Below are 72,089 nucleotides of genomic sequence, written 5' to 3' on the forward strand. Positions count from 1 at the left end.
AACCTAAACAAAGGAATTTGTTAAAATTAAGGCACACCTCATTACAAAACGAAGACTCTTGATTAAAAGACCGTTTCCGTTAAACCTGCCAAATTTCAAGCAATTTCAACTCTAAGCCCGATGATGTCTACTAGTATCTCATTACTTTACGCCCTGGATTCAGACACTCTTGACCTTCTAGGAGGACCATTACTGTCTGTTCTATTACAATTACTATGCAGATTATTAGAACATACAAAAGCGGTGACTTTTCAATTCGCAGAAAAATATTCACTCAAGTGAATGATTCTCTTTCATTCCAAAGAGTTCTAATTTTTTTCTCTTTACAACACCGTAACTTGGCACTTTGTGCAGGACAAGGTATGTAGATTGAGATAGCCATTTATTTACTATATTTGGAGGTGGATTGAATGATTAATTCCTAAATGTTAGTATTATTGATTTTCCATTTGAAACCAGACTGAAAGGAAGCCAAAGATATAGAGCTAGCTATTGTCCAATGATGGCAACTATATATCTTGCTTTTTCTTCTTATCTCAGCAATTTTCACTGCTGAAGCCCAACAAGGAGAACTGAAAAGACAGGCTCTTATTTAACACCTACCACCAATTCTTCATGGTTGTCACGCTCTGGTCTATCATGTTATTGGAGTTTTTCTTCCTGGGATTCCTGAAAAGACAGCCAAGTTGAAAGAAAACCATAAAATGGAAAGAGTCTTGTATTGCATAAATGGCTAGCTTAATTTCATCATTAAGACTAACTCTGTTTATATAACCACAGAGAGAGGGAGAGAGCTTAGCGAGATAAGTGGAGTTGTTGTAACAGACTTAACAAACTAACCACCTGATACACATTGTGAGAATTAAAGCTAATAACTGAAAACATAAATGAAACGATGCGTTTTGGTGTGACTGTAAACAGAGTGATTTTAAGTGATACGACGGTGCGTTTGATCATTTCTAGGCTTGCCTGTGTTTCTGGGCTCCTCACTGGTACTGGGCTCATTACTGGGCTCGCTGCTGGGGCTGAGGTATAAAGACTATTCTTCATAACCAAAACAATCCTCTGGCTCTCACTGATGTGATGTTACATTGAATTTCACTAGTGATGGTAAACTCATGATGCAATCAGCACAAGGCAAAAAGATGTACATTGCCACTCCATCTGAACGTGCAACATCAGCATCAATGCTTAATCCAGGAAAGTTTGTTTTATAAAACTAATAAGGAGATTATATGGCAAAGTTTTGAGTCACAACCCAACCAATACAATCTTACAGGGTCAGTGTCTCTCAACTGGACAAGGTTGTGTTCGAGTGTTTTAGAATCTAACCAATTGACAGGAGTATTCAACTAGTAATGCAAAATACATATGAAAACCTCGTGCAGTACCCATTGGTAGTATCAGAATTAAAGCCTGAATATCATTGTTGGGCTATTATTATAGATGGACAAGACAATAATGTCAATGTGTTACTATGTCTTGATGATGATGGATATCAATTCCACTGGTGCAAACTAGAGTGGCATTGAAATCAACTAGTTATAGTCAAAGTAGATGTATATAGTTTCAGAATTGTGTTGTTGGAGCTTATATGTTATAGAAAGAATGTGGACTGGAAAATTCTTGAAGAAGAAGCTATTCTTGAAGAATGTGCATATCATTGCTTTGAGGCTCATGAGCCAGGCAAACTAGTGAGTGGTAAGGAGGTTGACAAAAGACAATTGGAGAGAATGGTTAAAGTGGGACTTTCGTATATTCTTGACGATCCATCACTTCATCCTACAATCAAGAAGGTATGCTAATGTTGGAAGGGACATTAGATATATAACCCAATCCCTCCAAGTTCAACTTCTTCTCTCAATATAGTGTAAAATGTGTTTGTATTTTTTTTTTTTTTCCGAAGTCCTTTGTACAATGTAAAATGTGTTATGCTACTTGTACCCTTTTTAAAATCCAAACTGGATCTGAATTGGACCCTTTGCTGTATCTCTTATTAGAATCAATGATCTAGTTATTTTTTAAAATTTGAGTCTTACTGGCCAAAATCATTTGGATGAAGTAGGTGCGTTCACTGTCGCCTCACCACTTAATCAACTTGCATTGCCTTATGATGCGGAACCATCTGAGCACTAATGGGACTTGCCATTATTCGAATCCACAAGTCCTGAACTTCATAGGTGTGATGGACTTGCCATTATTCAAACTATCTCAAAAAAAAAAAAAAAAAAAAAAAAAAAAAAAAAAAACAACAACAACAACAACAACAACAACTGAAGCATTGTTGCTATGCTCCTGTTGAGCCACATCAGCGGCCATATTATCGGCCCCACTAACTTTCTTTTTTTTCCTTTTATTTTCCTTCCTTTTGCAAATTAACATTTTCCCAATCATATATATGTGTGTGTGTATATATATATATATATATATATATATAAAAGAAAAAAAAAAGTCATCTCTTAATTAACATTTCCTAACTTTTCAACTTTCCATTTATTATTCCATCAAACCCAATTTGATAATGATTCAAACTTCCTTCAACTTTATGACTCTCTCTCTCCCCAATCAAGCAGTTATGAAAACTATTCAATTGCTACTTTATTAGAATTCCAAAAAAAAAAAAAAGACAGCTGATTTTTTGTCTACGTATATATCTACCTCACTCCTACAAATTTGGAAAGTCCCTCTAAAGTGAAGGTTTTTTCTCCCCCATATTATTCAAGTTTTCTGAATTAATGTTGTTAGTGATGTGCCATTGGAGATCTCAAGTGCCAACAACATTGGTTCCCATAAACCAACCAAAAAAATCTCAAAGCCATGGTGAAGAATACATTGAAAGAATCGCAATGGGGTCTTACTACCATAGTTTATGTGGTTGTTAATCATCTATATCTATCTAAAAGCTGAAGCGTAGCATTTATTGTTGCTACGCTCCTGTTGAACCACATTAGCAGCTTCGTCATCAACCCCATTAACTTTTGTTTTTTCTTTTTCTTTTCATTCCTTTGGCAAATTAACATTTTCCCAATCACATCAAAAAAAAAAAAAAAAAAAAAATCATCTCTTAATTAACGTTTCCTAACTTTTCAATTTTCCATTTATTATTCCACCAAATCCAATTTGGTAATGATTCAAACTTCCTTCAACTTTATGACTCTCCCTCTCCCAATCAAGCAGTTATGAAAACTGTTAATTGCTACTCTATTAGAATTCCAAAAAAAAAAAAAAAAAAAAAAAAACAAACTACTAATTTTTTGTCTATATATATTTGCAATTACTCTACCTCACTCTTGCAAATTTGGAAAGTCCTTTCAAGTGAAGGTGTTTTTTTTTTTTTTTTTTTTTTTTTTCTAAATTAATTTTGTTAGTGACGTGCCATCGGAGATCTCAGGTGCCAACAACATTGGTTCCCATAAACCAACCAAAAAAGTCTCAAAGCCATGGTGAGGAATAGATTAAAAGAATCACATTAGGGTCTCACTACTATAGTTTATGTGGTCGTTAATCATGGATGATTTTTTTTTTCCACTGATGTTATACCCTCTTATGTGAATTTGTGTGATGCACTCTCCATTATGGATAAATAATTCTCTTTGTATATGTGTAGCATAAATCAATTCTATTGTACGTACATATTAGTTGTGACATGAATGTAGATGCATAACTTAGTACAAGATATGTTACTTTTTTTTGTTGGTATTGTAACAAATTTAGATATTATTATGGGATGCCTTTGCTGTAAGACTTTTTGCGAAAATTGTAGAATTTTGATGTCAATGAAAAGAAAATTAAATCAAAGGTAGCAATAGACAACCAAAAAAAAAAGACTAGGGTGAAAGATTATCCAAGTTTGGACAAAGCCTCAAAATCCACAAAGACCAATTGGATGTGAGAAATTCCACAAAGATGTATGCTTGGCTATATGAAGAAATTGAATTTGGATATGATGAAGACTGTTAGGTTCTAAAGTTTAGGATTTTATGTATTTAGAACTCTAATTTGTATTGTTGGCAAACCATGATCAAAACAATGTGTTTAGAAGTGTTTAAAGCTAGCTCAAAGTTGTATGTCAATGTAAAGTTGGAATCAAGTTTAAAGCAAGAAGCACTGTGGCTTTCGGCCTGGCTCGATCGATCGAAGCTTAGGCTCGACCGATCGAAGCTCGGGCAAATTGCTTTTCTGCAGATTCGTCCAACTCAGCCCTATTTGTTTTAAAACGTTTTTAGGATTTCTTATTTGTCCTAAGTATAAAAGGAAAACCCTAGTCACGTTTTAGTGTTGCTCATATTGCGGTTTATGTAAATCTCTTGTGAGATTTAGAGGAGCTTTCCTTTACACAAACTTAGGGTTTTCAAGGAGGAGATATTTTTCTACACCTTGATGATCAATTCAGTTGCTGCCATTAAAGCTTAAAGAATACACAAGCGGGGGTGCTTGTAGCTGGTGGGAATCCAAGAAAGAAGAAGTCCGTGGATTCGGAGCTTGCACGTGGTCGTGTCAGTAAGTTCTACTGGTTGGTAGCATTAGGAAGTCAAGCGGGGGTGCTTGTAAGTCCTTTTGTATGAACTTCGATTCTTTCAAGATAGTGGATTCAAGTTTACCTTAAGGATAGCTAGGTCAAATCCTCCCCAGGTTTTTACCGGTTTGATTTCCTAAGTGATCATATCATTGTCTTATTTATTTTCCGCTGCTTTGTATGATTTGATCTTTATTATTGTGATAACCTAGACTTGTTTAATTGGACTAAGTAACAACTTGGCAAATTACCTAAGTTTAATCAATTGTTTAAGGGGTCTAAAAACTGACAAAGACCATTTGAATTGAATTGAGTTTTCTATCACAAGTGTCTCTCTCCTTCTTATTGTTTTGGTTAAATTTTTATTTGAGCTAATACTTAGTTAAAAAGTTTAGTTGTATTCTAGATATTCTAGAGGAGAAAATTCTAAAAAGAAAGTCAAGTTGTTGAAAATCAAGTTTTTGTTGGTATTGTAACAAATTTAGATATTATTATGGGATGTCTTGGCTGTAAGACTTTTTGCCAAAATTGTAGAATTTTGATGTCAATGGAAAGAAAATTAAATCAAAGGTAGCTATCGACAACCAAAAAAAAGACTAGGTTGAAAGATTATCCAAGTTTCGACAAAGCCTCCAAATTCACGAAGACCAATTCAATGTGAGAAATTCCACAAAGATGTATGCTTGGATATATGAAGAAATTGAATTTGGATATGAGGAAGGCCATTTGAATTGAATTGAGTTTTCTATCACAAGTCTCTCTCTCCTTCTTACTGTTTTGATTAATTTTTTTTTTTTTTTGGAGCTAATACTTAGCTAAAAAGTTTAGTTGTATTCTAGATATTCTAAAGGAGAAAATTCTAAAAAGAAAATCAAGTTGTTGAAAATCAAGTTTTTGTTGGTATTGTAACAAATTTAGATATTATTATGGGATGTCTTTGCTGTAAGACTTTTTGCCAAAATTGTAGAATTTTGATGTCAATGGAAAGAAAATTAAATCAAAGGTGGCTATAGACAACCAAAAAAAAGACTAGGTTGAAAGATTATCCAAGTTTAGACAAAGCCTCAAAATTCACGAAGACCAATTCGATGTGAGAAATTCCACAAAGATATATGCTTGGCTATATGAAGAAATTGAATTTGGATATGAAGAAGACCATTTGAATTGAATTGAGTTTTCTATCACAAGTCTCTCTCTCCTTCTTATTGTTTTGATTAAATTTTTGTTTGAGCTAATACTTAGTTAAAAAGTTTAGTTGTATTCTAGATATTCTAGAGGAGAAAATTCTAAAAAGAAAATCAAGTTGTTGAAAAAAATAGCATAATCCAAAATCTAAAACTAAAAACCCAAATTAGGAAAACATAACGCACTATAACATCATTTAAAGGAATATGAACCACCTAAAAAATGGATAAATATCAATCAAATACACCCAAAAATAATAGAATGATATATTTGTATTTGTAGAGAGATTGAGATGAAAAATAATATTAGAAAGGGATAATTACAGTAAACCCAACTGAGGTTTGGCCCGTTTGCGCCTTTCCCACCTGTACTTCAATCTGTTACCACCCCCCTCCCTCCCGTTACCCACCTCACCCTCAGATGTTAGAAAAACACATTTTTTTTCTAAATTAGAACATAACACGGATCAAACAACACGAACTCACTCTCTTTTCCTCGCGAGCCCTAGAAACATGAAAATCCCTTTTACTGAGTTGGGGTCAGTGGCGACGCCACGTTGAGGTCAGGGTGTTCCCAGGAACACCCTGACCTGAAATTTTATATATATATATATATATATATATAATAATTTATTTATTTTTTTATTTGTTTACCCTTAAAATATAAAATAGGAACACCCTCAAGCAAAAATCAAGAACACTCTCAAAAAATTTTATGCCAAACAAGGCATAAAAATTTTGAACTAAAATCTAAAAAAAAAAAAAAAAAATCTTATGCCGGCCAAATCCAAACGTATAGCTTTCAACCCCCCCCCCCCCCCAAAAAAAAAAATTATAACACCTTATGATTTTACAGAACAAATTTGTTTGGATTTTACACAACAAGCCCAAAAAAAAAAAAAAATGCCCAACATCAATCCTAAACAAATACCCAAAGCCTAACCCAAACATATTCTCAAAAAAAAAAAAAAAAATACCAAAACCAAAACCCAATGCTAATACCTCAATCTTCAAATGATAAAGCTAAAGCAAATCTAAAATCAGAAACCCTAAAGAAGAAAACCTCATCAAGGACAACGCCTCTGCCTGAAACCTCATCATCAAGCACATAGGCGCGACGCGGCGACGAAGCCTCCGCCTGAAACTCGAGCAACAGAGCTTGGATCGGCCATTGGAGATCAGTCCAATCAGATCAGAGCTTGCAACGCCGACTGAGAGAGAGAGCTCAGTGTATGCGGCGCCGATCAGATCAGAGCTTGCAACGCCTTAAGGTATTTTACACTGTACTTCTCTCTCTCTTTTCTCTCTTAGTCTTAGGGTTTTGGCGTTTTGTTGTGGACTGTGGTGCTCATCTGAGACTGAGAGAGAGAGAGAGAGCTCTCTTTCTTTTTGAACTGATTCTCTCTCTTTAAGTCTTTCTTATTGAATTTATTTGCCCCTGTTTGTTGGTCAGGTGTTGGTGAGCGTCTTTTTACCCTTATTCGATTTATTTGCACTTTTTTTTTTTTTTTTTGACTTTCTCTGTTGGTGTGTCACTATTATGTTGGTCAGGTGTTGGTTAGTGTCTTTTTATTTATTTATTTTTTTATTTTGTATTGACAGTATTGTGATTTGTGAATTTATGCTCCTCTCATGTGAATCTTGTCTATTGAGTGGGGGTAGATGGGGCCGGGTGGTGTGGGGTCAAGGTCGGATTATTTGAATTGGGGAAGTGTAGTGTGTGTTAATGCACCCAAAAATAAAATAAAATAAAATAATGAAGCAACTAAACACCAATAATTAATAATTTAATTAACTAATACATTATAAAAGACAAACAAATTAATGAAACAACTAAACAATAATAATTAATAATTTTATTAATATTTCAAATAAACTTATAATTTATTGTACATGTACCTTTGTTCATTTCTTTTCTTTTTATTTTTGTTTTCTTTTGAGGATTTTTGGTGCACAGAATGCAAATTTGTTTTGGTTTTAAGAAAATTTTTTTTTTTTTAAGCACAAACTTCATGTTGGCCAAATCTTGAATTTCGGCCGGTATTTACCAAAACACCCGAAATAGACCGAAATAACCCGAAATTTTTTCAAAGTGGAATAGGAACACCCTAGACAAAATTCCTAAAGTCGCCACTAGCTGGGGTTTTGATTTTTCTAATCGTGCTTTCGTGTGAGGGTGAGGTTTTGACTTTGGGTTGTCTTGAGGCATTGAATATTCAAAGATAGATCATCATCAGGTATGACATTTCTGCTTTATGGTTCTAAGTTGGGGTTTCAAGTTTTGATGGTAGCTTTGATTCACAGGAAGTTGATAATCAATGTCTTCTTCGAGTGGAAGTTACTCAGGTTCTAGTGGGCATATGTGTACATATGAGACTTATGTATTGAGAACAAGTCTGACAGTGGATAATTTTGGGAGAAGGTTTCTGAGTTGTAGCCGATAAGGTAAGTATACTTTTTACTTAATCTAGTTTATTCACGTGAGATTGGAATGTGATGTGTTCAATTCAATTTATGAACAGGTTGGTCCCAAGTGCCCTTTCTTTAAATGGATTGATAATCCCACTTGTATGCGTGGGAATGAAGCTGCCCATTTGGTGCAACAAAAGTTGGATTTACTGTGGAGTGAGCTGCAACTTGCACATGAAAGGGAAAGAGAAGCTACGTAGGCAGCAGCAGAAGCTACCCATATGGCAGAAATTGCTCAAGACAAGATAGCAAAAGCCACTAAAAGGGAGAGAAAGTTTTGAGCTTCCTCTGTTCAAGCCAAGGAGATAGCAATGAGAGCTTTAGAGCAAGAGAGAAAGTGCAGAATTGCACTAATTCTGTCGTGGTTTTTTTTTTTTTTTTTGTTATGTTGTTTTCATGTTTTGGCTCAAGTGAGAATGTTGGAATGATGAAATTGAGTCTACCTAATGGGTTGTAATATAAGGTGGTCTTCAATTGTATTGTAATAGAACTATGAAAGAATTTTTTGAGAATGAGAACTATGTAAGGTGGTAGATGATGTTGGCTTGAAGCCACTTAATAATATAAGCCTTTTTAAGACAAAGTGTTATTTATGTTAGATGTTGTTAGTATTTTTGTTTAAAGTGAATTGGTTACTCATGAGCTGTGAGTTGTGAGCTATTGGGTTGGTGTTTTGTTGGATGTTGTGAGTTGTGTTGATTTGTGCATAAAGTGCATTGTGTGAAGACAATTGTGTTGAAAGTGAATTTAAAGTGCATGACAATTTGTCAACTTGCAAGAAAAGACAACAAATGCACACATACACCTGCTATTCAACACATACACCCTGCACACATAAACAAACTCATATAATAATAACTCATATAACAAACTGCAATAATCAGAATAATAATTCTGAACACCTATCATTAAGTTGGGAAATTGTATACATATTTTAAGGTGGCATTGAATAGTCTTTCATCAACCACCAGTAAATATAAGGCATTTAGTACAACAACCAAAACAGTTGCAGCTGCCCAATGTTTACAAAACTTACAAAAATTAATACAAAAAGTGTTTGAACAACTATATAAAAAAGTGTCTTGCCATTGTCTATCCTGCCATTGTCTACAAACTACATAAAACCCTAACACTACATAATCCTAATACATAACAACAAAAGTGTATTGACTTAGTCTTCATTTACTGCCCATGCCCTTGCCCCTGCCTCTCCCACCACAGCTAGCCTTTACACCTCTTGTTCTACATTTCTGAGCCCTAGCTGCATCACCCCTTCCTCTCAAAGTAGCTTCTCTGGTAGCAGGTGGTTTTGTAAGCTACAAAGTACAAGAATTCACATGTTAGCTACCGATATCACAGTTTTATGAATAAAAAATCAAACCTAACACTACAGTACTTGTGATGATGGTGCTCTACTATCCCATGTTTCTACAGGGGTGTGTGGTGCTGGCTGGCTTGAAGAGAACCAATGAGCTCCTCTAACTGTGTATCTGAAGTCTGAAGAGTACCACTGACTTGGGTTCTATGACCATGGAGCTGGTGGCTGTGGAGTTGGAGCTTGTGGCTGTGACCCTGCTACCTGGTTGGATGAGGATGAGGCCATAGTGTAAGGCTGATGTGTTGGTGGGGGCTAAGCTGAGGATTGGGTCTGTGAAGAAGATGGGGCTTGTGATGAAGATGGGGCTTGGGATCCTTGTCTGTGTGTAGAAGACCTTCCACTTCCCTATAATCTCTACCTCCTCTCCCATGGTGTCTCACCAATGACATTGGCCTTGCATCCCCTTGCATTATGCCCTTCCTTTTGACCCTTCCACACCTTACTGGCCTGTTTAAGAGGGCGGAGCGAAGTTTGAGTGAGTGAGTGTTTGACTGAAAGTGTTTCAGTATTTGAACTTTGAGAGTGTTTGAGTGAGCCGTTTGAAAGTGCTGTGGTTTTGGTATATGGTGTGCAGATTTCGAGTCTTATAAACTCGATTTCTACATGGCTAAATTAACTCCACATGGAAAATTTTTCCACTTAAGGGTATCACTAAAACACTAAAATCGAGCTTCAGAAGCTCGAGTTCTAATCTAATCTTGAGTTTTAAAAACTTGAGATGTTAGTTTCCTACATTCTTTTTTGACCTGTCAATTAACGAAAATGTTAGATATTTATGCTAAATGGAAAAAAAAATCCTTAATTAACATTTCCTATCTTTTCAATTTTCCATTTATTATTCCATCAAACCCAATTTGAAAATGATTCAAACTTCCTTCAACTTTATGACTCTCCCTCTCCCAATCAAGCAATTATGAAAACTGTTCAATTGCTACTCTATTAGAATTTCAACCAAAAAAAAAAAAAAACCTACTGATTTTTTGTCTATATATATTATTATGGGATGCCTTTGCTGTAAGACTTTTTGCCAAAATTGTAGAATTTTGATGTCAATGGAAAGAAAATTAAATCAAAGGTAGTAATAGACAACCAAAAAAAAGACTAGCGTGAAAGATTATCCAAGTTTGGACAAAGCCTCAAAATCCACAAAGACCAATTGGATGTGAGAAATTCCACAAAGATGTATGCTTGGCTATATGAAGAAATTGAATTTGTATATGAAGAAGACCATTTGAATTGAATTGAGTTTTCTATCACAAGTCTCTCTCTCCTTCTTATTGTTTTGATTAAATTTTTGTTTGAGCTAATACTTAGTTAAAAAGTTTAGTTGTATTCTAGATATTCTAGAGGAGAAAATTCTAAAAAGAAAATCAAATTGTTGAAAAAAATAGCATAATCCAAAATCTAAAACTAAAAACCCAAATTAGGAAAACATAACGCACTATAACATAATTTAAAGGAATATGTACCACCTAAAAAATGGATAAATATCAATCAAATACACCCAAAAGATAATAGAATGATATATTTGTATTTGTATTTGTAGAGATATTGAGATGAAAAATAATTTTAGAAATTATTTAATTTTTGAGAAGTGCTACGTCTACAACATTTTCATAAGTCATAGTTTTTTTTTTTTTTTTTTGAAAGTGATTCACAAGTCATAGTTGATAAGTTGATATCTGTTCTAATTTAAACCTATCACTAAAATTATTTTTTTGCCAACCAATAACAATCAATAGCAACCTACTACGTATGATTTGGTGTGAAAATATTGTAAAATTATTGTCAACATAACATTTCTCTTAATTTTTTTGATAGAGCAAATTATTTTCAACAAATTAGGAAAACAAATTATATTTATATCAAAATTACAAAGTAATTATCTATTCTCACACATTACAACTAGTTGATTCTAAACATAAAAAATAAAAAAAATAATGTGAAGGTATAATACGTACGTCCCTGAAAGTATTCATAAATTAGTTATTTGGTTAACATTTTGGTTGTTTATTTTCTTGTTTCATAGGCGAGAGCTTGCATACTGCTTATTTGACTCCGTGTTTTGAATTTGTGAGGCCAAATTTCACAAATGGAGCTAACTTTACGACAAGTGATTCATCTGCTCTACCTGGATTGATTCCATTTAGCCTGAATGTCCAAATTCTTCAGCTTCTTAGATTTCGAGCTCGCTCCCTTGAGCTACTATCAAAGGGTACATTTTCAAGGCAAATCATAAAACAGAGCTAAGTTTTTGTGTTGCCAAACATCTGTTTTAGTCCCTAAAATATTAGTGATTTTTTTTTTTTTTTTTTAATTCGATAGTTACAATAATGAGGTGGGAGAATTTGAATCCTAGTTTTCATCATTAAAAAAATGGTGCCATTGAACTACAAGGTTATTGGTTTAAACTTAGCACTGCATTGAGACTTTGAAATTAAACATCCCGTGTTGCTTGAGTTATAACTAATAAGTAATTCAATGGATGACCAGCTGAAAGACTTTGAATATAATTAATCTCATGCAAAGACTTCTCATTCAAGCTATAAGAAAGAGACTAAAGTGAATGACTCTTATTCTATATATTCAAAGTTCTTTGAATATACACAAGTTGTGACTTTTCATCCTTAGGAAAGATATATACTCAAGAATGCTTCATTTTTTTTTTTTTTTTGAACTATTTCCTTCCAAACACGTTCCAAAAAAAATATTTAATAGGAGCTGTGTTAGTCGCATTTCATTTGCAAACAGAGTGAAAGAATAACAGAGAGAACTAGCTATTTTCTAGTAATGGCAAGTCTCTTGTTTTTTATTTTTCTCTCAGCAATTATCACTACAGAAGCTCAACGAGGGGAATCCATTGTAAACCTTGGCTCTTCTTTAACACCTACCGCCAAGTCTTCATGGCGTTCACAATCTGGTTTCTATGCCTTTGGCTTCTACCAACAAGCCAACGGCTATGCTGTTGGAGTATTTTTTGCTGGGATTCCTGAAAAGACAGTAGTCTGGACAGCCAACCGAGACAAACCTCCAGCTCTCGCCAGTGTTACATTGAATTTCACTAATGATGGTAGACTCATCATGCAATCGGCACAAGGCGAAGAGACGGCCATTGCCAATCCTCCTGAACGTGCAGCATCAGCATCAATGCTTGATTCGGGAAACTTTGTTCTCTATAATTCGGATAAGAAGATTATATGGCAAAGTTTTGAATCCCCAACGAATACCCTCTTACAAGGCCAGCGTCTCACAGCTGGAAATGAGTTGTTTTCAAGTGTTTCAGAATCTGATCAATCGACAGGAATATTTCGTCTGATAATGCAGAAGGATGGAAACCTTGTGCAGTACCCAGTGCAAATCACAGATGCGGCTGAATATGCTTATTGGGCTTCTGGAACAGATGGAAAAGGCAGTAATGTTTCACTATGTCTGGATGATGATGGTCGTCTTTACTTGCTCAATTCCACCGGCACAATCTTAAAAAATCTGACTCAAGGCAATTCTCACACAAAAGATGTAGTGTATTTTATGCGGATTGATGTCGATGGGATCTTCAGGCTATACTCACACAATTTGGATAAGAATGGGAATTTCTCAGTCATATGGTCATCTTCCGATAATAAGTGTGCCCCTAAGGGCCTGTGTGGTCTCAATGGGTTTTGCATTATGAATGATCAGGATGCTAATTGCTTATGTCTTCCAGATTTTGCAAGTGTTATCGAGGGAAATTGGAGCTCAGGTTGTGAAAGGAATTTCACTGCAGAAAGTTGCAAGAGCAAAGATGAAAGTATGAAATATATCATGCAAGCAGTACCTAATACTGTATGGGAAGATAATTCTTTTTCTTCCCTAACAGTATTGACCAAAGACGATTGTGAAGCAGCATGTTTGAAGGATTGTAATTGTGAAGCCGCTACATACAGAGATGGAGTTTGTCGAAAGCAAAAGCTTCCATTGAGATTTGGAAGAAGGGTACTGAGTGATGCAAACATTGTATTCATCAAGGTAGCTATATCTACTTCCACCATAAATAAAATTGAGCCCTTGGGACGTGAAAGATATTCTCGAAAGGACATAATGATTCTGGGCATCTCATTTGGTGCTTTTGGACTCATTATGTCAGTGATTTCTACAATTGCAATTTATAAAAATCGAGTCCGAGCATATAGAAGGGTCTCTAATAGTGGAAATGTTGAATTAACCATGGATGTTTCTCTAAGATCATTTACTTATTCTGATCTTGAGAAAATGACTAATGGTTTCAAGGAAGAGCTGGGTAGAGGATCATTCGGGACTGTATACAAGGGAACAATATGGAATGGTCAGAAGATTGTAGCCGTCAAAAGACTAGAGAAAGTGTTGACTGAGGGAGAGAAAGAGTTTCAAACCGAGATGAAAGTTATTGGAAGAACAAACCACAAGAACCTTGTCCGTCTGCTCGGGTATTGTCATGATGGAGAGAATAGGCTTTTGGTATATGAGTACATGAGCAATGGCTCACTTGCAGATATACTCTTCAATCCTGAAAAAAAACTTTGTTGGGATGAAAGAATAGAAATTGCTCGCAACATAGCAAAGGGAATTCTTTATCTCCATGAAGAGTGCGAGTCACAAATCATTCATTGTGACATAAAGCCTCAAAACATACTCATGGATGAATATAGATGCCCAAAAATCTCTGATTTTGGATTGGCAAAGCTACTAAAGCCAAACCAAACCAATACCTTTACAGGTATCCAAGGAACAAAGGGGTATGTTGCACCCGAATGGCATCGAAACCAGCGAGTGACAGTCAAAGCAGATGTATACAGCTTCGGAATTGTTCTGTTGGAGCTTATATGTTGTAGAAAGAATGTGGATTGGAGTTTTCCTGAAGAAGAAGCTATTCTTGAAGAATGGGCATACTCTTGCTTTGAGGCTTGTGAGCTAGATAAACTAGTGAGTGGTAAGGATGTTGACAAAAGGCAATTGGAGAGAATAATTAAAGTGGGACTTTGGTGCATTCTTGATGAGCCATCTCTTCGTCCTTCGATGAAAAAGGTTCTGCTAATGCTAGAAGGGACTGTAGATGTCCCAATCCCTCCAAGTCCAACTTCTTTTCTTAGTACCGTATAAAATGTGTTTGTAATTTTATTTTCTTAGGAAATGTTATAGAGGGGATATGAGCTGGATATGTTCCTTCATTAAACAAGCGTTAGTACTCAGCTAGACTTTTAAGGCCAATGGCAAAATGTGGTTGTACTCAGCTAGTCTTTTATATAGAGAATTGAATATCATAGTTGAATTATAAATATTAATAAAAAGAAATAAAAATATATTGCGATTGAAAAAGATACTTTGTAACGGCCCCACCCCAGCTGTGTAGATATTGTCCGCTTTTCCACCCCCCTTACGGGCACACACTTCCTCGCGTGTGGGGCCCATACTTCCGGCTAGGGCATGGCTCTGATATCATTTGTAACGACTCCACCCCAACTGTGTAGATATTGTCCACTTTGGAGCCCATACCCCTCACGGTTTTGTTCTTCCCCAGGTTGCGCTAGAGAAAAGGCCTCTATACATTGAAGGGAGGTCATTCTTTATAAACACATTCTCATGTACTTCCCTACGCGATGTGGGATTCCATGGAATGCAAGACCCCCCTTTTTAGGTCACTACAATCCACCCCCTTACGCGCCTCTACACATTGAAGGGAGGTCATTCTTTATAAACACATTCTCATGTACTTCCCTACGCGATGTGGGATTCCATGGAATGCAAGACCCCCCTTTTTAGGTCACTACAATCCACCCCCTTACGGGCACACACGTCCTCGCGTGTGGGGCCCACACTTCCGACTAGGGCATGACTCTAATACCATCTATAACAACCCCGTCCCAACTATGTAGATATTGTCCGCTTTGGGGCCTATGCCCCTCACGGTATTATTCTCCCCCAAAGCACACAGCAGTGGGGGAAAAGGCATCTACACATTGAAGGGAGGTCATTCTTTATAAACACATTCTCATGTGCTTCTCTAGGCGATGTGGGATTCCATAGAATGCAAAACCCCCCTTTTTGGGTCACTACATACTTTATTTTGAATATAAGACGATGCATAATTAAATAAAGTTGTAATCTAATTTTTAATTTTATATTTTGATTTTAAGAGAGAGAGATAGATATTATTTAGTATATGGCTTTATAAGATATTAGTTTACAAAAATCAAAGTCTCAAACTATCAGGGGAGATTAATCTATAATTAATGATTTAACACATTTGCAACATCTTTTTGAAATATTTTAGGGTTTCAATTGAGTTAAGGTTTTATTGGTCTCGTAATTTGAGAGTCTTAATAGAAATGTAAAAGAAAAATGCACTAAATAAAAGCACTATAAAATGTTCAAAATATAATGTGACATTGTCTCTCATTGATGAACTTCATCAATTTAAGTAATGAATGTTTATATCATTTTTTTGTGATTAATAACATGACAATTTGTAAGCCAATAGTAAAATTTGTAGTATCTTTAACATCACTAATAAAAAAAATGTACAACCTTTAAAAAATATATATATATATATATATATATAATTTTATAAAAATTTGAGCCTTTACTATGGAAAGTGGGACCTTTTTTTCTTAAGAAAATTTTTGTTTTTTGATGGGGTCTTAGACCTAGGCCTTGGGCCAGCCTTGACTTCAAAACCCAAATATGGGATGGTTTGCAAGGATAATTGGCACAACAATATTGTTAAGATTCTTTGTGCTACACGCCCACAGTATTATTGGACATCGGACTATCTCAACTTCAAATGCTATTAAATATATGTATATGTCAATGGCCCTTGGCTTGAGCGAGGGAATGACTCCGCATACTTCCGTTGAGAGAGGAGGAAAAAAATGTTCCTAAAAAGATAAAAATCAAATGCTTTATTTATTTATTTATTTATTCTTAAGATACAAGTAGGGGAGGGCCAAAGGGGGCATTTGAACCCAAATTTTGTTTATGGGAGTCACAAAACTATAATTTGTTAGTTAAAAGTATTTGCAGTCTCTAGCTTTTGTTATGGGCTACTCTGAATATAGGAAGCAGTAGTGTTTTGTCTATATCAAATAGAACTACTTATTACCAAAAAGAATTATTTACAGCTATAAAAGATTTATTATAAAAGTGAATATAATAATATTAATTTGATAACATCTTATTATCATGGTTTTAAAAACCAGATCGGACCGGCCGGTCCGATCGGTTCAACTGAAAACCGGACACTAATTCAATCTGGACTAAAAACTGAAAAATAGCAAAAAATCGAAATTAACCAGAAATCGAACGATTGAACCGTAAAACCGGAAACCAGTGTGGTTGGACGGTTATTGGCCATACCAAAGTCATTTCGGTTGTACTGGAGAAAAGTCCAGATTTCAGCCAGTAAATCTGAATCGGTCGATATCGAAAAATTAAATAAATTAAAAAATTTTAAAAAAAAATCTTATCGTTGCTTGCCACCACAGATGCGGTCACCGACACATCACCGATCTTAGAGTTCTCTGCTTTTTCTTCTCGGCCTCACGTTGCTGCTACTGCTGCTTCATCCTCTTCTTCTCTTCCTTTTTTTTAGTTTTCTCTTTATCTTCCTTTCTCTTGTTTTATGATCTGCCCTTACCCCACGATAGATGATTATTTTTTTACAAATTGACACACTTTTTAAGGGACTGACACCGGTTTGAACTATGAAGGTTTAACATAAAGTGTGAAAATTTGAATGTTACTTTCTAACTATTCAAACTCTCTTTTATCACATCAATCAGTAGCCAGTAAAAGTCACACTCACGTTTTCAACATTTCAACTAAAGGCTTTATTTTAAAATTTATTTTTCTTTTTAGTAATTAATGAATCATGGAGCATTTTAGTTTACAAATGTGCCGGTGTGTGTTCATAAATTATTAATTAGTTTTAGTATATAAAAAAAAATTATATAATTTAAAAATTATTAGTTAAATTATTTATGACGTCATCAGTTCGACCATTGGTCGAACCTCGATCCGACCAAAAAATCGATAACCAGTCCCTTTTCCGATTCTTTCACCGTACCGGTTTTTAAAACCATGGTTATTATTATCCTATAGACAATAATCTATCTCCATTTCTAAATAAGATAGATCGTGAGAGTTTACCTGGTTCATTCACTTGGCTTTTATTCATCGAGCAAGTGCTTAAAAGGCTAGCTATATGTTTTTTATTCATTTTAATGATGATATATTATTATACAACCTACTTTATAATGGGAGTTACATACACAAATCAATTAAAAATTTTGAATTTTGAATTGATTTCTTCAATTCTACAAATTTCTCTATCAAACAATTTCTTGGTTTATTCCAATCCAATGATTTTCTCCAACAAGATATGCCTTGATTTGGTCTTCAACAATATAAGAAAATTCTACAGTTTCCTACACGACCAAGCAAGGGAGTCGATATCGTACTGTACCGGCTGGTACGGCCGGTATATTCCTTACCGGAGCTTAAAACAATACAGAAACACATGTGTTTCATTCTAGTTCAAATACCAGTCATACCGGGTTGTTCCGGCTATACCAGACGAAATATCATGCTTCAGCTGAAAAAATCATACCGGACTAGAATATGACTTTCAAAACAAAAAGAAAGAAAAATTTTCAGATCCAGTATCTCTCTCCTCTTTCGGTAACATATTAACTTATAGTTTCTCACTATGCTACTACCACCGCCAAAAAGTCGCCGCCGCATTGTCGGAATCCCATTTTGCCAATCTTCTTCTCCTCCCACTTCTTCTTCTTCGTTAAATAACCCAGACCCTCTTTCTTCAGTTCTTGGCTTTTGTTTTGTTTTAGTTTGTCTTTTCAGTTTCTTTTGTTTTGTGCTTTTTGTTTCATATGCTTGACAGCCTTACCCAACTTTACTTCTAAATTCAATAGTTCAGCCTCTTTCTTATTACTATTAATTTATTTGAATAAAATTATTTATATTTTTTTGCGTGTCCAACACCCACTCACGTGAAGATGGATTCAATCTTAACTTCCTTTTATTAAGTTTTTTATTTGAGAAAACATTCTGTGATGCCCCAATTTGATTGATTGTGTGATGTGTGTAGGTGTGTGATAAGTCCCACATCGGGTATTTACTGGGTAGATTTGGGCTTTATTAACAACTACAAGGAGCCTCAATTGTCACTAGTCCTTTTGAGGTATAGCGCAGATGTGGCTAGCGCTTTTCCTTGGGTCGTTACATATGGTATTAGAGCCGACCCAGTAACCCCGTGTGGGCTTGGAGACACTACCCCACAAAGTGGGCCCTAACGAGGACGTTAGGGATTTAAGTGGGGGAGATTGTGATGCCCCAATTTGATTGATTGTGTGATGTGTGTAGGTGTGTGATGAGTCCAACATCGGGTATTTACTGGGTAGATCTGGGCTTTATTAACAACTACAAGGAGTCTCAATTGTGACTAGTCCTTTTGAGGTATAGCGCAGATGTGGCTAGCGCTTTTCCTTGGATCGTTACATATGTCATGCCCCGAACCCAAAAAGAGCTAGGCACGTGACAACAGCCACACACTTATAAAGTTTACACTCTACAAGTGTGTAAGGCCCTCTTAAACAATTAAATAATTATCCTTAAGAAAAATTTCATCAATAAATTTTCAAAATATCCTCAATAAAGAAATTCTCAAAAGATCTCCAAATAATAATCTTCCGACATCAAATAAAAATAAACTAAATCCTTTAAGCTGAAGGATTACACAAATGATAATCTTAAAACATAAAAGTTCAAAACTTATTCCATTAATTTCCTAAACTTCACTCATGCGCACATCCCAGCGGAAGCCCAAACATATGCTACTCTTCCTGATCAAAATCTGAAAGGAGAAAGAGGGGGGGTGAGTTAACAACTCAATAAGTAACCAAAATCCAATTAAGTTCTATCAAAAAATAGATCTGTGAAGTAATAAGATGTAATATGAATCTTCAAAAATTATACTATGCTATGGGTTTTCAAAAATAACTAAATAAATTTCATAGTCTTAAAATAATGAGTTGCAAATAGATCACATACTTTAATCTTACAAATATATCATAGATGGTTTAGGAAGTAGTCAGTTTTTTTTTTCATATATCAAAAGCTATAACTCACAATAGGTTCTAAAAATACATAAGCAGTTTTAAAGACTCAAATTAGTTCAAATACTCAAACGTAATTCATATTCTTAACAATCTTATGACTATGGTCATGCTATATCTCCGTGACTGGGCATCAGAGTACCAATGAATAACTCCCATTAGTTTGGGTATCAGAATACCAATGAATAACCCCCATTGGCTGGGTATCAGAGTACCAATGAATAACCCCCATTGGTTTGGGTATCAGAATACCAATGAATAACCCCCACTGGTTGGGTATCAGAGTACCAATGAATAACCTTCATTGGTTTGGATATCAGAATACCAATGAATGACCCCCATTGGTTGGGTATCAGAATACCAATGAATAATCCCCATTGGTTTGGGTATCAAAATCAATTCATAGTCAATTTATCCATAATCATATATAATCATATTTTCAGTATTCAAATATATTTATGATATTTCTATATTCTGTACTTTAAATCAATATAGTTAAAGGAACAATTAAATAAATAAATCATATATTCAATGCTCATATTTATTTGTGAAATTTCTCTATTCTTTACTTGAAATCAGTAATACAATAGAAATAAATAGTAACAACTGTAAACAATTTTCAGTAGTTAAAATATGAAAATAAAACTCATTAGGATAAGGTTACTTACCTCAGCTAACTCACTACAAGGATCTTTTCTCCTAACACTTTCTCTAAATTCCTTAGATATCACCTAAATAATTTTCAAGCACTATACTCAATAATCAATTAATTTAAGGAAAACTTAAAATGGTACCCGGCTAGAAGAGTGGTGGTTAAAAATATCTCATACTTTTTCACTATTATCTCAAAGCAAAAATCCACTTATTCATATATATATATATATATATATATTTATATATATATATATTCCTTACTTTCTGCCACTAGTAATCCCCTAGGATAATATGCATAAAGCGTAAAAGTCATTTGTAAAAGAAGAGGGACATGTCAGGTACACGTGTTTTCCATTTTTTTTTTTTTTTTATTTGGTCGTTCACCCATCTTCAACAAATACACTGTTACGTACACCTTTTCTTCTTCTTATTTTTTTATTTATTTTTATTTTGGCTTGTCAAACCTCAAACCTATACTACTAGACTTTTGTATTTTCCCAATTCTATCAATTTTGGGTACAATTCCTTAAAGTAGAACTGTGCAGAATCTAACCCACTATGGCCATGCCTAACCTTCTGCATACCCATCTACATTTAACGCAACTAAGGCATAGAAAAAGAATTCCCAACTATTATCAAGACAGTACAGGTACCAAGAATATGATTTAATCCCTTAATCATTCAGTTCAAAAAATTCATTAGAGATTTTAAATAGTTTCACTTCTTGACCAAAATACTCATATAAAAAATTACTCTAATTCCAAATAAAGCTTAGATTGGACAAGGAAAAGATTCTTAGGCTCTTACCTCTATTGTGCAGTCAAATCTTCTCTACTTCAGTATTTTGGGTAGTCTCCTCTCTCAAAACATCTGTCAGTATACGCTGACTTAAAATTAGACTATATAAACTAGGGTTTCAACCTTATTTTCTAAAAACCCCTTAGTAATATTAATTATAAAAGTTGACCCCATAACAAATTTACTTAAATATCCCTCCTTTTATTTTATTTTATTTTATTTTTTCCGGGTATTACATTCTCCCCCACTTAAAAGAAGTTTAGTCCTCTAAACTTGACATACCTGAGTCCTCAAAAAGATATGGGTATTTCTCCTTCATTTCATCTTCTAACTCCCATGTAGCCTCTCTCACAAACTGGTTCCTCCATTGAACCTTGACATAATGTATGGTACGACGCTTCAACTCTTGCTCCTTCTTGTCCACAATTTTAACTGGTTGCTCTTCATAAGTTAAATCATCTCTTAACTTTAGAGGCTCATACTCTACTACATGACTGGGGTCTGAAATATATTTCCTCAACATTGAGACATGGAAAACATTATGTACCCCTGATAAGGAAGGTGGTAAGGCAAGCCTATAAGCAACTTTACCCATCCTCTCAAAGACTTCAAAGGGTCCTACAAAACGAGGGCTCAGCTTACCTCGAAAACCAAATCTCATAACTCCTTTGGTAGGTGAAATCCTCAAGAACACATGATCACCCACTTGGAACTCTAATTTCCTTCTTCTAACATCTGCATAACTCTTCTGCCTACTCTGAGCTGTTTGGAGCCGCTCTTTAATCACTTGAATTTTATCTATTGTTTGCTGTACAATCTTAGGACCCAACAATCTTCTTTCTCCAACATCATCCCAACATATAGGGGACCTACACTTCCTGCCATACAAAGCCTCATATGGTGCTGCTTTAATACTTACTTGGTAGCTATTATTATATGCAAACTCCACCAAAGGTAGATGTTCATCCCATGAACCTTTGAAATCAATTACACAAGCTCTCAACATATCTTCCAATGTTTGTATAGTTCTTTTTGAAAGTCCATCTGTTTGAGGGTGAAAGGTTGTGCTAAACTTCAAGTTAGTACCCATTGCCTTATGCACACTCTCCCAAAATTGAGACACAAATCTTCGGTCTCTATTAGACACAATGGATGCAGGTGCACCATGCAATCTCACTATTTCATTAATATACAATCTAGCTAACCTTTCGAGTGAGAAATCCACCCTAATGGCCAAAAAGTGTGCAGATCTTGTCAATCGATCCACAATCACCCAAATTGCATCTTTACCAGTAGGGGTTCTAGGCAGCCCCGTCACAAAGTCCATAGTAATGTCCTCCCACTTTCGTTCTGGAATGGGAAGAGGTTGCAAAAATCCAGCGGGTCTTTGATGCTCCATCTTGACTTGTTGACACACTAGACATTGAGCAACATATTGAGCAATCTCCCTCTTCATGTTGTTCCACCAAAAAGTCTCCCTTAAATCCCTATACATCTTAGTGCCTCCAGGGTGTATCGTGTAACTCGTGTTATGAGCCTCCTTTAGAATTTCTACCTTAAGGTCTAGATCATTTGGCACACAAAGCCGATTACCAAACCTCAAGGATCCATCCTCATGAATGCAAAAATCAAATGGAGAGCCTAGATTTATCAAATCTCTTATCTTCTGCAACTGTGGATCATTACTTTGTGCAATCTTTATTCTTTCAATCAAGGTAGGCTGAACTCTAAGGTTTGTCAGATGTGCCTCTGCTTCATGAAACCGTACTTCTACCCTTATTTTCCTCAAATCTTCCAAGATGTGTTTTTGTGTAGTCAACAATGCTGCCAAATTTCCTGCAGACTTCCTACTTAAGGCATCAGCTACCACATTAGCTTTTCCAGGATGGTAACTAATAGTCAGGTCATAGTCCTTTAATAGCTCCAACCACCTTCTTTGTCTCATATTCAACTCTTTTTGAGTAAAGAGGTACTTGAGGCTCTTGTGGTCAGTGAATATCTCACACTGTTCTCCATACAAATAGTGCCTCCAAATTTTTAGAGCAAAAACCACCGTAGCTAACTCCAAGTCATGTGTGGGATAATTTTGCTCATAAGGCTTCAACTGTCTAGAGGCATAAGCCACTACCTTCCCATGCTGCATAAGAACACACCCCAAGCCTTTCCTAGAGGCATCACTATAAATGGTGAAGCCTCCACTACTTGAAGGTATGGTGAGAATGGGTGCTGACACTAACCTTCTCTTCAATTCCTGGAAGCTTTCTTCACAGTTTTTGGTCCACTCAAACTTAGCTCCCTTTTGGGTCAAGCGAGTCAAAGGCATGGCTAAGTGAGAAAATCCTTCAACAAACCTCCTGTAATAACCAGCCAGTCCCAAAAAGCTACGAATCTCTGTCACACTATTCGGTCTATTCCATTCAACTACTGCTTCCACTTTCTTAGGGTCAATAGCAATCCCATCTTTAAATACAACATGCCCAAGGAATGCAACACTGTCTAGCCAAAATTCACATTTTTTAAGCTTTGCATACAACTTCCTCTCCTGCAATAGTTGCAGTACAAGCCTCAAGTGATTCTCATTCTCCTCCACACTCTTGGAATATATCAAGATATCATCAATAAATACTACAACAAATTTATCTGAGAAGGGTTTGAACACCCTATTCATCAAGTCCATAAAGGCTGCCGGTGCATTGGTTAAGCCAAAAGGCATCACCAAAAATTCATAATGACTATATCTTGTACGGAAGGCTGTCTTGGGCACATCAACAGTCTTAATCTTCAATTGATGGTAACCGGAATGAAGGTCAATCTTAGAGAAAACCTGCGCTCCTTGGAGTTGATCAAACAAATCCTCTATCCTTGGTAAAGGGTACTTATTTCGCACTGTCACCCTATTCAGCTCCCTATAATCAATGCAGAGCCTTATGCTCCCATCCTTTTTCTTTACAAACAACACAGGTGCACCCCAAGGGGATACACTAGGCCTGATGAAGCCTTTGTCAAGCAACTCTTGCAATTGTGCTTTTAATTCCCTTAACTCAGCAGGTGCCATCCGGTATGGGGCTTTAGAAATTGGGCTAGAACTTGGTAATAGGTCAATAGAAAACTCTATCTCCCTATCTGGTGGTAACCCTGACAAGTCTTCTGGAAACACATCTGGGAACTCTCTCACTATAGGAATGTCCTCCAGCTTCAATTCACCTTGTTGTGTGTCTCTCACAGTGGCCAGATATCCTTTACACCCTTTCTTCATCATACGTCTAGCTTGTAAAGCTGAAACCACCCGTGGAGAAGTATATGCCCCACTTCCCACAAAACAGAACTCAATCTCGCCAGGTACTTGGAAAATTACCTTCTTCCTATGACAATCAACCATGGCATAATGTGCAGCCAACCAATCCATCCCAAAGATTATGTCAAAATCCCGCATCTCCAACAATGTTAGATTTGCTAGTAATTCTCTATCTGCTATTTTGACAACACAAGACTTGCAAACACTATCAGTAACTACTACACCCCCAACCGGGGTATCCACACATAATTCAGACTCCATAGGCTCAAATTTAAAATTATGTTTCTTTGCAAAATTAGAAGATATGAAGGAGTGAGTGGCACCAGGATCAAACAATGCATAAGCATAAGTTGTGGAAACCGGAATAATACCTGTTACCACAGCATTAGAAATATTAGCATCCTGTTGAGTGAGTGCATAAACCCTTCCTTGGATCTTGGGCTTTTGGCTTGCTCCCTGATTCTGTCCTGTTGTTGGTCTTGGGGTGGTCTGAACCTCCTTTCGTTGGGGACACTCAGCAATCCTGTGACCCCTTTGTCCACATGAGAATCATGCTCCAGTATTCCAGTGGCAATCCTTATCTGCATGAGGCCTACCACATCGAGAGCACTTTGGCAATGCCTTGGTATCAGCACGTTGTGTTCCTTGTTTCTTGGCTTGAAAGCCGGAGCTTTGCTCTCCTTGCCTAGGCCTCTTCTTCTGGTTATTATCTCTATCTGCTTGAGCCTCATTAAGCCCCATCTCCACTAGTAAAGCCTTACTCACTACCGCCCTAAAGGTAGTCAACTCAAAGGGCACAACTCCTTGCTTAATTCGAAACCTTAATCCATCTTCAAACCTTCGAGCCTTAGCTTCTTCATCCACCACCATTGTGGGAGAAAATTTGGCTAACCTGGAAAATTCTGCTTCATACTGAGCAACTGTCATGTTACCTTGTGTCAGCTTGATGAACTCTTTTTCCTTCTGAAAGCGAATGCTCTTAGGAAAATATTTCTCATAGAATACAGACTTAAATAGCTCCCAAGTCCAAGGCTCAGTCTCTTGGCCACGTTTTTCTTCTTCCAGCCGCCACCAATCATAAGCATCTCCACGCAACATGTAAGCTGCATAAGCCACTTTCTCACCCTCAGAGCATTCAAGAACTCTAAATACTTTCTCCATCTCAATGATCCATTTTTCTGCTTCCATAGGCTCAGTAGTCCCCTCAAAAGTTGGAGGAGACAACCTCTTGAATTCAATCATCCCACCATGATTACCTCAGCGTTGCTCCATCATCCTAGCCAAGTTATCTCCAGTAGTGACCTGTTGTTGGACCACTCCAACCAAGGTCTGCATCATCTGGATCATCTCTGGTGGCTGGCCTTGGTTGTGCCTACAGTCTCGGTTCCCATCTTGCTGATTCCTACCATTGCCAGAGTTGTTGGGAGTGTTCCCAGTGTTTTTACTGCGAGGTGGCATCCTAACCTCTCTGTTCATTAAGCACATAACAAACTAACATGTTATCAAACTAAAAAAAAAAGAGATCAAAAACTCATCTAGTATATATATCATACAACGTATCCCCAAATGCCTAATTTTCTACCCCTCTCACCATTTAGTTTCATAAATCAATGCCTAAGGATCCAACCTGGAGCTCTGATACCATAAATATTGTCACGCCCCGAACCCAAAAAGAGCTAGGCACGTGACAACAGCCACACACTTATAAAGTTTACACTCTACAAGTGTGTAAGGCCCTCTTAAACAATTAAATAATTATCCTTAAGAAAATTTCATCAATAAATTTTTAAAATATCCTCAATAAAGAAATTCTCAAAAGATCTCCAAATAATAATCTTTCGACATCAAAAAATAAACTAAATTCTTTAAGTCTGAAGGATTACACCAATGGTAATCTTGAAACATAAAAGTTCAAAACTTATTCCATTAATTTCCTAAACTTCACTCATGCGCACATCCCAGCGGAAGCCCAAACATATGCTACTCTTCCTGCTCAAAATCTGAAAGGAGAAAGAGGGGGGTGAGTTGACAACTCAATAAGTAACCAAAATCCAATTAAGTTCTATCCAACAATAGATCTATGAAGTAATAAGATGTAATATGAATCTTCAAAAATTATACTATGCTATGGGTTTTCAAAAATAACTAAAGAAATTTCATAGTCTTAAAATAATGAGTTGCAAATAGATCACATACTTTAATCTTACAAATATATCATAGATGGTTTAGGAAGTAGTCAGTTTTTATTTTTATTTTTATTTTTTTTTATTTTTTTTTTATATATATATCAAAAGCTATAACACACAATAGGTTCTAAAAATACATAAGCAGTTTTAAAGACTCAAATTAGTTCAAATACTTAAACGTAATTCATATTCTTAACAATCTTATGACTATGGTCACGCTATATCCCCGTGACTGGGCATCAGAATACCAATGAATAACCCCTATTAGTTTGGGTATCAGAATACCAATGAATAACCCCCATTGGCTGGGTATCAGAGTACCAATGAATAACCCACATTGGTTTGGGTATCAGAATACCAATGAATAACCCCCACTGGTTGGGTATCAGAGTACCAATGAATAATATCCATTGGTTTGGGTATCAGAATACCAATGAATGACCCCCATTGGTTGGGTATCAGAATACCAATGAATAACCCCCATTGGTTTCGGTATCAAAATCAATTCATAGTCAATTTATCCATAATCATATATAATCATATTTTCAGTATTCAAATATATTTATGATATTTCTATATTCTGTACTTTAAATCAATATAGTTAAAGGAACAATTAAATAAATAAATCATATATTCAATGCTCATATTTATTTGTGAAATTTCTCTATTCTTTACTTGAAATCAGTAATACAATAGAAATAAATAGTAACAACTGTAAACAATTTTCAGTAGTTAAAATATGAAAATAAAACCCATTAGGATAAGGTTACTTACCTCAGCTAACTCACCACAAGGATCTTTTCTCCTAACACTTTCTCTAAATTCCTTAGATATCACCTAAACAATTTTCAAGCACTATACTCAATAATCAATTAATTTAAGGAAAACTTAAAATGGTACCCGGCTAGAAGAGTGGTGGTTAAAAATATCTCATACTTTTTCACTATTATCTCAAAGCAAAAATCCACTTATTCATATATATATATATATATATATATATATTCCTTACTTTCTGCCACTAGTAATCCCCTAGGATAATATGCATAAAGCGTAAAAGTCATTTGTAAAAGAAGAGGAACATGTCAGGTACACGTGTTTTCCATTTTTTTTTATTTTTTTGGTCGTTCACCCATCTTCAACAAATACATTGTTACGTACACCTTTTCTTCTTCTTATTTTTTTATTTATTTTTATTTTGGCTTGTCAAACCTCAAACCTATACTACTAGACTTTTGTATTTTCCCAACTCTATCAATTTTGGGTACAATTCCTTAAAGTAGAACTGTGCAGAATCTAACCCACTATGGCCATGCCTAACCTTCTGCATACCCATCTACATTTAACGCAACTGAGGCATAGAAAAAGAATTCCCAACTATTATCAAGACAGTACAGGTACCAAGAATATGATTTAATCCCTTGATCATTCAGCTCGAAAAAATCATTAGAGATTTTAAATAGTTTCACTTCTTGGCCAAAATACTCATATAAAAAATTACTCTAATTCCAAATAAAGCTTAGATTGGACAAGGAAAAGATTCTTAGGCTCTTACCTCTATTGTGCAGTCAAATCTTCTCTACTTCAGTATTTTGGGTAGTCTCCTCTCTCAAAACATCTGTCAGTATACGCTGACTTAAAATTAGACTATATAAACTAGGGTTTCAACCTTATTTTCTAAAAACCCCTTAGTAATATTAATTATAAAAGTTGACCCCATAACAAATTTACTTAAATACCCCTCCTTTTATTTTATTTTATTTTATTTTTTCCGAGTATTACACATTCTATCAGGAGTTGGCGTAAAACCAGTGTTTTACGCTAGCCAATAAAAAATCGCCACGTGGAAATTCTATTAAATCCCTCTCCTAACAGCCAAAAGCTCACGCCATTCACCTCAGACAAAACAGAAAACAAAAAAACCCCTTAGACAAAAACTCTGCTTCCTTCACGCCGAACCTCCACCACCGCCACGACCTGATCGTTGGAGCTTGATCACTAGAGAAGAATGAAGAAAGAAAACCAGCCCTCAAACAAAATCTCACGCCTTAACCTCTACTTCCTCTGCCGAACCTCCACCACCGCCACACGGATCACAACTCACTTAACCCACTAAATAGTACAGCTCGCTTAAATCCCTAATTAGAACCATAACGAGTTAGGCAAAAATTTATGGTTTCCTCTACTTCCTCCCCCTTCCATCCTCTACTTCCTCTTGCCCAAATCTCCACCACACCACACACCAAAGCATACCACCACACAAGTCATCGAATTCGTTGCTAGAGCTTGTAAACATGCCGTGAGCATGGTGTTGCGATGCAAAGGTTTGTTTTTCATGATTTTCCCTTTTCCCCAATTTGGATTTCGAATTATTGATGGGTTTTTCTGTTTTCTGGGTTTTTGGGTTTTTTTGTTGTATGTTCATATCTTGTATTGTTCTAATGAAAGATGCTCTGTTGGGTTTTGATATGATCTGGGGTTTGTTTGGTTTTTGAATTAGGGATGTTTGATTGGGATTTGTTTGGTTTTTGAATTATTTTGGAGGAAGTAGAGGTGAAGGCATGAGCTTTTGTCTGAGGGCTGGTTTTCTTTCTTCGGTCTGCTCCGGCAATCAGGCTATGGCTGTGGTGGAGGTTCGACGTGAAGGAAGTAGAGGAAGCAGAGCTTTTGTTTAAGGGGCTTTTCTGTTTTCTGTTTTGTATGAGGTGAATGGTGTGAGCTTTTGGCTGTTTGGAGAGAGATTTAATAGAATGTCCACGTAGCGATTTTTTATTGGCTGGCGTAAAACATAGGTTTTACGCCAGCTCCTGATAGAATGTTTTCTCTTTTTATTTATTTCTTATTTATGTATTTTATTTTTAACTTCAACTACAGTACACCAATTACCAAATATATCAATTTCTAATGGATTTATTATTATTATTATTATTATTATTATTATTATTATTATTATTATTATTATTATTATTATTATTATTATTATTATTATTATTATTATTATAATAATAATAATAATAATAATAATATATATTGATGTGGATAAAAATAGAGATTACTCACAATAAGGTACAAGCGGACGGATACAATTAAACCCGTCAGCCTTCATTTACAGGTATCGACGAAAGGGATATTTAGGAAGAGGCACCCGCAAGGCATACCCAAGGGCTGACGGCATCATAAAGCTGACGGGGTTAAGGCTGAAGGTGTAGGGTAAGCTAACGACCTTAGTAAAGGATTGCTTGCCATCCACGATTGCGTATATAAGGAAATGTCTTGCTCTCCACGTTTAGTGATACCCAAAGGGATTCCTATATGGAAAGGATTCCGCGAAATACGCCCAAGAAGACTCCTATAAGGAAAAGACTTCTAGTCCAAGGAAAAGATGTCAACCCTCTACTACTATAAAAGCCCAAGTACCCTCACAGACCAAAGTACGCATAATTTACCCTCTCTAGCACTCTAGAATTGTGAGAATAGTTCTAACTTGACCTTTGAAGGGTATTTGGCCAGCACCACATCGGTGCTCTCTGTTAGGTCTTCTCTTTTTGTTGTGCAGGTGCTATTTCGAGTGTGTGAGGACTGTGTGGCATACTGGTGATTTTTTTGGCATCATCATATATAAAACCAAAGCTTTTGAAGCTCCCACAATTTTCCACATCAGCATTATTTAAATAAAATTATTTTTGTTTAGTAAAAAAGACTCACATAAAATAAAATACAAATTTAGGATTAAGAAAAAGAGAGAGACTCCTGTTAGGACTCACTCTTAAGTGTGTGTGTGTGTGTGTATATATATATATATATAAAAGGGGAACAACTAGGTCATCGCTATTCCTTCAACACCTGCTGCCGCCAGTATTAATTAATTTTCTCTTTCTCTCTTTTCAATTTTTAATTTGAATTCGAATAATGAAAAATATATTATTTACAGTGATATATCATCTTGTATTTCTATTTCTACTGTTTCAGCTCTAACGCTCCCACTGAATTCAAAATCCGCGTGTATACATACATATTTTGATATCAGCATAAATCAATCGCAGATTAATTTTGATTCTTTTACATAAATCTCTTATTATAAAATTTTCTATGATAGATGGACTTCGGCCTGACTACAATGATGGATCCTGGCCTTCCTGTTGCACCAAAACCAATTTCGACGAAAAATTGGTACATTTAACACACATTCTATCTATGTGTGCTTTTGGTGAGCTCAAGAGAAGTTGAAGTTGAAAATTTAGGGTTTTGGAAGAATTAAGTTTATGGTCCAAAGAAAGACACATACTTCTAAAAGCTAGGTTTTGATACATGAAAAGAAGATGTAAAAGTTAGGTCTTAATTTTTACAAAACCTAGCTTTTAGATCTTCTTTTCTCTTGATTTTTTAGTTTTTTATGTTTTGAGAAGAAAGAGACATAAAATGGTAACAAAAATACAAATTTATCCATATTTTTAATAAAGGTGGGTAACGGGATACAAATGGAGTTAACCTCAAGTGGGTAAAATGCCAATTTTTAAACCACAAGTAAGCAAAGTGTTTTTCGAGCAAATCACAAGTGAGTAAAGTGTAATTTCCCCTATATATAAAGCAATGCGGCTTTGCCTTAGATGAGAGATCTCTTGGTAGTGCGACGACTTTTGTTTTTGGTTTGTGTGTGCTGCAAATATGTTTGGTAGTCTTCTCTTTGATTTATGCTCTATGGAAATTTGTATTTGGTTTTGGTTTGTAAGTTTGAGTCACAAATAAATATCTCTTTGAATGTATTGATCAACAATGTAAATTTCTCTTTGTTTTAGGTGCAACCCTTAATCTTTGAATTTGTGAGGGAGGGCTATTTGGTTTGGGTATTTTCTTCTGTACAGTCTCTTGCTTTGATTTTGGTTCTTAGAGCGCCTTCAAAACAAAAGATATGTAAAGTTTTCTTATCAGGTTTAATGTTAACATATATGAGAGATATTTTGGTCAATTAGAAAAAGTTTGAGGAAACATAAAAGGAAAAAGAACTAAAGAAAGCACAATTTGGGGAAAAAAAGTGACTATATTAGGCAAAGGATTTTGGAGATTGTTGTTTTTATTTTTGGAATTCTTTACGTTCATGTGTATGTATGTATTGGTTTTAATAGAATTGAAATTATCTTTGAAACTTTTGTTTTGATTGAATAATGAAAATAGAAGTATGTTCCAATATTTGGAGTCTTCTATGTATGTGTTGTTGTAATTTAAACTTGGTATTTGAATTGTTAAATTGTTACTTCACAGTTTAATTGTTCATCTATTAATCATGAATAATAATATTGTTATTTGCAACTATCATGATATGGTATCAATGACGTGATTATTCCAAATGCTTGCCTTTAGAGTTTAAATAGAGTCTATTTTATGATTAAAAAAATTTACAATTAAAAGACTTTTGAAATTAAATTTAAAAAAAAAAAACAAAAACAAATTATTGGATACGTTGGATCTTAAATGACTTCTATAAAACTTCATCCTTTATTGCATCATTAAAAAAAAACTCATATAGATAGGTGTGGGTCCGAGAGTTCTGCAGTCCAGCCCAAACTCTATCTGGGCCCAGGGCCCGTGCCGAGGAGGTACCTTGCCGAAGACAAATGCTCAGTGGCCGAGGTAGCAAGGGGAACGGCTGAGAACTTACCCTGTCCTCGGCATTCCATAGCTTCAACAGGAAGACCAACACCTTGGTGTAGGCAATCCCCAAACAGCCCCCTCAAAGGGATGTGAACGGAATGAGGCCCATAGGGAAGCAGGGTGTGAACTCGGACCAGGGAAAGTGCGGCCGACCCCCTTCAGTAAATGCACCTGCCAATACCCAGAGCTGGTTAATGAGAAAAGACGTTTGGGCGGTGCGAACGTCGGTCCATGCAACTAATAGAAAGTTAGACAGGACAGCTGATGGGATGGATACAGAAACAAGCTCCTGCCTGACCTACAAGTGGAGGGTTAGGATCAGCCAAGACGGACTATATAATAAAAAGGAAGGTGCGCCAAGAGGGGGGGTTGGGAAAAATGGCCAGAAACCTGAGCCTCCCAGCCCACCTCCAGGAGAAAGACTCCAGGGGTGTAGGAAAACTTAAACTGGTACGAACACCGTGAAAAACCCACCGCCTATCAACCAAGGTCTAGCCTTCCAAACCCACGCTCTACAAATGATATTGTTAGGGGCCTTTTCACGTGCGAACCCGACACTGTTACGGTCCGCCACGAAACGCGTCCTTACAATTGGCGCCGTCCGTGGGGAGGGCTTGTGTGTTGGTATAGGAAGTGGGTCGATAGAGTTTCTCCGATATGTCTAGCCGTTGGTTACAGAGTTCTAAGTATAAAGTTCTGTTAGGAACTACGTTTCTTGATTAGGGGCTTGGTTGAGGAGCCAACTCCCTTAAAGCCAAGGTCCCCTATAAAGAGTAAACTAGGTACCTTGCAACGTTAACCGTATGGATAAACTCTAGGGGCTTGGCTGAGGAGCTAACTCCCCTAAAGCCAAGATCCTGCACAAGGAGAAAACTAGGTTTTGGACAGAACCAAGGCATTGCATGGTCCTCGGACCCAAGCCTCAGGGGAAACCAACTACCTGGATGTAATGAAAACTAGGTTTTGGACAGAACCAAGGCATTGCATGGGGAAAGCCAGGGGAAACCAACTACCTGGATGTAATGAAAACTAGGTTTTGGACAGAACCAAGGCATTGCATGGTCCTCGGACCCAAGCCTCAGGGGAAACCAACTACCTGGATGTGGAAAACTAGGTTTTGGACAGAACCAAGGCATTGCATGGTCCTCGGACCCAAGCCTCAGGGGAAACCAACTACCTGGATGTAATGAAAACTAGGTTTTGGACAGAACCAAGGCATTGCATGGTCCTCGACCCAAGCCTCAGGGAAACCAACTACCTGGATGTAATGAAAACCAGAACCAAGGCATTGCATGGGCCTCAGGGGAAACCAACTACCTGGATGTGGAAAACTAGGTTTTTGGACAGAACCAAGGCATTGCATGGTCCTCGGACCCAAGCCTCAGGGGGAAATGAAAACTAGGTTTTGGACAGAACCAAGGCATTGCATGGTCCCAAGCCTCAGGGGAAACCAACTACCTGGATGTAATGAAAACTAGGTTTTGGACAGAACCAAGGCATTGCATGGTCCTCGGACCCAAGCCTCAGGGGAAACCAACTACCTGGATGTGGAAAACTAGGTTTTGGACAGAACCAAGGCATTGCATAGTCCATCGGACTCAAGCCTATGGGGAAACCAACTACTTGAATGAAGGAAACCAGGCATTAAGCAGGTTTTAGCTATTATGCGTAACATCAAAAATGGTGCTTATATCTTCGTGAGACGAAGGTTAGGAGTAAATCTAAGGCCTCTGTGGGCGCAAGTAAATTAGGGTTCGGGGAACATGATGATAACTGTATTACATACATAGCTATCTGTACATAGTAAAATAAATCAGCGCAGAGTTCGTAGGCAAATAGTGCGCATCAACGAGGGCGGTTAACAACGTAATCCGAGGGAACAAGGAAAAACAAAATTTCATATATACATGTTCAAATGCTTATAAACCGTCAATAAATTAGGAAGTTGGTGAAAGGAAAAGGAACAAGTTAATCGTTCAAATAGAAGTGAATGCAAAAAGCCCAACGAAGGTTTCTACTTCTCTGCTTTTTTTTCGGTAACATTTTTTGGAGATAGGAGCGGATTCAGCTTCGGTGCCTGGAAGGATGGTCCCTTCCGGGGAAGGCTGAACAGGAGCAGCACTGGTACCCTGGGGAACCACAGCAAGGGAAGTGGCATGTGGCGGCTCTGCAAGTGTGGTGGGTTCCTCTGTATTAGGCACCTGAATGCCAACCACGGGCTCAGCAACCTCTTTAGGTACCTCAGAATCTGTGTGCTGGGATATCACTGTCACGTCCTGAAGTTCTCCTTCTTTGGGTGCCTTGCTAGAAGAACCGCTGGCCTGCAAGTCTTCCAGCGGAGGGATCTCTTCCTCGGGAATCGCTAGATGATAAGGATTGATGGGCATTGGCAGATCCATGATGTCATCAAAACCCTCCTATCCGTCCGAGGGGACGGATAGCAGGATTTTGAGGGGCTATTGTGGGTCCGAGAGTTCTGCAGTCCGGCCCAAACTCTATCTGGGCCCAGGGCCCGTGCCGAGGAGGTACCTTGCCGAAGACAAATGCTCAGTGGCCGAGGTAGCAAGGGGAACGGCTGAGAACTTACCCTGTCCTCGGCATTCCATAGCTTCAACAGGAAGACCAACACCTTGGTGTAGGCAATCCCCAAACAGCCCCCTCAAAGGGATGTGAACGGAATGAGGCCCATAGGGAAGCAGGGTGTGAACTCGGACCAGGGAAAGTGCGGCCGACCCCCTTCAGTAAATGCACCTGCCAATACCCAGAGCTGGTTAATGAGAAAAGACGTTTGGGCGGTGCGAACGTCGGTCCATGCAACTAATAGAAAGTTAGACAGGACAGCTGATGGGATGGATACAGAAACAAGCTCCTGCCTGACCTACAAGTGGAGGGTCAGGATCAGCCAAGACGGACTATATAATAAAAAGGAAGGTGCGCCAAGAGGGGGGGTTGGGAAAAATGGCCAGAAACCTGAGCCTCCCAGCCCACCTCCAGGAGAAAGACTCCAGGGGTGTAGGAAAACTTAAACTGGTACGAACACCGTGAAAAACCCACCGCCTATCAACCAAGGCCTAGCCTTCCAAACCCACGCTCTACAAATGATATTGTTAGGGGCCTTTTCACGTGCGAACCCGACACTGTTACGGTCCGCCACGAAACGCGTCCTTACAATAGGTATTAGGATATTATTTAGAACTTTCATAATGGACTAACGTATTATACATGGTATGGAGCTAATTGTAACATCCTATGCTATAAAATTAAAATTGGGCCCATGGTTATCTTCACTTTTACATAAAATAGAAACTCTATTAACTAAGTTTTAAGAAATTTAAAATTCTATTTCAAAAATTTCCTTAACATTAGATCTTATTTTAATTATTTTAATCATCTATCATAATAATTTTATATTGTAAAATTATTACATACAATCATTACTCCAGTTGCCTTCTAAATGATGGAGGATATGAGAATGCAATTTGTAAATTTATTATCAAGATAACATAGATTAGATTGGTGGTGGATAGTAGATTTAATTTGTAGTTGAGTATTGTGTGAAATCATTACCATAGAATAGCCCACACCATTATTTGTTATGTGGAACCAATGATACGGAAGAAAAAAAAAATTCTAAACCATTATATTGAATAAAAAAATTACTTATTTTTCATTCATCTTCAAATTATACATTTTTTATAAGTCAAGTTATAGACCTTTAAGTAAAATAAATACTTTTAATTTTTATTTAACTATCCCGAGTATCGCGCGGGTTAGCAACTAGTAATAATAATTAACAAAACCTACTGCCATGTGTCATCTAAAAAAACTTTGTATTATTAACAATAATAATTAAAAATAATATCAATGTATAATGAATTTTAAAAGATAGTGTTTTAACTAAAACTTAAGGATCAAAGATATTTAAATGAGTTTTCTTTACACTTAGACTTTTACTAACATCATTTTTACACTCAGTCATTACTAAATTTGAACTCTTTATAAAATAGTGGTAATCCCGAAACGGTATATCAGTATCGACCAATACCAAAATATTTCATTTCACTGGTCAAACCGATATAGCTTCCGATACAAAATTGACTCCCTTGCGACCAAGCCGACAATGTTGAATCTTAATTATATTTGGGTAGTCTTAAACATGATGACAGCTGTGTTGCTAGAGTTGGCCAGCATGGTGGTTAGGACTGACTTTGAAATTATAAATCTACCGTGTTGCTAGAGTTGACCCGTAGGTCCTATCGAACATTGATTATTCATTGGCAGACTAGTGTAGAGACTTTGAATATACACATGCAAAGACTTTTTAGTCTACTAATAAAGAAAGAGTCTTAAGTGAATAACTTTTGTCGTATCAAAATCAAATAATACAAATTTTCTCTAAAATTCAAAAGGTAAGTTAGTGAAAATATTAATTTTTTTATAAAAATTATTTATAATATTTTATGTATCATCAAAAAGTATATAAAATTTGAAAATTATTCTTTTATTTTTAAATTAACAAACTTTCTCAAACCCACTTTTTTTTTTTTTTTTTACCATAAAATCAACCCGTAGGTCCTATCGAACATTGATTATTCATTGGCAGACTAGTGTAGAGACTTTGAATATACACATGCAATGACTTTTTAGTCTACTAATAAAGAAAGAGTCTTAAGTGAATAACTTTTGTCGTATCAAAATCAAATAATACAAATTTTCTCTAAAATTCAAAAGGTAAGTTAGTGAAAATATTAATTTTTTTTATAAAAATTATTTATAATATTTTATGTATCATCAAAAAGTATATTGTAAGGACACGATTTGGTGACGAACCTAAACAGTATTGGATTCGTACGTAAAAGGCCCAGACAATATGATTTGTAGAGCGTGGGTGTAAAGAGCTAGATTAACTGTGGTATCTACCTCCAAGATTTTCTCTCAAGCCCATACAATGTATTCCTTCTTTTTTTTTGGTTGGTACAATCAACGTCTTTTCTTAAGTCCCTAGTGTTACTCTCTCTCTCTCTCCTTCTTCCTTCTTTCTCTTCAGTTTTATGTGTGTTCTTCTTTTTTTTCTTTTCGATCCTCTTCTTCATGTTCCTCTTTTAGTTTATATACTCCCCTTCGCGATCCATCTTCACCGAACACGTGTAGATTGTGTCTGGGGGATTTCTTTCTGTCCCATCTGGTGCCTCCTGGAACTTCCTACGGGCAGCTGTAAGGCTGCTTCCCTACTGCTCAGGTATCACCTCCACATTAATGCGGCCAGAGAGTTGGTTGAAAGGTCATTAATGCGGAGGCAGCTATAGTTTCAGATATTTGTTTGCCTTATCTCTTTCATCTTTAGTCGGCTACTCTATCCCTTGAGATGACCTACTTCTGAGATCTGATCGTGGTGAGATCACGTCCTGATCGTCTTCGGGCGCGATCGTCCTCGGACGCATACTGCCGAGGAGCATGGCGTCCTCGGACGGGTGCACGACCTCGGATGGGCCACTGGCCCAACAATCCTCAACCAGTTCTGAATCCTATGGGCCTATCAACCGAATGATCCCCACATATATAAAATTTGGAAATTATTCTTTTATTTTTAAATTAACAAACTTTCTCAAACCCACCTTCTTTTTTTTTTTACCATAAAATCAAAAACACTGAGAATTCGATCTAAAAAAATTAATAAAACTCAACAAAAGTTCAATTCAAAATAATAATAAAATAAAGAAAGGGAAGATTAAAAGATTGTAACTCTTTTTCCTTTTTTTTTTAAAAAAAAAAATCAAGAATACAATTTCAAAGGGGAAAAAAGTAGGTTTTTTTTTTTTTTTTTTTTTTCCAAAAAAGGAGAAGTATTGTGTTAATGTTGTCATAATCTAATCTATCATCTAATCTAACATGTGATAAATAAATAATTTTAATCACAAATTTGAATTTTTTTTCCTTAAAAATCTCAAAGAATACACTAATAAAATAAGGAAGATAAAGAACAACATAAAATATTTGTAAATGCTTAAAACAATTACTCAAGCATCTAAGAACATCATATAACAAAAACATAACAATTTGCTACAAATTAATTTGTTAAACAAAATATTTACAAACAATGAAAGGAAATTGCATAAAGACCATTGTCTTCAACTAAACTAATTGTGAGTAATCAAAAATTGATGGCCCAAGCCCACTAAGAACAAAGGTGCCTTGTCCTTTAAACCAAGCCCAAACAATAGAATTTCTATAGAGAGTGGGAAAACAATTCAACTGTAATTCTTAACTAAGTTCAAGTCTAAGGCCGAAGAGGCCAGAGTAACAGAGAGGTGTAATTCAAGTAATGATTGAGAACAATGCTCTCCTCGGGCAGGTCCGAGGTTTAGTTTCTTATATATGATTGAGACAAGTTTCACACTATGCAATGCACTATTCACTTCCCGATTAATCTATTTCTTAGAGAAAAATGTTCATCCCTTTAACTAGGAGGTTTCCTTCCCTTATATATCCTTCCACCTTGCATCCTAGCCCTCCATCTGTATGCCTCAAGGCTTTTCTTAGAACACTTGTTCCATCAAAGTTTTGCTGAAGGTGGTAAAATGGGCTGCTAGCTGTGAAGTTACTATTCATGTGTCATTTCCTCATAATGCAACTAATAAGATTGTTGCAGGGTATTCAATGCAGAGGGGGAAAGTATGTCTTTCCAGGAAACTTCCTCCCACCGTCTCTTCCCCCCATGTGGTCCTTCCTCTTCTCCTCAAGCTCCAAAGAAACTTTGTCCTATCTCCCCTCACATCCTCAGGTAGGTGAAGTCCTTGGGGCGGATATCCCTCCGCAGGAGGGATTGTACAAGATGTTTTCTTGTTTTAATCCTCTTCAGTCCTTAGACCTCCCACACTAACTGTTCTTCATTAGTTTATCCGGATCATCCTGTTGTTTTCCAAATAAACTAATACCTGACAGCAACACAAAATATGACAAATAATAATATGATATTTCCCCAAATCAAATCAACAACAAACACTATTCATTAAAAGTATTTAGTTTAGTAAATAAAATGATAAAAAATACTTACATTAAGGAACACATATGAATTAGTCAATAATATGAAAATGAGGGTTACAAACCTATAGTAGGAAACCCTCCTATGGATAGTTATTAGTTTCTACCATCAATAATTAAGCAAGACCTGTGAATACCTTTGTATAGACAATTTTTTTTTGTTTTTTTAAATATTACTCATTGATTTCATTTTTCAGTTATAAACAACCAAAAGTAGAGTTCTAAAAAAACACATATATTCATCAATCTAAGGTAGAGATGCAAGAAAAATAAATAAAATAATCCAAAAAAAAGGAAAAGTAGAGTTCATTTAAAAATATATATATATATATATATATTACTCATTGATTTCATTTTTCAGTTTTAAACAACCAAAACTAGAGTTCTAAAAAACACGAATATTCATCAATCTAAGGTACAGATGCAAGAAAAATAAAATAAAATAACCCAAAAAATGAAAAAAAAAAAAATTGAGAGAGAGAGAGAGAAATAACATTTTTTTTGTATGTTAAAAATATGAACAGAATGAGAGAGTGACAAATTTATAGTAAGATGATGAGAATAAGAAAAGACAAAATAAAGGAAGATTAAGGGGAAAAATAATATTTAAAGTAAAAACCGTCCAAGAGGAATATACATAGACAACACTTTTGTATTGATTTATTATTTAGTTATAACATCAAAATTAAAGTAGATAAATATGTAAAGTTAAAACCACTTTAAAATGAATTCGTAAAGCCAATAGATTTATATATATATAAATATAAATATATATATATATATATATATTGTAAGAAATTAAACGGAAAAAAATAAATATGAAAAAGATTAATTATGTGGTCATTGACGTAGCAGATGAGGTGGCTCAAAGCGTAGCAACAATAAATGCTATACTTTAGCTTATTTATATATATATATATATATATAATCTGTCTTGCCTCTAGATGCTACAAAACATATAAATATTGAAAAGATAAAACCCTAGAACAACTAGGAAAACTTTCAAAACCTTGATTTGCACTAATTACGAGATCATGTGGTAAAATTCCGAAATCAAAAAAAAAAAAAAAAAAAAAAAAAAAAAAAAAAAAAAACAACTACTGAGTTAAATGTAAAATCATAAACTATTGACCTTAAAGGTCATTCCAAAACAAGTGAGACCTTATTCTGACTTTTAAACAAAAATTTATTAAAAAAATAAAAATTACTAAAAATAGCAAAATCACTATTTTCAAAAATTAAACAAAGGAATTTGCTAAAATTAAGGCACACCTCATTATAAAACAAAGACACTTATTAAAAGACCATTTCCATTCAACCTGCCAAATTTCATGCAATTCCAACTCTGAGCCCAATGATGTCTACTAGTATCTCTTTGCTTTACGCTGTGGATTCGGGCGCTCTTGACCTTCTAGGTAGACCATTACTGTCTCTTCTATTACAATTACTATGCAGATTATTTGAACATACAGAATCGGTGACTTTTCAATTCACAGAAAAATATTCACTCAAGTGAATGATTCTCTTTCATTCCAAAGAGTTCCAATTTTTTTTCTCTTTACACAACACACTAACTTGGCACTTTGTGCAGGACAAGGTAGGTAAATTGAGATCGCCATTTATTCCTAAATGTTACTATTATTGATTTTCCATTTGAAACCAGACTAAAAGGAAGCCAAAGATATAGAGCTAGCTATTGTCCAATGATGGCAACTATATATCTTGCTTTTTCTTCTTATCTCAGCAATTTTCACTGCTGAAGCTCAACAAGGAGAACTGAAAAGATAGGCTCTTATTTAACACCTACCACCAATTCTTCATGGTTGTCACGCTCTGGTCTATCATGTTATTGGAGTTTTTCTTCCTGGGATTCCTGAAAAGACAGCCAACTTGAAAGAAAACCATAAAATGGAAAGAGTCTTGTATTGCATAAATAGCTAGCTTAATTACATCACTAAGACTAACTCTGTTTATATAACCACAGAGAGATGGAGAGAGCTTAGCGAGAAAAGTGGAGTTTGTTATAACAGACTTAACAAACTAATCACCTGATACACGTGTGAGAATTAAAGCTAATAACTGAAAACATAAATGAAACGATGCGTTTTGGTGTGACTGTAAACAGAGTGATTTTCAGTGATGCGACGGTGCGTTTGATCATTTCTAGGCTTGCCTCTGTTTCAGGGCTCCTCTCTGGTACTGGGCTCGCTGCTGAGGCTCAGGTATGATGACTATTCTTCACAACCAAAACAATCCTCCGGCTCTCACTGATGTGATGTTACATTGAATTTCACTAGTGATGGTAAACTCATGATGCAATCAGCACGAGGCAAAAAGATGTACATTGCCACTCCATCTGAACGTGCAACATCAGCATCAATGCTTAATTCAGGAAAGTTTGTTTTATAAAACTAGTAAGGAGATTATATGGCAAAGTTTTGAGTCACAACCCAACCAATACAATTCTTACAGGGTCAGTGTCTCTCAGCTGGACAAGGTTGTGTTCGAGTGTTTTAGAATCTAACCAATTGACAGGAATATTCAACTAGTAATGCAAAATACATATGAAAACCTCGTGCAGTGCCCATTGGTAGTATCAGAATGAAAGCCTGAATATCATTGTTGGGCTATTATTATAGATGGACAAGACAATAATGTGTTACTATGTCTTGATGATGATGGATATCAATTCCACTGGTGCAAACCTAAGCAATCTGACTAAAGGGGGGTATCCAACAAAAGATACAGTCTTATCTATTGAGAATTGATGCTGATGGGATCTTCAGGCTATACTCAAAAATTTTGGTTAAGAATATTTGGGAATCGGTCTATTATATGGTCATCTTCCGACAATAAGTGTGACTCCATAGGCCCATGTGGCCTCAATGAGTTTTGTACTAACGTTGATGGAGAAGCTAAATGCTTATGTCTTCCAGGATTTGCACATTTTAGTCGGGGGGGAATTGGAGTTCAGGCTGTGAAAGGAATTTTACTGTAGAAAGTTGCCAATGCAAAAACGGAAGTATGAAATATACCATGGAAGCAACATCTAATACTGTCTAGGAAGATAGTACTACCTTTTCCATTATGCAATTATTGACGAAAGAGGATTGTTAAGTTGCATGTTTGGAAGACTGTAACTGCCAAGCCGCTTTGTACAAAGATGGAATTTGCCGAAAGCAAAGGTTAATTTCCATTGAGCTCTGGAAGAAAAGTATTGACCGATTCAAATGTAGCATCCATCAAGGTTGGTGTTGGTATATCTACACCCAACATAAATAAAATTGTTCCCATGGAACGTGAAGAAAAGCCTCGAAAGGAAATATTGTTTATGAGAATCTCATTTGCAGCTTTCGGACTCATTATGTTGATGATTTTTGGGATAGTTATTTAAAAAATCGTGTCTAGGCACATAACGGGTTCTCTAATAGTGGAAATGTTGGTTTGAATGTGGATGTGTCTTGAGAAAATTACTAATGGTTTCAAGGAGTAGCATAAGTAAAAAAAATGCAATAAAATTTGAAAATAAAAAATTTCTAATCTTATTCAGTCCACTTTGGTCTTATCTGGTCCTATTCAATCCACTTCGGTCCTGTTCGGTCAACTTTCCTATTCGGTCAACTTTGGTTTTATTTGGTCCATTCTGTCCATTTTGTCTTATTCAGTCTTGTTCGGTCCACCTCAGTCAAATTTGGTCCTACATGGTCTACTTCAGTCCATTCAGTCTACTATGGAATTATTCAGTCCATTTGGTCTTACTCAGTCCAATTTGGTCCACTTCGGTCCATTATATCCACTTTGGTCTTATTCGTTCTACTTCGGTCCACTATGGACTTATTCAGTCCACTTAGTCTTACTAGGTCCTATTTAGTCCAATTCGGTCCTACTTGGTCCACTTCAGTCCATTCGGTCTACTTTGGTCTTATTCAGTCCATTCAGTCATATTCGGTCCATTTGGTTTTATTCAGTCCTATTCGGTCCACTTTGGTCCTATTAGGTACACTTCCGTCATTCAGTTCATTTCGGTCCATTTGGTCTATTTTGGTCCACTTTGATTTATTCAGTCCACCATGATTTATTATTGTTATGCTTATGTTAAGCCACAATAACGTAATATTTCAATCCACTTTGGTCCAATTAAATAATTTAAGTGAAAGTATTTCTAAACATAAAGGCTATAAATATACAAATGTAATATTTAGGACAATTACTCATTTATTTTGATGTCATTACTTTTAAATCAATTGCATGAGATTGATTATACTTTCAAGCAATATATATATATATATATATATAAACTATCCAGTGCAGTGCACAGGCATAGTGACTAGTTGTTTAGTAAACCGTCAACATTAAAGTTGGTTATCAAGCGAGCAATCCCTCACATTAGGCATATGCGCAAGTGTTTTCTCTATTTTTGTTTCTCACAGGTTGGGAATTTCGGGTTAATTTCCTTCAGATACTTGAATCAAATCCTGTTCATTAAGTTAATGGAAGGACTTAGCTGCAACCTTTTAAATTAACTGATGACTTGATTGCAACTTTATAAATGTAATGAATCAAAAATTGAAAATAAATGTATTTATCAAGGATCAAAACAAGTGTTTCTCAATTGTTTTTAGGTGTTCATGCACGCAATGTCTAAGGCAAAATTTTCGACTAGGTCACATAGGTTTGATCAACGACAAGGAATTCAAGAATGCAATTTACTCAATTGACATGGGACAAAACGATATAGCTGATTCATTCTTCTATTTTTCATACGCAAGTTATAAAAAGAATTCCTTCTTTCATCACCGAAATAAAAAAATAATAATAAAAATTTAAAAATTATACATGGGTGAGTTTCCACATTTCATTAGAAGACAGTTTTTTTTGTTATGCCAATTATTTCACACTGCTTCAAATTCTCAAACTGTGTATATTATATCTTGTATTCTTGATTTGTTTTATCACTTTTCAATGCAAATATAGAGTATATACCAACATGGTGGAAAGAATATCTGGGTGCACACACTACAAAAAAATGGGTCTAAAGCTGCGTTTGAAAAACGCAGCTTAAGACCCCAAAAACGCGGCTATAGGCTTTGAGCCGCGTTTCCTATGGCCGCATTTATAACGCGGCTTAAAGACCGCAGTTCAAAGACTATAGCCGCGTTTTTGAAAAACGCGGCTAAAGGTCTGACCTATAGCCGCGTTTTCTAACCACGGCTATAGGATTCGGCCTATAGCCGCGTTTTTGGAAACGCGGCTATAGACCAGCTTTAAGCCGCGTCTGAAACGCGGCTATAGGTTTTTTAAAAAACAAAAAAAAAAGAAAAAAATTCTGGGTTTTTTTTCCCCAGAAAATTCAAAATTCCAAAAAAAAAATTCAAAATTGAACAAATAAAAAAAATTCAAAATCAAACACACACCCAGAAAATTCAAAATCAAACACAACATACTCAAAATACAAACACACTCAAAAAATTCAAAATTAAACACAACATTCTCACAATACAAACATACCCAGAAAATTCAAAATATGCGGGCTATCCACTTCATCAAAATTTTCAACATCTCCTCCATTTTCTTATAACTAAACATAAAATAAGAAAAAAAAAAAAAAAAAAAAAAAAAACTAGATCTGTAGACAAATCAGTGTGCTTGAGATGAAGAAAAAAAAAAGTACGTAGCTGGAAAGAATCAAAGAAAAAAAAAGAGTTGTGCTAGAGTGAATAACGGAGAAAAAAAAAAAGAAAGAGGAAAAAAAGAAGCAGTAGCTCCAAAGAATCAAAGAAAAAAAAAAGAGTTACACAGATGTAAAGAAAGAAAGAAAGAAAGAAAAACAAAAAAACAAAAAAAAAGAGTTACCTAGATGTGAAGAAGGAAGAAAGAATAAGGGAAAAAAAAAAGTGCTACCCAAATGTGAAGAAGGAAGGAAAAAAAAAAAAAAAAAAGAGAGAAGAAGAACCTGAAGAGTGAAGACGGTGGAGTGAGTGAAGAATGAAGAAAGAAAATGAAAGAAAGAGTAAAGAAATAAAAGATGAAAGTGGGGTAGGTGGGGATGTAGGTGTGAAAGGGTTGGCACGTGGGGAGTTGCAGAAAAACCCTTTTTTTTTTTTTTTGGCTGTTACATATAGCCGCGTTTTCTAAAAACGCGGCTATTGGCAACCGTTTTAAAAATTTACTACAACTGGACCTATAGCCGCGTTTTTTAAAACGAAGCTATAGGTTCCTCTAAAAATTATTTGCTTGAACCTATAGCCGCGTTTTTCTAAAAAACACAGCTATAGAAAACCTTTTGCTGCGTTTTAAAGTTAGCTATAGCCACGTTTTTGGAAAAACGCAGCTATAGGTCACTCTGTAAAAAATTTATTTGACTGGATCTATAGCCGCGTTTTTAAAACGCAGCTATAGGTTAGCTATGGCCGCGTTTTTGGAAAACGCGGCTATAGCTTGAGGCTTTAGCGGCGTTTCTTGGAAACGCAGCTATATGTAAGCTATAGCCGCGTTTTTTGTAAACGCGGCTAAAAAAAACGCGGCTATAGCCCGCGTTTTTTGTAGTGACAATACTGGGCCACTAGGTTGTTTGCCTCAACAACTTGCAACCACTGCCACAGGTGATAGTGACTTTGATAAGCATGGATGTCTCAATTCCCTTAACAATGCTGCAATATCATTTAACTAACAATTGCACGCTTCTTGTGAAGAATTGAGATATGAAATGAAGAATGCCACAATTGTGTATGTGGATATATATATACCATCAAATATGATCAATTTTGCTGATTATGGTATGGTCTTATAACTAATTCTGCTATACAATAGCAATTCCAAATGTCATGGTATTGATTAATGGTTTATTTTGTAGGCTTTGAGAATCCGTTAATGGCATGTTGTGGCTATGGAGGGCCACAGTACAATTACAATCCCAATGTCACATGCGGCCAAACTGGTTCCAATGTCTGCATTGAAGAATTAAAATACATAAGCTGTGATGGAATTCACTATACAGAAACTGCCAACACAATTGTCGCGTCCAAAATACTCTCTACTGAATACTCTACACCTCTAATTAATCTTTACTACTTCTGTAATCCCTAATCAATTTTAGACTTGAAGACAGGATTTACTTGCTTAGTGTATGAAACTTGACTGTATTGTAATAAGGCTACACAGCCTACACTCTCATAAGTATTGCCGTGTGAATATTATCTTTTAGTTCTAATGCATCATGCACGTGTCTCAGACACATGGAAAGTAGCATTTTTCCAGGAAAAGATTTCTTCCAAGATGTGCAATTTACATGTGTTCATGGATTGAGAATGGGGGATAAGAGTATGACTTCTATTTAGAAAACTAGACAGAAAGTCAATGACAGCAAATTAATTTAATAATATATACTTGGGTCAATGTCTTTGCATAGCACATGTGGATCTCATCTTCTTAAAATGGATAGTAATAATTGTATGATTAGCAAGTTGGAATAAGTCAATCAATCTTGCTAAGTGAGTTTTAGGAGCAGAGGAAGAGAGAGATGGGTTACGTAGGATTTACCCAACATCTCATTTTGCTTATAGTATGGGTATGTGTCTTCCTGGGTATGTTTACCAACTCAAAGTGCAGCCACCACAGGCCCATTTAATCAACTTTGGTGATTCCAATTCAGACACTGGAGGGGTGCTAAAAAGGCACTGGACTTCTAATTGGCCTTCCACGCGGCATTACATTTTTCCACAGAGGCACTGGCAGGCTAGGCGATGGCCAGCTTGTGATTGATTTCTTCTGTGAGTTCAAATTTTCCATTCACCTTAAGTTCTGTAGGTCACTGTTTTTTCCTTTTTTCTATTTGGCTGAGGTATGGTAATTAAGAGATTTTTTAATTATATTGTTAACATGGCACCAATTTCATTCATTGTCATATCAATCTGTAAGCCTTTTTGTAGTAATATTCGTAGTAGCTTTAGCATTTTTCATTGAAACCAACAAACGACAACTAAATTTGACAAAAGCTTTAGCATGACACTACTGCAGCATAGTGAGCACTCTTAGCCCCAGCTATAATTAACCACCGAAGTCATTCTCCATGTCTTGAAATATGGTCCAATTTGATACAACTCCTTTTGAAGAAGTGCTGAACAAATCAGAATGTCTTGTCTCACCCTAATGTTAATATCAATGTATATAAACTCTTAGTCTTGTCACATCATTGTAAAGGATGTAAAGCATATTCGCTAGTAATCTTTACCATTTTTCCTATTCTTATATGCTTTTGGTTGGAATAATGTACTACCATCTTATCTTCAACATCTTTTATAAGATTCCATGAGTAAAGTTGACTAAATTCTGTGATTATTAAATAAGAGTCTTGCCCTGCTTGGTGTTTTTTACGTGACACTAGACCTTAAAATATAAAAGGGGCCAGCTTTTGGTTAATAGAACCTTCACAACTGCAATATCAAAGTTAAAAGACAAAATAAGAAAAGACAACAAATAAAAAGTGAAGAAAATTGAAACTCTGATAGAAGTTTCATATGGTCTTGCAATCCTTGTATGTAATCTATCACAATTTACCACAGCAAATTTTACCTAGAATTCTTAAAGTTGATTGTGCCCCCCACTAATAGTGCCAATATCATGGTATTCTGTAGGTGAACAGTTGAACTTGAGTTATTTGAGCCCATATTTGGACTCATTGGCACCAAATTGCACAAGTGGAGTAAACTTTGCAGTAAGTGGAGCAACCTTGCTCCCACAGTTTGTGCCTTTCGCACTAGATGTTCAAGTACGCCAATTCATTCACTTCAAAAATCGCTCACTTGAACTCTTATCACTTGGTATGTACATTTCAACTCACATTAAAAATTTACCCGCTAACAAATTCAACCATTAATAGCAAGTTAGCATTTATAAGAGATTTGAAATCTAGAATGTGTTTTCTTTTTCAACTTGGTTCAATATGTCATGCAGATTCAAAAAATTTAATTGATGAAGAGGGTTTCCGTAATGCACTTTATATGATTGATATAGGAGAGAATGATCTCTTGCTAGCCTTGTATGCATCAAACTTAACATGCACACCAGTCATTGAAAAAATCCCTTCATTTCTTGCAGAAATCGAACTAGCCATTCAAGTGAGTCTGTATCTTCATATCATTATTTTACTTTGTTTATAATACCAAGTTATTAAATTCACCCTCTTGTAACATCATTATCTTCTTTATTGCAAATGTAGAATATATATCTATATGGTGGCAGAAAATTTTGGATACACAATACTGGACCATTAGGATGTGCTCCTAAAGAACTTGCATTACATCCTCATAAAAATACTGATCTTGATCAGATTGGATGCCTTCGTGTCCATAATGATGTTGCAAAAGCTTTTAATGAAGGACTCCGCAGGGTCTGAAGAAATGAGATTGGAATTTAAGGATGCAACCATTGTGTATGTAGACATATACAATATCAAGTACAACCTCTTTGCCAAGTACAAAAAATATGGTAATTAGCATAATCTTTTTTGTAATGCAAGTGGAACAGAAAAGCTCTTCTTTATGATATTTAATGTTTATGATTTTGGTGGGTGCAAATTTTATTCCTGTAGGTTTCAAGGATCCATTTATGGCTTGTTGTGGCTATGGGGTGCCTCCAAATAATTACAATGTAAAAGCAACATGCGGCCAGCCTGGTTCAAGCATATGCAAAATTGTATCACGGTCCATAGTCTGAGATGGAGTTCACTACACTGAAGCTGCCAACCGTGTGGTTGCAGCAAGTATTTTATTTATGCATTATACCACACCTCGAGTAAAGCTTGACCATTTTTGGCCTGCCAACTAAGTGGCAAGCATCCATGAATTGTTTTTTATTGTAGCAACATTTCTAGTATTGACACAAATTAATCTACCTGTCTAAAACTCTAAATGTATGATCAAATTATTTGTGGTTACAATATGAACAAAATTTGTGCAAGTTTTAAGCTACAACATCAGCCATGTAATAGTGGAAAGTGATGCTAAAATTTGCGTGGAGGCCCTTCTAAAGCCGAGCAGAGAAGATCTTGGAGAATTGCAGAACTATGCTCTTACACTCTTAGGCTAGCAGAGCTATAGCAACACCTCCAATTTTGCTGGCCACCTAGGGATGCTAATAGAGCAGTTCACAATCTGGCAGCTTGGTCCCTTTGTAATAAGCTAGCTGGTTCTTTTGTATTAGGCTCAGCTCCCCAATCTTTTGTTCATGTCATTCTATTTGAGCAAGCCTCACTGTTTTGTAACTATTCTGTACTGCTGTTTCCTTGCTTCGTAAAATTCTTCTGGTTCTCATAATATATATATATATATATATATACACAATTTGTGACTGAAGCATATAGAGATATATCATGTATGAAAAATCTTAAAATTTGATGTTCCATTCATATTTTGTCATTCTAACTAATGGGCTTGGCCATCTCAAGAGTCTGTTGCTCCTATTGAATCTTAAGGCATCTTAAAAGTGTTGGCTATTAAGCAAGATTATGTGGAAGATGCATGATAATTGATCGGTGGAGCTATATTTCCATGTCTAATAAGAAATGGCAAAATTAGACTCGCTAGGTTTCCCACAACTTATTGCTTTCTTTCATTTTTTTTGTCAAAAGGTATAGTCTAATGAGACTTTTTCGTAGGTGTCTAAATCATTTTTGAACCACTACCATTTGCTCCCTTCATTCTTAGCTCTTGCCCTTCGCTTTAGCTTGTGCTTGACCAACAAGGACAATCTGAATTTGGAATAACATTAAATTCCAATTTTAGGCATAAATAGAAGTATCACTATGATTCACAATATATTAAAAAAAGAGGTAATTACACTTTACTCTCTTCTAGTTTGGGGAAAAGACAGTTCATCCCAATCCTAAAGGGAAAAAATAGTCTAACTCCAATAACATTTGTTTAACCAAACACAATTAACTTTAGTTAAAAAAAAAGTTGTGGACTAAAGTGCCCTTTGGTTAAGGTCAATCACAGTTTCAAGGAAATGCCTATGTCTTTCGGGTTCCAGAATGAATTTATATCTCTAGTGAGTACATAACAAACTATTCTTTGATTCTTTAAAAGAAAAAAACAAACAAACAAACAAAATGGTGTAATTGGTGTCTGTTTTTTTTTTTTTTTTTTTTTTTTTTTTTTTTTTTTTTTTGGCTAAGTGAATCATATTTAAAGCATGAATTGATTTAAGATCCAGAATATAAGTCTAATTCCATCATCATCTGTTTCTCAAAAAAAAAAAAAATTCCATCATCATCCCTGAGATTTACTCGACTAATAACTTGATATGTTTGTGGCAAGGTAAATTAACAATTTGGAGATTCGCAGGATCTTTACAGAATTTTGAGATCCTTTAAAAAGAAAAAAGAAAAAAGAGAAAAAGATTACAGCCATCATCAATGGGCCTACCACTTAGTCAATAGCTTTTATGGTTTTTTTGGTAACACCTACAAATAGCTGAGATTGAATATGTAACATCTACTTTTCTTGACGGGTGGTTTAGGCTTTGCCGCTCAAATCCTCAATTATAAGAAAGAACAAATTCTTGTGCTAGACAAAATGATTTGAATGCAACTCCAACAAGTATAAAGAAAGAATGGATAATTTTCTCCAAGAACCAGAAGCTTCTTCTGTCATGTGAACCTTGTCCCATTCTCCTATTAAGTCAATTTCTTATGAGGTATGAACATTAGTCGGCAATTGAAATGCTTTTCTTTAATCATGATTATGTGCTTGACATTGTTGAAATCCTCTATTTAAAGCTTCGAATGTTTAGAAAGGCTTAAAGGGATAATAGATATATGGATTCTTTATTTTGTGGAGGTCCCTTGTCATGAAGATGTGATTATTAAAATTCCAAGAGAATAATAATAATATAAGAAAAGAATCATCTCATAGACTACAAATTGATGTGCAAAACATGCACACACACATATCTACATTATAATATAATTCACTTTCTTTTTATGTCTTCCAAAGTTCTATGATTGCTTCAATACTGTTAGCTTGGGATCTCTAGACTCGCATAAGCAAGGAATCTTTTTAATCTTAAGCCAATCGATAATTGAAGTGATCCTCGTACAGCCATTAAACAATGAAAAAAAAATACCCAATAGACATGCTAATATTGAATATAAAGTGTACATTATATTGAACTATAAAATAATTAGAGACGTCCACCTCCCCTAATATTTTCTGTGGTATCACATCAGTGGAGGGTGGAGATGTAAAATTGTAAATTGACCAGTTTATAGTTAGTCCTTTTTTTTTTTTTCTTTTTTGTGTGAATAATTCAATAGTTATACTAAGGGCAGGGAGATTTGAATTCTTAATGTTTCTGTTACAAGTTTTTTGATGCTTATAGCTTGTAGTTATTCTTTGAATCTATATATATTGATAAAGTGTATGAAAAAGAAAATATAGAGGTTGTGATAAGGAAATGGCATGATACATTCGGCGAGATTTATTTATATCCATAATGTAAATCTCTCATTAGCTACATTTTACTATTAAGTTTTTTATATTACAATGAACTTATCCAAGTTAATATTTAGTAGGCTAAACCATACACTGATTCAAAGATATAATACCTGAACTATAGTTATGATTAATTTAGAATTACTTTATTTTCAGCCTACCACAATAAACTTGAATTAGGACATATAACTGACTTGAAAGACTCAAATTAAGATTTAATATCCCTTACATCTCCCTTAAATAAAAGGTGAAAACTTGAAGACAACTTGAGTTTGAAAAGAAAATAAAATCTAAAAATTAGATGTGAAGTGGACCAGGCATAATTGAGTTGAGCACAAATGGCAAGCTAGAAGGAAAGGCCAAAAGTATGTGGTGATCAAGGTTTGAAGTTGATTGAGGAATGAGGATTGTTAAGGAAGCACTGTTCAAATGTGTGTGACCCCCCCCCCCCCAAAAAAAAGCCAATAAATGCTATTAATTAGAGCATTAGTGTTGGTGATGCTAAAACACAAACTAATTAGAGCATTGTGTGTGATCCCCAAGAAACGCAAACTTTTTTTTTTTTTTTATATATAAGAATAAGAAACGCAAACTTAAGATAATAGATATGTGTGACTATAAATAAAGTTGATAAAAGGAGACTATCGATCACTGTAGTCCATGATACTTGGCCAAGGTGATGAAGACTCATAATCAAAAAGGAAAGCTAGAAAGATAGGCCTAAAAGAAAGATGAACGTGTCCATTTAGTATAGTGGAAATCATTAAGATTGCCCTTGATTGATTAAGAATCAAAATTTTGGGTCGTTTTGCAGAGTCTTGATGAAGAAAAATAAATATCAAAAATATGGAATCTACTTGAAAAAGGAGTGCAAAAGTGATTCATTTAAGTAAGGAAAAAAAAAAAAAAAAAAGTTACTAGAAAAAGTCATTAAGTCAACAACCGGTCAATACTGTTTAACAATGCATCAACATAGATCAAAACCAGTCAACTGTAGCTAACGGAAAGATGTGTTGTAGACACTCCGTTTGCAACCTCCATTTAACCTCGCCAATAGCAAAACCTGTTTATAAGGAAAAAAATCGTAATTTTGACAATGGACTCCCAAATACTCAATTGAAAACAAAAGGTCACAATGATCAAATTAACGTTTATATGTTTAAATCGAACTACTAGATTAAAAGTGTGGGGCCCGAAATCTGAGGTCCCAGCCCACTTTGTATTAAGGGCTCAAAGCCCAGGCCGAGAAGCCCTACTGCCGAGGACGCGCAATGAAAGCTCCTTGAAGGTCCAAGGATGTGGCCGAGGACGATCTCACGCTCAACACCTCATAAAACGCCTGAAGAAAAGGACAAACTCAGTACAAGAGCAGTACAAGGAAGAAAGCTGCCAACATCGTAATGTGAAGCCCTGCGTCTGACAAGCCCATACTGCAGACCTTGCTATTTAACTTTTCCCAACCACCCCCAACCACTCTGATGTATGGATTGATAGGACGAGTCATTACCCCCAAAAAAGGAAAAACTGACACATAGACGAGAGACGGGAAGTAAACACTAGTATAAAAGGGGAAGAGAGCCAGGGGAAAAGGGGGGGAGAAAGAGAAAGGGAAGAAACTACAAAAAGAAGAATGGGAAGAAGGTGATGCTCCTCTGAATAAGTCCGAGGAGTCAAACCCTTCAGGCTACATCAATGCCAGACCGCTGCCCGGCGACTAAGGGCAAGCCTTTCAAGCTCACTCTCTACAAATTATATTGTTTGGGCCTATCACACACGAACTCAATATCATTCTTGGGTCGTTAAAAATCGTGTCCCTACAAAAAGTTATAGTCAAATCAATATTTGATGGTTTCTACGCTTTTTTTTTTTGTAACTAGTTCCGATATTTTATTTTGAACTATAAAGAAGTAACACTTCAACAATTGTGAAAATATTGTTACAATTTGTTGTGTTAACTAACAGATCTATATAAAATAAAAAATAAAAATAAAAAGAGTTGACCAAGCAATATTACCAAGAAGAAAAAGAAGGCCAGTGAACATTGCAAATTGAACTAACCAAAAAAAAAAAAAAAAATGTTGCTACTACTATACCTTTACGCATTCACACTTTTGTTATGAAAACGTTATGAAAAATGTTGTGGACACAGCACTTCTTTTTTTATTTTTAGTTGTGGTTGATTTTAGTATGATATTTTATTTTGACCTTTTAGGAATTAACACCTCAACAATTTTAAAAATATTGTGATAGTTTATTGTATTAACTAACAGCTCTATATAAAATAAAAATAAAATAAAGGAATTACCCAAAGAAAAAAAAAAAGCAACGAAACCATTCAAAATGTTGAACAAACCAAATTACTATAGCTTTTTACTGTAGTTTTAGCGCATTCGCGCTTTTTACATATACTAGTTAGGGCAGCATGTGCAAGGCACGTGCTTGTCATGGAAAAAAAAAAAGGTACTGTAGTAATTAAGGTTAATTTTAGATTTTATTTGTATTACAAAACAAATATATGAATTATTTAATTTTTAAAGTATATAAAGATTTACATTAATCAAAAGAGACATTAATTTTAAGAATTTTGATAATTATATCATAAAAAGTTAATCGCATTCGTTTAAGAATTTTAATCAACCACAAAGTAAGAATAGCTATTTAACATATAAATATTTATTTAACTATAATAGTTTTTTAGTACCTACTTGCTAAAGACAATATATCTATTCTCTAAAAACTTCAAAGAATGATAACAAATATCATTATCTTCCAACAATAAACAACTGAGTTTTGCTAAGAAATTTAAAATAAAAAATAAATAAAAAAGATAACAAAAGGCTTGTGTCATCGAATACCATCATTCTAACTTTCTAAGAATTTTTATCATTTAAAACTCAAAATATGTAAAGAAAATTTTTAGAATGTTAAAATTTAGCCGGAGTAATTTAGACATTACACAATAAAATATTTTAAGAATCATAAACTTTCATTAGGGTTTAACTTAGAGAATTACAATATGACATATTTGCTCTTTTCCAAAATATTAAGGGAAAAATTGCTTGATTTTAAAGTTTAAGGAATAATTGTAAACTACCCCAAATATAAAGGATGAAAAATGTTTTTTTTCCTAAGTTTTTGTTTTTGTTTTTGTGCAAAACTATGTGTTTTTACTTAAACTAGTGTGTAAAGAAAAAAAATATACAAAAAGTCAACCCAAGAAAATTGTATATGGAATAATAAATTTTGGCTCAACAAAGTTGATTAAACCAACAAAAAATTTCTAAAAACACAACGAATGACACAACATTTTCATAATACCTTTATAATTTTGTTATATTTTATTTTAACTTGTAAAAAATTGACAGCTCAGCAATTTTGAAAATATTGTGACAATATCAAGATGTTTTAACATTTTTCACACAAAAAAATGTTATATCCTTAACATTTTCACAACAAATCATAAGTAGTGGGTTACTACAAGTTGTTATTGGTGAGCAAAAAAGTAGTTTCATTGATAAGTTTTTTTTTTTTTGAAAAGCATTGATAAGTTTAAATTAGAACCAATAACAATTTACCATATCTGATTTGTTATGAAAGTGTTGTGAAAATTATTGTGGACAAACCAAAAATAATATAGCAAATATACTACAACTTCATGCATTCACCAAAAAAAAAAAGGGCCAACAAAACAGTGAAAGTTAAACAAACCAAATCTACTATAGCAAAATTATTGTAACTTTTCCCATTCACTCTTTTTAATAATATATATATATATATATATATATATATAGAAATATACATTGCACTTACAATGTAAATTTATATTGTAAACACATATATATTGGTAAATGTTGTACACATTTGCAAAATTTGTACAATTTTTTTTGTAAATGTATATAATATTTGCTACTTTTTGTGTGTATACAATGTAAGCTTACATTACAAGTAAAAAGTAAACATATAAAGATCCTTAAAAAAAATAAAAATAAAAATAAAACGATGAACAACACATATTGAAAAAACCAAAAGTATTGTAGCTTTTATACGTTCACCCAACAAGTGCCACAACATTTTCACAAAATATTTATTTTTAGTTATGGTTGATCACAATTTCATATTTTATTATTTTATTTTGACTTATAAGAAATTGACACCTCAATAATTGTGAAAATATTATGAAATTTGTTTGTGTCAGTATAACAATATATATGCGGGTTCTTATAAATATTTAAAAGAAAAAAAAAAGTACAAACGAAAGACTAAAAAAAAAAAAATGTAGCTACAGTGCTACTTGAACAAACCAAAGCGGCACTGTAGTAACTATTCAAAACTTCGGGGGGAAAAAATGGCTCAACCAAAAGGGGCACTGCAGAGGCATTGCCTCTTTTTAGTAGAAAAAAGAGCACAAATCGATGACAAAAAAAAAAATACATATTGAACAAACCAAAAGTATGTAGCTTTTACACATTCACTTAACAAGTGTCACAACATTTTCACAAAACATTTATTTTCAGTTGTGATTGGTTACAGTTTTATATTTTATTATTTTATTTTGATTTACGAGAAATTGATACCTCAATAATTATGAAAATATTGTGAAATTTGTTGGGTTAATATAACAATATATATATATATATATATATATTTATATAATGAAAAAAAAAAAAGTACAAAAGGAAGACTAAAAGAAAAACAAAACTGTAGCTACAGTGCCACTTGGTACTGTAGCTACTGTTCAAAAATAATAAAAAATAAAAAAAGAAGAAGAAGAAGACGACAAAGTGGCTCAATAAACCAAAATGGCACTGTAGAGGCATTGCCTCTTTTTATATAGTTAATAGATTAATACTAGAAACATATGATTATAATTAATTAATTATGATTAGTTCTTTAAATAATTAATCATGATTAAAAACATGTTATAATATCATTGGTCTAAACTTAGGACAATGATGCACCAATAAGCATAGGAATGATAGGATTATTTAATGTCAATAGGTAATTAGATATTTTTTAAAATTTTAAGTAAATATTCTAGAAATAATAGTTTTAATAAATTGTTCCTAAATATCATCTCCAAAGGGCTAAAATTTAGATCCTAAAATTGGATTGTACTAAAAAAAAAAACTTCAAAATCACCCTAAAAAAAAAAAAAAAAATCGAAACATGTACAAATTGGGAAGTCTAACCAAAAATGCCCTTCATTTCTTTGAAGAATTATTATATAATTGGGGTAAATAGACCTCAAATTATACTTATTAGACAAAGTTTGTGAGTTTTTAGACCCTTTAAAACACAATTGGATTAACCTAGTTAATTAGCCAAGTTATTTACTTAGTCCAAATTCCAAATCTAGGTTATCACAGTCAAACAATCATATCATGCAAAGCAACGGAAAGATAAATAACACAATGATATGATGACCCAGGAAACTAAACCGATAAAAACCTAGGGAAGATTTAACCTAACTATCCTTAAGGTAAACCTGAATCCACTATGAAAGAATCGAAATTTTACAATAGGATTTAAACCACTAACATCTTATTGCTACCCACCAGTAGAAACTTACTGACACGACCACGTGCAAGCTCCAAGACCATGGACTCCTTCTTTCTTGGATCTCCAGTAAATACAAGCACACCCGCTTGTATTTCTTTAAGCTTCTATGGCAGCAACTGAATGATCATCAAGTTCTTGAATGAATCTCCTTCTTGATAATCCTAAACTTATGTAAAGGAAAGCTCCTCACAAATTTCACAAGAGATTTACACAAACAACAATATGAGCAACATCTAAAACATGGCTAGGGTTTGTCTTATATACCTAAAGCAAAAACATAAAACCCTAAACGTTTTAATGAACTAGGGCTAAGTTGGAATTCTGCAGAAAAACGCATTCTGCCCGAATTTCGATTAATCGAGCCTAAACTTCGATCGATCGAACCAGGCCGAATTGCATTATTCATTCTACATCAGCTTGAATCCAACTTTACATAAAAGACACAACTTTGAGCAAGTCTAAACAAGACTAAACAACTTGTTTTGATCATGATTTGCCAACAATACACATTAGAGTTCTAAATACATTAGTTCCTAAGTCTTTAGAACCTAATAAAGTTTAACTACAAACTTAGTTGTAAGTGTTTCATTGGCACTTCAACCAGAAATGCCCTTTATTTCTTTGAAGAATCATTATCAGGGACAGAACTAGGATTCATGCTTGGAGGGGGCCAAAGCTTAAAACCAAAAAAAAAAAAAAAATTATGAAAATAAAAACTAACATCTATTTCATATTCAACAAAATACTACTTACAAAATAAGTATTTCTTAAACATTTCATATTATAAAACACATCAACAAAGTATAACATACAAAATAAGTGTTTCTTATTTTGTATGCGATTTTTGTTTAGTCCATATTTATTTTTATTTATTTTGGTTTTGTAGTTAAAGGGGCATGAATTTTATTTATTCATTTATTTTCTTGTAGGTCAATATCTAAATATTTTAGAGGAAGAGAAACAAATATATATATATATATATATAAGGGAAAATCTTAATTTTTTTATACTAGTTTTTTTTTTTTTAATTGTGGGGGGGGGGGGGGGGGGCAATGGCCCCCCTCTTGCATAGTGTAGGTCCGTCCCTGATCATTATATAATTGGGGTAAACAGACCTCGAATTATACTTTATTAAACAAAATTTAACTACAACTTAGTTGTTACCTTAGGTTACAACCTTACTCAATAAAATAAAAAATTAACATATATTTTGAAAATCTAATTGTTGAATTGCTGTTCTTTACACTCTCAATACACATGCCAAATTTTGTCTCAATCGAATATTATTTACTACACAATCTATAAGTTTATATTTTATACATAATTTTAAATTACAAAAACTTGCAATTTAAACAATTTATTGATGACATAACTATTGATCTTTAATTTTCTAGAAATTTTGCAAGCATGGGGATATAAGAAGAAGATGTAAACTAATGGTAGATTTGTCAAAATTCACCTCCAATAAAAAAATATTGAGTAAGATTGTAGCTAAACTTTGTCCTACTTTATTTAGTGTTGAAAATGTCTTTGGCAAATAATTTTCCTTCTCCAACTTAGACATTTGGCTAGTTAGATAGAGATATATAAATTGATTTTCAAACAAGGGGAGAGATTACTAACTCACGTTGTGTTCCAAATTTTCAATTTAGCCTAGGAAGTCTTCTATCTGATATCTCCAATTGGCAGTTGACATTTCTTTTGTAAAAAATTGAATACCTATGGATGTGAACAAGTACATAAGCAGAATTGTGGGATGTGCTGCAACTGAGTTGGACTTAGGTATATAGGAATGTTGTTGTTGAATCATATTCACTTTTTGTTATATCTGTGATGTTTAACTTATATTCATGTCTTGGTTGTCCAATTTGATCCTACATTATAGGGAATTTTTGAGCTGACAGTGGAGGCTATCAGGCTAGTCCTTCAGCACGAGTACTGTCAAGCCAAGTTATACGTAGACATTTTGGCAAATAGAGGGAGAGCACAAGGAAGTATCGAAATTTTAATATCATTAGTGCATGTTAGGGTTAATGTTGTTAGCGTTAGGAAATTCCATGACTTTGTAACTGTCAAGTTAAGTCTGTAACGTGTCCATGAAGTTCAAATCAAGTTCAAGACAGTTCGTGCAAGAAACACCTCAAGAAAGTCAAGACAAATAGTTTTCAACTGCCCTTTGATCGAGATATGATGGAGCGAAGTTCGACTGCCACTCGATTGAGGCTCGATCATTGGTAAATTGTTTTTTATGTGTTTTAAATCTCAGCCGTGCACAGGATTTCGTACCCTAGTTACTACTAGTATATAATGGAATTTTTGCACGATTTTCATAGAGGCTTGAGAGGTTACTGCCACACCCTAGAGAGAGATTCAACCAAGCCAAAATATATACTTTTCGTGACTCGTGAGATAAAGATCGAGAGAAAATTCAACACAGATTATTGAAGTGTTCAAGTAGTGAATTGAAATACATAGGATCACAAAGTTGCTATTGTGAAGCAAATCTCCAGGATTTTCTTGGATTCTGTTGGAGGTTTTTGGATTGATCACAGATACATCATCAATGGAGTATTAATGTAGCCAAAGAGTTTAGAGGTTCTGTAATAATAAAAAGTTTTTACTGTAAGTTGCCTATTGGTTTCCACTCTGTCTCTATATCATTGTCTTTTGTGATTTTTTTTTTCTTTTTTTTTTTTTTTTTTTTGCTATTGGTGACAATATATGACATAAATCATAATTTGGATAATTTGACATAATCCGGTTTAAATTGATAATTAATCACTACAACAACCGGTGTCTAAAGTAACCCAGAACTTTTCTTACACTATTTTTGTTTGGGATATTAGGGGCAACTCTAATAGGAGGCTTTGTACTAATGAGGTCGATAATTTTATATTCGATAGTACTAAAGCTCTCTTTGCCAACATTAATTTAAAGTTAATGCCAAGCACTTTTATTTAAAGTTAATGATCATAATTTTGAATCGGGATATCTTTAGATCCTCGTAGTTTCTTGATTATCAATCGCCTCTTTGCGTATTAAGAAAGTCATTCATTATTCTAGTGGTTGCTGGAATGATGAGAACTAAGGCCAAAAATATTGTTTTGTGTTTTCTTTTCCACTAGGAACATCATGGCCAAGGATACTGAAACTGGGCGGCAAGTGGCAACCCTTTCGGTGACCATGACTTTTTTATTTTAAGAATTAAATTTTTATTTTTATTTTTATCAATAATGCACTTGAAATTCAAAAAAAAAAAAAAAAAAAATTGTTTTGGTTAAAATCTAAAAATATAATCCTTTAACTTATAAAACCAGACAGGTTAAATCAAGCATATTAGCCTTGTTGAATAATACTCCTCCCTCTTTCCAAAATTTCATGGGTGCGGGATATATTTAAAGTGATAATGAATGTTCAAGATTAGCTCATTACATAGAATGCTAAATTTGAAAATTTAATGGAGAAAATGACAAGGGCAGATGTTGATTTGTTTTGACTTTAAAATAAATAAATATAAGTAAATGAAAGGCAATTCTGGCATGAGAGCATATGTATGCAATCAAATACAAAGCATAAATGATTAAATGGTTCATAACTTCTAAAACAGGCCACTCATGTAAAAGAAGGGGAAGAAAAATGGACCCCCCGCTCACACCCACACCAATCCGCCATAATCATGAAGATGACTCTTTAAGGGTCAATTAGTCTTTGAGTTAAAAATGTGTGTATATATATATATACACACATCGCTATTGACATTGATTCTAACTTTTTAAAATTGTGATGAATGAGTTTGACTAAAATAAGGGAGATTTCTAACATCATAGGACAAACGTTAATTTAACTTTTTCTTATATATATAAATAATTTAACTTTATAGATATTAAGTAAACAAATATGTATATATTTGGACCACACAAAGTCATTCCTATTTATAAATGAGTAGTGTTTATTATACACAAATTATTTTACGCACCTCTAAAAGCAGCTAAAATCATGGCTCACATTGCACTTGGCATAAATATATAAATATATATATAGATATATATTTAAGCCACATTGTAAACACTTTGTGTTAAACAAGTTTAACCATTTTCAGGTGGTAGAAACTGGCGCACAGTAGGCGGGGCAAGTAAGTCAAGCCAAAGATAGGAGAGGAAATTTTGTCAAAATGCCATTAAGAATTTGATAAGATGGGGGTGGGGGGTTGGAAGAAAGCAACATTGAAATAAATACCTATTAATTACTCTCTTTTTTAAAAAAATTATGATTACATTAAAAAAACATGTGTATTACTTTCTCTTTGAAAAATCTACGGAAGATAGGTTCTTTATACCACCATTTCTTATATCTCTCTGTTTTCATTATTTTTCACACTATGAAAAAGAAATACTTATTAATTTTTAATTTTTTTTACTTCTTTATTTTTTATATAATAGATGTTTAATTTTATGTTAACTAATATTTTTGTTAGTTGTATTAATGCTTAGTGTCATATATATTTTCATAAACGGTCCCAAATTGAGATAAAAGAGAAGGGTTGCAATAGGTTTTTGGCCAACTTAAAATTTAGTCAATTTATATGAATTAAAGGTTAACTAAAGTTTCTGTCAAAAAAAAAAAAAAAAAAAAAGGGTTAACTCAAGTTAATCCTATACGTTCAACTCTACTCAAGATAACCTGAACCAACAGGTTTGAGTTTTTTAAATATAAATAACACATGTTCGAAAATTTAAATAGGATTTGAGTTGATTTTGGATATAAAATAATTAATGAGTTTAGATTTGGGAAAGCTTTTTTTTATTCCAAATTTGACGTGTTTCATTTTGGTATTAGTATTTCACTGAAAATAATCAAACTATTATTTAGGTATGGAAGTTTATGAAATCATTAAAAGGGAAAAAAAAGGTGCAAGTCTATACAGTAAAAAGTTACAAAGTATTTGTTAAAAATTTCATAAAAATGCACTCATTATTACGTTTAATTTTCTTCAACGAAAAATATGTTCTGGATAATATTTTCAACATTTTTCTGACATTGGATGCATAGAAAATTGTGGTTAACAAAAAACATTTTCCAAAATCAACAAAAAGTAACTCAAAGGAGAAAATGTTTTCCCTTTGCCATTCCCTTGTGTATCTACCTTTTCCATTCCTTTGTGACATTGACTCATTGTCAATAGGTGTAGTGGTATTTGTGGTGGAGGCACAAAGATGACAATGGGGCGGAGCAAGTCTAAAGGGTGAGGTCTTCGCCCTTATCCCGCATGGTTTTATCTTACCCCATTCTGACCCCTGCCCTGCAAGAAGGGGAAAATTTTCTTGCCCTATTCCTACCCCTTGGGCCCTTGTGAAGCCCCACTCCACCTCATAAAACTCTACTTCTTGTCAATTTGCCCACAACTATTACAATTTTTTTTAATAAAACTTGTTTCGTTAATAAAAATATACTTGAAATTACAAACAAATTTATCCCATCAAATCAAACTAATTTTTAGCAAAAATTGAATAATATTATCAAAGTGTTTAACAATACAATATCACAACAAAAACAAAATTATCAAAGTGTTTAACAAGACAAGATCACAACAAAAATAAAAATCTCATAATAAAAAATCAATAATTCAATAGTATATAAATTTGTTTCTTATAAAGACAAAAGAAAATGTTAAAATTGGTATCTTATTTCCAACCTTGCTAGAGAAAAAAGAGAGGCAAAGAGCCATGTTGAGTAGAATAAAATAAAATGATGATATATTTGTTTAATTATTAGGGTCTTAGGGTATAAAAAATTTATAATTTAACCCTTATCAACGTGGGGCGAAAATGGGGCGGAGTGGGTCTAAAATGTTTAAACCCATCACCGCTTCACCCCGTGGTGTGAGACTAAAATCTTGCCCCATCCCTGCCCCACTGCCTTTGCAAGGCAGGGCAAAATCGAGGCGATAGTGGTGGCAGAAACAACAATGGTGGTAATGATAATGAGTTACTCATTATCGCCTTGCCACAAACACCACTACAACTATTGTTGCAATCACTATACTTACATAAAATATTAATAATTTTCTATGCGAGTTAAAAAGGGGGAAATAAAATTTGAGTTCAATTTTAAAGTGCAACCAAACATAAGAAAACAAATAATGTTTCAAGAAAATATTTTTCTACCAAAATAAACAAAGTGTTAGAAACAAAAAATTGTAAGTAGATAAAGTTTCAAAATAGAGACTAAACCACAAGAAGGATTTTGGCAAAGACTAAATCATGATGAATCCTTGCAATCTAACGAATACATTGTTGAGAAAAAGAAATATTTATTTTATCCTAGCAAACTCTAAGGAAGCTCCGATTATCTAGCCAGTAAACCAATATGACAAATAAGAGTACGCAACCAACCCACCAACCCATCAAAACCGATCCGACCCAACCCAACTCGCAAGGTTGGGTCAATTTTTAGGGATTGGTGGGTTGGGTTGAGTTGGGTTCAAGTCATAACAATTACAAACTCGCCTAACCTGACCCGAACCACCTATATATTTAAATTTTTAAATATATATATTTAAAAATATATTATATAATTAATAATTTTTTTATTTAATTTTTTCTCCTATTTGACTCTTCCTATATAAAACCCAATTATCTCGCAAATCTTAACAATCTAATTTCTCTCTTAGCCGCCTCCTACTCCCACACCACTCTTATTTGTCTATAACTGAGTTGGGACACTAATTCATGTATATTTTGTTTATAACTGAGTTGGAATACTAATTCATGTATATTTTGTTTATCAACTCAAATAACATGTGGGATATATTTTTTTTATGCTCAATTTAATAATAATAGTAATAAAATAAATAAAAAACAGTCCAACCCATGGATTCAACCCGATCCATGTGAGTTGGGCTAGGTTGAATATTTTGTAACCTACCATTAAGGGTGTCCACACAACCCAATGACCCACACAACCCAATGACCCACACAACCCGATGACCCGCTTAACTCGCCAGAAACCGACTGGCCACCACCCAAACCGATCAATTTGATAGTCGCCAGCGAGTCACCACCCACAGGACCCGATCCCTTCAGGTCGGCTAGCAGGTTTCCTCCCCAAAAACCCAAGCCACCTGACCCGACCATAAAATCAACAAATCCGGCAAGATCCAAAGGTTTTCTGGCAAAGAGCTTCTTGAAATTCACCAAATTCGACGATATTTTTGATTTTCCGATGAAGAGCAACATGAAATCCACCACATCCAATGAGATCTGGCAAGATCTCATCGAGATCTAGTCCAGATCAAGGGAGTCAATACCATACCAGAGGCTATACCGGTTTGGCCAGCGGTATGATATATTTCGGATACCGGTCAATACCAGTATACTGTTTTCGGTTTACCGCTATTTTATATATATATATATATATATGTATGTATGTATGTATGTATGTGTGTATATATATATATATATTATAATAAATATAAAAGTTTATCATAAAACATTTCCTCAATTCAAAACTAATTATTCATGGTTTTAAACTTTAGTATCAATTAAAAGAAAAAAAAAATAGAAAACTTAAAAGTTACCATTGCATACTAAGAAAACAAATAATACTAATAAGTTAATACAAATAAGTGTACCGGTCGATATTGCCCGAAATTGACCGGTACAGCCGGTATTTTTTCCGGTATGAAACAGAAGGGTTATATGTACCGAATTGCTTGCTGAAACAGTATATTCCGACGGTATCGGCCAGTACAATACGAAATTGACTCCCTTGATCCAGATTCAACGAATCCAGCCAAATATAGGCCAGATCTTGACCGATTTGGCGAAATGTCATCACCGACTTCAAAACCCGAAACCAACTGATAACCTACCCAAAACTGACGGACTCAAACCGTATGATCCGACCATTAAAATGGGTCGGTTTCGGTTTTGATTTTCACCCACCCGAAAACTTCGGGTCGGGTCTAGGTCGGGCACAAATCCGACCTATGAATACCCCTACCCACCATGATGAGTTAGGTCAAAAATTCATCTCAACTTGACCGATGCACATCATTGACAAATGAAAATAGTAGAATCTTAGCATGTGAGGTTAGGTACCTTATTCAACATAATGGAGATCGTTGGGGTGCCATATATAGTGACAAGTTACCCTAAAGCCTCGCAGTAGACCTACGGTTAGTCATCTGCTCAGGCCGATGGAAGTAGCTCAATCTATACGCAGATGGGACAAGTTCAACGACTATTGGACATAATAAATGTTGATTTGAATGGAGTTAGTGAGCACTGCCTTTGAAGGTGACATAAGTAGAGCTTTTTTTTTTTTTTTTTTTTTTGAGTGACGTGAAGAAAGAGATCCATAGGTCGGTAGCTAGGTCATTCGTGGTGATTATTTGCATGTCAATTTTCTTTAGCGGCTTGGTTTTCAGTTTGGGGTACGATTGTCTTTTGACTGACCCCAATGGTTGGCAACTTGGCATATCACATAATTAAATTTCCGATTGCTTTCAACTTCTACTTTTCTTGAGAGGATTATTTGTTTGAAAATGAACAACTTGTATGAAATTTGAAACAGGAGTGCAAGAGAGAAACATAGTAACAAGAAGGGATCGGCAATTGGTAATCTCTAACGGACCCCATAGAAAACTATTCCTGGTCTTTTCCTTTATAATTTTCTAAACTCCTACATTCCCATTACATTACTACTTTTTCAAATATATTCTCTAGAGGGGGGGCACTGGGTTGCAAGGGTTTGTTGGAGTCCAATATTGTACAAAAAAAAAAAACTGGAACATTCTAAAATGCATAAACCATAAGAAACAAAAACTTAATAAAGGACGCCCTAATTAACTTTTTCCTTTGCCAATGGGTGCAGAATCTAAATATTATGCGAACCAACTCATAGCGTTTATTTTTGGGAGAAGTAAACCAAGTCATAGTTGTGGAAAAAAAAAATGAATATCACATCTAACCAAGCGTAGGCTTTTAATTAATATGCATGAGCAACATATAATATAATTTTTTTTTTTTTTTTTTGGGAAGCAACATATAATATAATTGTTGCCAATGGGTGCAGAATCTAAATATTATGCGAACCAACTCATAGCGTTTATTTTTGGGAGAAGTAAACCAAGTCATAGTTGTGGAAAAAAAAAATGAATATCACATCTAACCAAGCGTAGGCTTTTAATTAATATGCATGAGCAACATATAATATAATTTTTTTTTTTTTTTTTTGGGAAGCAACATATAATATAATTGTTGGTTGTTGGTAGATCCCTTTGAATCTACAAGTGACGCCTTGGCTAAAGACTTTCTTTTCAAGTTTAAAGATACAAAATGTTAATGGGGTTCTCTTTTGTTTGTTGGTTTCTGCAAATAAATCATCGTTTTTGTCGACTCTGATATTCTTAATTGTAATTTGGCTGTAGGAATGATAGTGTGAAACGAATATAGAGAGCACATGGCCTAAGCAAGAACATAATTATTTATTTATGTAAAAAGTTTTCTTTTTCCTAGGGTGAATAAGATTACGGCTTGTATAGAATATATCAAGAATGGCGGCCAATTCCTTCATGGCCAGTACATTACTCCAAATGTTTAATATTAAGGGCTAGCTAGCTACAACTATAATCCAATTGTCAATGTGTATGTGTTTGACTCTAACTCAAAGTGATGTATAATATTCTCAAATTTAGGCAAATGATTTTGGATTCTCATTTGATTTCAAAACTCAAAACAAAAAAAAAGATGGAAAGATATATAGAATGCTTTATGGGAAATATTTGAGAAATATGTGGCCTTAAAAAGATGTTTGGGATCCACTAATTTTGCTGAAAATACTATATGTAAGGACACAATTTGTAACGACCCAAAAATGATACCGGGTTCGCACGAAGATAGGTCCAAACAATATCACTTATAGAGCGTGGGTTTGAAAGGCTAAGTCTTGGTCACCGGACAGGGGTTAGTCGTGATGTTTATACAGAATTAAACCGTGTTCGCTCGAGGAGTCCTTCTCCTTGAGGCAGACTGGGAGGCTCTGGTTCTAGGCCTTTTTTCCCAGTCCTTTCTTGTTGCATCAACCTTCACATTATATAGCCCTTCTTGGTTGATCTTAGCCCTCCACTTGTTGATCAGGCAGGTGCCTACTTCAGTACCCGTCCCATCAGCTGTCCCTCCTTACTTTTTGTTAGTTGCAACGATCGAAGCCACCCTGTCCAGGCGTCTTTTCTCATTAACATGGTTAGGACGTTGGCAGGTGTATTTAATGCAGAGGGGACATATTTACCCTGAACCAGTTTTGCACCGTACCCCCACGTGGGCCCCATTCTAATCGTATCTCCTTCAGGGGGCTTTTTGGGGGCAGTCCTCAATGAGATGTTGCTCTTCCCTTTGAAGTCTTAGAGTGCCGAGGACAGGGTCATCCTCGGCTGTGCCCCCGGCATTTTGCCCTTCCCCCATTCGTCCTCGGCAAATACCTTCCTCGGCACGGGCCCTGGGCCCTAGTAGAGCGTGGGCCAGATCATAAGTTCCCTGGCCCCACAGTAGCCCCTCAAAATCCTGCTATCCGGCTCCTCAAACGGATAGGAGGGTTTTGATGACATCAGACATCTGTCAATGCCTGTCAATCCTTATCACCTATCGGTTCCCGAGACTTTTCGTCTGCCCGAGACACGTCCCTGGAGACTTTGGAAGGTGAAGCGTGGCCTCATTAAATATGGGCGGCTTTGTGTTTCCCACGTTCTACGGCATGATAGAGATCTAACGGTGGGGATTCCTTGGCCTTTATGGGCGGGAAAATTCGTGCAGTTACTCTCAATAGGAACATAAATGTTTTTTGAAATGGATTTGTCTCTTCAATTTTGCACTTAAGAGTTCTAACGCGTATACCCTCGATTCATTTGAACTTTCGTCCAAACTCAAGTCTATCTCCAGCACAAAAAGCCTGTCTGAAGCGTCTTTCCTCTTTTCTATAAGTTCCCTGCCTCCATTAACTAGTGCTTTTTCTTTTCTGGATTTATTTTTCTTTGGTTCCCTTTCTTCTCCCGTCGCTGGTTGAGTTTGTTTAGTAAATCGTAGAGATGGCTAAACTGAGACTGAGGAAATTAGTCAATACTGAAGAGGCAATGAAAAAGTTCATCGCCGATTACAAGATTCCTCCCAACGTAAGTCTGAGGCATTGTAAGATGGGGGAGTGGTACTATAAGAGGGAAATAGGCGAGGTGGTAATTCCCGTCCTCGCCTTTGTAGAGGGGGGTATGAGAATCCCCATGGGGCCGGTAACGAAGGGTTACCTCAGGCACTTCTGATTAGCCCCCACCTAGTGCACCGACAACATGTTTAGGATTCTGGGTTGTGTGGATGCTTTAAACGAAAAGATGGGGCTAAGACTGACCCACCATAACGTGAATTGATGCTATAATCTCCAAAATTTGAAGGAGAAATCCTACTACATGAAGACGAGAGATGAGAGGGCGTCCCACTGGTGGACCTCTCCTCATCTCATTAAGGAGCAGAGGACAAAGGCGAATTAGATCAGTCCAAGGAGGGATTTGGGGTATTTGACCTAGCTGACCAATCCGAGGATCCTTCTGGTGATATAGGTGACCCAGCCTTGTTTGAGGCGGAATTGTCATCAGTAAGCACATCTTCCCAAGCCGAGATGGGACTTAAGAGAAAGCCCCCGACCAGCTTATTCGAGGGGAAGGGTGCGCAGGGAACTCCGCAATCCAATGCTCCGTCCCCACCACCTCAGCCCCAGACTATCCAGACTAGGTCATCCTCCACAAAGTCACAGCCACAATCCCCTCGCCCCAAACTTCCTGCTCCTCCCCAACCAACTCTACCTCCTCGGCCGGAGAGCACTGATTCAAAGAGAAAGAGGAGTCCCAAGGGCAAGGAAACTATGGATGGGGGAAAGTCCCAACCTTCTAAGGAAAGGGAGGAAGCCCCGCGTGCGAAACAATTGAAGATTAGGCACCAAAGCAAGGGTAAAGAGACTGAAGCCCAATCTTCCCAAGGCAAGGGAAAGGGGATCGAGGCCCAATCTTTGCCAAGTGCCTGGCTTCCCGCCCCAATGCTCCACGGGGTGCCACTGTTGGAAACCGCGTCCATGAGGGACCTTGGAGATGGCGAGGGTGGTTATGTGGCAGACGCACTAGGGAGAACCATGTTACTTCCCACCGACGTGGATGGGTTGAAGAAAATAAGGATGCAGGATGTTTTCCTCAGTACGAAGAGGTACTTGGGCATGATAAGGCTCTTGAAACCTAAAACTTTATTAACTCTCACTCCCGGTCTGTCATTCACGATGTATTTATCTCCCTTGACAGGCTCTCCAAGCCACCTATAAGATGGAGGAAGAAGTGAACAAGCAAAGTAAGGCGGCCGAGAATGAACGCTCCAAGCGCTTAGAGGCCACGCGGACTCTCAAAGCTTCAGAGGACGACCTTGCCAAGGCCAAGGTTGCCTTAACAGAAGCTATCCGAGATAGGGATAGCGCCTCGGCGGGTTTAGCTAGCGCCCAAAAACAGGCCAAGGACCAAACAAAACGTCTGCTCGAAACCGAGGATCAGTTGTGAATAGCCAAGGAGCAGATCAGTGATTTAAATAAAAGACTGATCTTGGCAGAGAATGACAAAGCTGTGGCAGAATATGCCCAGGACGAAGCCATGAGGGCCAAGCGGGAGGCTGAGTTTACTAGAAACGAGGCTGAGGCTGCCAAGGAAATTGCGGAGGATGAGGGTTACAACGCGGGGGTAGCTAACACCCAAGCCTCCCTTAAAGCCCAAATTCCCGGAGTATGCAGGCTTTATTGCTCCCAAGTTTGGGAAGAGGCCTTGAAACAAGCTGGGGTGAATGCTTCGTCTGATTTGTGGAAAGTGGAGAACATATTCTACCCTATAGCCATCCGTAAGGCCACCTCTACCAGCTTCGAGGCTGTGAGTGACCAACATGAGAGAGGGGTCACTCAGTTAGAAGCTGTACAGGTCGGCGCCTCTCCTGGTGAGCCGCTTAAAGGGGGAGAGTTTCAGGATGTGATAGAAGCATCTCAGCATACGGATCCCGAGGTACCCAAAGAGGTTGCTGAGCCTGTGGTCGGCACTCAGATGCCTAATGCCGAAGAGCCAGCCATACTTGCCCAGCCCCTACAAGCAATTCCCCTTGCTGTGGTCCCCAAGAGCACCAACACCGATCCTGCTCAATCTTCCCCAGAAGGGACTATCCTCTAGGGCGTCGAAGTTGATCTCGTTCTGCCTTCCCAGGATGTGGTCGATGCAAAATTAAAGAAGTAGAAACCTCGGCCAGGCTTTGTATTTGTTTTTAGTTTAATGATTAACTAGTTTTTTTTTTTTTTTTTATTGACAAAACTTTGTAGTTTGTTGGTAATTTGAACCTGTTGACCACATATATGAAATTCTTTTCTTCCTTTTTCCTTTTGGTTACTTGTCAGTTGCCCTCGTTGATACTTACTACTGTTTATGATTTCTGAACTAATTATCGTAACATGTATGCATGGTTGCACATATGACATGTTTAGGATCCTGTTTCAGAATACTAGCACGCCCTCCCCCATAGGGTATTGAACTCGTGTCTGGACCTATTTCAACAGGTACATAGGCATCACCTGAAATGTCATATGTGCCATTAGGACCAACTTGGTGTCCAAATTTCCTTTAAGCAATTGGTTTTGCCATAGGTTTGGGTCCGAGGACCATGCAATACCTTGGTTCTGTCCAAAACTTGATTTTTAAGTAGTTGGTTTCCCCATAGATTTGAGTCCGAGGACCATGCAATACCTTGGTTCTGTCTAAAACTCAGTTTTTAAATAGTTGGTTTCCTCATAGGTTTAAGTCCGAGGACCATGCAATATCTTGGTTCTGTCCAAAACTTGATTTTTAAGTAGTTGGTCTTCCCATAGGTTTGAGTCCGAGGACCATGCAATACCTTGGTTCTGTCCAAAATTTGATTTTTAAGCAGTTGGTTTCCCCATAGGTTTAAGTCCAAGGACCATGCAATACCTTGGTTCTGTCCAAAACTTGATTTTTAAGTAGTTGGGGGAATTAACCCCTCGTCTATGGCATGGGACCTTGGTTTAGGGGGATTAGATTCTCAGCCAAGCCCCTAGAACCATCCGTGCTGCTGACGCTACGAAGCGCAGCCCCTAGTGAAGAAACGTAGCCCCTAGTGGAACTTTACGCTAAAACACTACATCCGACTGTTGGAAATGATGTGAGAGATTGTCTCAACCCACTACTTGTGCCAAGATACAAGCATTTCCCACAGACGGCGCCAATTGTAAGGACACAATTTGTAACGACCCAAAAATGATACTGGGTTCGCATGAAGATAGGCCCAAACAATATCACTTATAGAGCGTGGGTTTGAAAGGCTAAGCCTTGGTCACCGGACAGGGGTTAGTCGTAATATTTATACAGAATTAAACCGTGTTCGCTCGAGGAGTCCTTCTCCTTGAGACGGCCTGGGAGGCTCTGGTTCTAGGCCTTTTTTCCCAGCCCTTTCTTGGTGCATCAACCTTCACATTATATAGCCCTTCTTGGTTGATCTTAGCCATCCACTTGTTGATCAGGCAGGTGCCTACTTCAGTACTCGTCCCATCAGCTGTCCTTCCTTATTTTTTGTTAGTTGCAATGATCGAAGCCACCCTGTCCAGGCGTCTTTTCTCATTAACATGGTTAGGACGTTGGCGGGTGTATTTAATGTG

The 72,089-nt window shown here is 35.6% G+C and overlaps 1 protein-coding gene and 2 pseudogenes across 1 annotated transcript; all 3 read left to right on the top strand.

The window, feature by feature from the left end:
* Positions 1-9,699: 9,699 nt before the first annotated feature.
* Positions 9,700-46,398, top strand: LOC115970567 (annotated as a pseudogene).
* Positions 12,307-14,667, top strand: LOC115972262 (G-type lectin S-receptor-like serine/threonine-protein kinase LECRK1). Its single transcript, XM_031092476.1, has one exon. The coding sequence runs from the start codon at positions 12,338-12,340 to the stop codon at positions 14,660-14,662; it is 2,325 nt and encodes a 774-aa protein (XP_030948336.1). The 5' UTR covers positions 12,307-12,337; the 3' UTR covers positions 14,663-14,667.
* A 433-nt stretch (positions 46,399-46,831) lies between the features above and the next one.
* Positions 46,832-49,329, top strand: LOC115970884 (annotated as a pseudogene).
* The last annotated feature ends 22,760 nt before the right edge of the window (positions 49,330-72,089 follow it).

This window comes from Quercus lobata, chromosome 12, assembly GCF_001633185.2.
Source record: "Quercus lobata isolate SW786 chromosome 12, ValleyOak3.0 Primary Assembly, whole genome shotgun sequence".
NCBI classification, from domain to species: Eukaryota; Viridiplantae; Streptophyta; class Magnoliopsida; order Fagales; family Fagaceae; genus Quercus; species Quercus lobata.

Bases quoted from the DNA above. Each gene is read 5' to 3' on its own strand.
- LOC115972262 (XM_031092476.1), top strand. From the start codon at position 12,338: ATGGCAAGTCTCTTGTTTTTTATTTTTCTCTCAGCAATTATCACTACA.